Here is a 72,089-nt window from a genome sequence, read left to right on the forward strand (position 1 = left end):
TTCAGAAAAGTTACATAGTTCACCTTTAACCATATTTCTTTAGAGAGTTAGAGCTTCTTCAACAATCTCAACCTCCACAAACTCATGTAGACAAAAACATTTTATCACCAACTCCTCTCGGACTTTTGGGACTAATTAATAAGACGTGTTTTTGATAACAGCAGAGGCAGTGCAGGTAGTGAAGGTAAGACAGGAGAGCAAGAGAGAGACGAGACAGGAACGACAGGACGTCCCGAGGGAGGACAGGCTGAAATGTGTCTCCTCTGCTCCTGACGTCCTCAAAGTCTGGACCAAAGCAAAGAGACGCCGACTCTAGTTTAGGCCCAGTCTGGATCAGCTCCTGTGGCTCAGAGAAGAGACTTTAAACCAGGACTAAACCAGGACTAAACCAGGGCTAAACCAGGACTAAACCAGGACTAAACCAGGGCTAAACCAGGACTAAACCAGGACTAAACCAGGACTAAACCAGGACTAAACCAGGACTAAACATGGACTAAACCAGGACTAAACAAGGACTAAACCAGGACTAAACCAGGACTAAACCAGGGCTAAACAAGGACTAAACCAGGACTAAACCAGGACTAAACCAGGACTAAACCAGGACTAAACCAGGACTAAACCAGGACTAAACCAGGACTAAACCAGGACTAAACCAGGACTAAACCAGGGCTAAACCAGGACTAAACCAGGACTAAACCAGGACTAAACCAGGGCTAAACCAGGACTAAACCAGGACTAAACCAGGACTAAACAAGGACTAAACCAGGGCTAAACAAGGACTAAACCAGGACTAAACCAGGACTAAACCAGGACTAAACCAGGACTAAACAAGGACTAAACCAGGACTAAACCAGGACTAAACCAGGACTAAACATGGACTAAACCAGGACTAAACAAGGACTAAACCAGGACTAAACCAGGACTAAACCAGGACTAAACAAGGACTAAACCAGGACTAAACCAGGACTAAACCAGGACTAAACCAGGACTAAACATGGACTAAACCAGGACTAAACCAGGACTAAACAAGGACTAAACCAGGACTAAACAAGGACTAAACCAGGACTAAACCAGGACTAAACCAGGACTAAACCAGGACTAAACCAGGACTAAACATGGACTAAACCAGGACTAAACAAGGACTAAACCAGGACTAAACCAGGACTAAACCAGGACTAAACCAGGGCTAAACAAGGACTAAACATGGAGTAAACCAGGACTAAACCGGGACTAAACCAGGGCTAAACAAGGACTAAACCAGGACTAAACATGAACTAAACCAGGACTAAACCAGGGCTAAACAAGGACTAAACAAGGATTAAACCAGGACTAAACCAGGACTAAACCAGGACTAAACCAGGACTAAACTGGGTCTAAACCAGGACTAAACATGGACTAAACCAGGACTAAACATGGACTAAACCAGGACTAAATATGGACTAAACCAGGACTAAACCAGGACTAAACCAGGACTAAACAGATAAGATATGCCTTTATTAGTCCCACAGTGGGGAAGTTCCAATATTGCACCACACAGTTAAAGAACAGAAGGAACCAGGACTAAACCTGGACTAAACTGGGTCTAAACCAGGACTAAAGCAGGACTAAACATGTTGAATCAGTGTTTGACTTTTGTTCAGTTTAAACCTGTCTCTCTCTCTCTCTTCTTGAAGATGTGACTCAGGCCTCGACTTTGACAAAGTTTAAATCCAGACTCAAACAGTTCTTTTTATCTGTGCATGTGACTGAAAGGGGTTTATTCTGCACTTTTCTCTTTAAATGTTACTTTTATGCTGATTGTTTATGTTTTGATTTGTGTGATTTTAATGTCTTTCTTATTCTGTAAAACACTTTGAATCACTCGCTTTTCCTCTGGTTTATTTGGAGTTATAAAAGTATCTGTTCTGTTTTATTCCTGGTTTAGTTCTTGATAAGAAACAATGTTGTACTGGATTTTAAGGTTCAGTCCAACATTCTGATGTGGTATATTTGATTAGACCTGTACTGGACCACTTCAGTCTGAGTCCAGTACTGATCTCTCTTTGTATTTTTTACAGATTGACATCAGTCTGGTCTTCATGTCCTCCGTCGTGTCTCAAATCCGGTCGAACGTAATCATCCAATCAGATTTATTTCTGTTTTGTGACACGAGAAACGAAGGAGCTCATTGGTCATTTACGATTTGCAAATAAAATCACATTTCTCTCACCTCAGATTCACAGAGTTCAGGCTTCGCTCGTTGATTCTGCAGAAATCCTCCATGTTTTTCAGCCCCATGTGATGTTTTTTTCCTTTATTTTTTCCAGTATGGACAGACCATGTGTGTCCCCGATTGTCTAATCCACCGGTCAGTCATTTGAAAACAGGGAGATTGACCGGTGTCCAGACTCACATCTTCGTAAAGTGATGTTTGACTATTCTGGATTTCAGGAAAGGCTTGAGGTTTATTTTATTATTGATCCTTTGTGAGTGAAATTCAATCATTCTCTTCATTTGACCGATCCTTCAATGTCACTTTGGAAATCTGTCAGGAGAACTGCAGATCTTCAGCTACGTATGGTCTGGATTTATTAAAGGAAAGAGAATAACTTTTATAACAATTATTAGCCTGAGATTAAATGTAATAACAGAGTAAAGCTGTGAGTGTAACACCAGAGACCAGAACTTGTACAAATACATACTGAGGTCTTTCCCGGTGAATCAAAACTTTATAACAGTCTAGATATTTTCACATCCAAAATGAAACTTGCATTTCCTGATCTAGAAGCAGTGATGAAGGTGATATTTAATTAGGTTTATTGAGTTTAGAAAAGCTGCCTCCTCAGACCAAAGCACAGTGGAATTACACTGGTCCTGTAGACGTGTGCTGTGCCTCTGTTATCTCTTTTGTTGTTTTACTGACACTGAACTATTCAGAGTCTCATTTTAACACATAATAAAACATGTGTGTTTGTCTTTAAGTGTTGGTGCTCGGTGCTTCCTCCTCAGATCTACACAGAGCAGTGGTGCAGCTCGGCTCCTCCCACACGGCCTGGCTCCTCCCACAGCTCTCACTCTTAAGTTTCCTTTGTCTCAAATCGAAACTGTTTCAGATCCAGCAGAGATGGCGCAGAAAGCACTCGACACAGAAGCCTTTTCCTGCTCCGTGTGTTTGGATCTACTGAAGGATCCTGTGACTATTCCCTGTGGACACAGCTACTGCAGGAACTGTGTCCAACAGCACTGGGACCAAGAGGACAAGAAGCAGCTCTACACCTGTCCTGAATGTCGCCTCAGCTTCAGCCCCAGGCCTGCCCTGGTCAAACACATCCTGTTAGCAGATTTAGTAGAACAGCTAAAGAATACTACTCTCACAGCGCCCCCTGCTGACCACTGTTATGCCGGACCTGAGGATGTGTCCTGTGACGTGTGCACTGGGAGGAAGCTGAGAGCTGTCCAGTCCTGTCTGCAGTGTGTGGCCTCTTACTGTGAGCGCCACCTACAACCTCATCATGAAGCTGCAGCGTTAAAGAAACACCAGCTGGTGGCGCCGTCACACACACTCCAGGAAAACATCTGCTCTCAACACGATGAAGTGAAGAAGATGTTCTGCCGCACTGAACAGCAGAGCATCTGCTACCTCTGCTCTGTGGACCAGCACAAGGGCCACGACATAGTGTCCTCTGCCTCAGAGAGGGCTCAGAGGCAGGCAGAGCTGCCGGCCAGGAGGGCCCTGCTGCTCCAGAGCCTCCAGCACAAAGAGACAGACCTCCAGAGGCTCCAACAGGAGGCCAAGAAGATTAGCCGCTCTGCCCAGACAGCACTGCAGCACAACCAGGACAGCTTCAGAGACATGGTCCTTCTCCTGGAGAAAAGACGCTCTGAAGTGGAGCAGCAGATCCGCTCCCAGGAGCAGACCCAACTGAGCCAAGTACAAGAGTTTGAGGACCAAGTGCAGCAGGACGTGAGTGAGCTGAAGAGGAGCCTCTCTGAGCTGGACACACTGACCCTCACCCAGGATCATAACCGGTTTCTACAGCTCTACACTTCACTGTCCACAGACACACAGAGCACAGAGCCAGTCAGGATTCAAACAGGGCCTCAGAGAAACTTTGAGGATGTGACCAGAGCTGTGTCAGCGCTCAGGGACAAAGTCCAGCTCACTCTGGAGGAGGGTCTGACCAACGTCTCACTGGCTCTGAGTCCAGTCCATGTTTCACTGTCACCAGCTGAACCCAGCTCCAGAGAGGACTTCTTACAATACTCTACAGAAATCACTCTGGATCCAAACACAGCTCACCCATGGCTGTCTCTGTCTGATGGAAACAGAAGAGCAACAGTTATGCTTAAATGTCAAAATTATCCTGATCATCCAGACAGATTCAGTTACAGGTGTCAGGTCCTGAGCACAGAGGGTCTGAGGGGACGCTGTTACTGGGAGGTGGAGTGGAGCGGGGGGGGGTGTCCATACCGCAATTTCATATAAAAATATTGAGAGAAAAGGAAAATTTACTGATGTTATATTTGGACACAATGATAAATCCTGGTCCTTACAAAACGAAACAAAATATTTATTTGGATTTAACTCAGACTTTTCCGATATCTCAGGTCTGGCTTTGGCCAGAGTCGGGGTTTACCTGGACCACAGTGCAGGGGTTCTGTCGTTTTACAGCGTCTCTGAAAATACCATGAGGCTCCTCCAAAGAGTCCAGACCAGGTTCACTCAGCCTCTCTATGCTGGGCTGGGTTTTGACTGGGATGTTGTTGGAGTAACTGCACATTTCCCTAAACTCAAATAGCAGATTTTTGTCTCCACAGTTTGGGATCAAATTTGTGCCTTAAATTTTAAACATTTATTTATGAGGTTCGATTAATAGGACCTAGACACTAATCTAATCTAACACTAGTATCAAAACTAGATTCTTATTTGAAAAAAAACCCCCGTAAATATCGTGTCCCTTTTCTGAATATATAGTTTTATTCTTGGTCTGTTTCATAACTAGTTTTTCTACTTAGGAATATTAGAATTTGAATTAGAAACTAGAAAGAAACTACTGTTATTTTGTGTTGAAATGTGATTTTATTGTCAACAGAAATCCTGTTTTTATCATTTCTGTGGGATCAAAATCAGTTTGGAAATTTTAGAATTGTTTTTTATATAGAAATGTTTCAGCTGCACTATTGTAATGATTTTGTCATAAATGAGATAAAAGATGAAATGTGGGGAATTAGATTTTAGATTTAGATTTTCAATATGTTTTTGTTGAGTTTTAAAGTTGCACTATGTAACTTTTGTGGTGAATGGTCTGCTGCCTTGTCCTTGTGGAGATGTCATTGCTTTGCGTAGAATGTTCCACAGTATGGCATTAAACTGATCTATCTGTTCAAAATACCTTGAAAAACATGTGTTCCTGTTGTAAGCCTGCTCGCCTCTCCATAGTTCTGACCTTTAACTTGACTTTGAAGCATCACCTGTTTGTCTCAGTGGAGATAGATAAGTTTAATGCCACACTGTGGAACATATAGGCAAAGGAATAACATCTCCATGGAGACAGGAAGGTGATAATTGTAAAAGTTTGTCAGGGTCACATAATGGAGAACACTGGTAATACAATGGTGAAGACATCACACTCTTTAAATCAGCAATAAACTCATGAATCTGTTTGTTTTCATGTGTCCTTTTCTGTCCCCACACATAAAATACAAAGTCGTGCTGTAAAATGTGCCGTGTTCACCTGACGTCACATCACTGTAGGATCCTTACAGTTTAACACTGAGCTGGAGGACGGCTCAGAATCCAAAGGTACAATCTGTTGTTTCACTGTCAGGCTGCATATTATGGTAAATATCTGTGTAAATACTGGGCCTGTCCTCATCAAACAAAACCAGCTCTGGAACCTGCTCTGTACAAATGAATGAGGAAGTGCTATTATTAAAACACAAACACGTGATTGTTGTCAGACGCAATGACTTAAAGACAAAAGATCAAATATGAGAATGTGGAGCCGGTCCATAGAACTGACTCGATATTCTTCCTGGTTTTATGGACCCATGTGACCAGAGGTGGGCAGAGCAGACAAATAATTTGCTGAAGTAAGAGGAATGTTACTTGAAAAGCCAGATGTAAAATAAATCTAAAAAGTTAAAATAAATAAACTACTTTTTTAACTTGTTAATTAACTGTTTCTGTATTTATTACTTATTCAATTGACAAATATTAAATATGTATTTGCCTAGATGTTAAAATATGTCTGTGTAACTGCATATCTCCTGATAAAATAACATTTTAAGACGATCATACCTTTTAATTTACCCTGTCGAGGGCCACATAAAATGATGTGGAGGGCCACATTTGGCCCACGGGCTTTGAGTTTGACACATGTGGTCTACATGCTGCTGTTAGTCCAGTTAATACACAACAATAATGTGTCACACACAACTCTGCAGACGAGTCAGATCTATGTCTCACTGCAGCAGGTGAATATGGACCAGTGGATTCACTGCATCAACAGATCAGTGTGTGGAGGAAAAACAACTTTCTCCAGATAAACTCAGACAAGACTCAAGTCAGAGTCATCTTTGGCCACAGAAACAGAGAAAGTGTCAGCGTCACCTCCAGTTTCTCTCTCTAAACCTTCAAATCAGGAGAGAAATCTAGAGGTAATAATGGACTCAGACTTGAACTTTAACAGACACATCAGATCAGTAACATCTGCAGCTTTTTACATCTAAAAACATGTCAAAAAACAAAGTTAAACTGTCAAACCCAGACTTAGACTTATCCTGCGTTTGTGTCCAGTAGATTAGACGACTGTAACGTCCTGATCACTGGACTCTCCAAACGAGCCACAGAACAGAACATCCAGAACATCCAGAACATCCAGAACATCCAGAACATCCAGAACATCCAGAACATCCAGAACACTGCTGCTCGGGTCAGGACTAGAACCAGGAAGTACTTCACACATGTGTCCTGTGGCTCAGGTCTCTGGCTCCTATAGCTCAGAGAATAGACTTTAAATCAGCTCTGCTTGTGTATAAGTCTCTCCATGGCCGAGGTCCAAAGTTCATCTCTGACATGTTAGTGTCATATGAACCATCTCACACTCTGAGGACTTCAGGGTCCGGCCTCCTGCTGGTGCCAGAGTCAGGACTAAACATGGAGAATCAGCGTTTAAGTTTTATGCAGCTAAAACCTGGAACATTCTTCCTGAAGATGTGAGACAGACTCTACTTTGACAATGTTTAAATCCAGACTCAAAACAGTTCTGTTTAGTTGTGCAGACGACTGAAAGGTTTTTATTTTGCAGTATTCTGTTTTTATGCTGTTTTAATTTTATGATGATTATTTGTGATTATTTATGTTTTTAATTGTGTGATTTTAATGTCTTTCTTATTCTGTAAAGCACTTTGAATTACTTTGTGTATGAATTAAACAGTGGTGCTGCCCGGCTCCTCCTTATACAAATAAACTTGTTTTGCAGTGCTACACACGTCTGCATGTGACCAGGAGGCGGAGCAACAGGCAGAGACGCCAGTGTGTGAAGAGTGTAGGCCGACCCAGAGAGGAGACGCAGAGCAACACTCCCTCCCAAGAGACAAACGAGCCTGAGCCATGACAAGACCTGTACAACCTGTTAATGATAATAATAATAATTTTAATTTAGTTTTTTTTTTTTTTTTTCCCAACCTCAAAGGACTGATGTTAGAAAGTTAAAAAAAATGACAATCTTAATCTATAATAAAATGTGTGTTTGTCTTTAAGTGTTGGTGCTCGGTGCTTCCTCCTCAGATCTACACAGAGCAGTGGTGCAGCTCGGCTCCTCCCACACGGCCTGGCTCCTCCCACAGCTCTCACTCTTGAGTTTCCTTTGTGTCAAATCAAAACTGTTTCAGATCCAGCAGAGATGGCGCAGAAAGCACTCGACACAGAAGCCTTTTCCTGCTCCGTGTGTTTGGATCTACTGAAGGATCCTGTGACTATTCCCTGTGGACACAGCTACTGCAGGAACTGTGTCCAACAGCACTGGGACCAAGAGGACGAGAAGCAGCTCTACAGCTGTCCTGAATGTCGCCTCAGCTTCAGCCCCAGGCCTGCCCTGGTCAAACACATCCTGTTAGCAGGTTTAGTAGAACAGATGAGGAAGTCTGGGCTCACAGTGCCCCCTGCTGACCACTGCTATGCCGGACCTGAGGATGTGTCCTGTGATGTGTGCACTGGGAGGAAGCTGAGAGCTGTCCAGTCCTGTCTGCAGTGTGTGGCCTCTTACTGTGAGCGCCACCTACAGCCTCATCATGAAGCAGCAGCTTTTAAGAAACACCAGCTGGTGGCGCCGTCACACACACTCCTAAAAAACATCTGCTCTCAACACGACGAAGTGAAGAAGATGTTCTGCCGCACTGAACAGCAGAGCATCTGCTACGTCTGCTCTGTGGACCAGCACAAGGGCCACGACATAGTGTCCTCTGCCTCAGAGAGGGCTCAGAGGCAGGCAGAGCTGCCGGCCAGGAGGGCCCTGCTGCTCCAGAGCCTCCAGCACAAAGAGACAGACCTCCAGAGGCTCCAACAGGAGGCCAAGAAGATTAGCCGCTCTGCCCAGACAGCACTGCAGCACAACCAGGACAGCTTCAGAGACATGGTCCTTCTCCTGGAGAAAAGACGCTCTGAAGTGGAGCAGCAGATCCGCTCCCAGGAGCAGACCCAGCTGAGCCGAGTCCAAGAGCTCCAGGACCAAGTGCAGCAGGACGTGAGTGAGCTGAAGAGGAGCCTCTCTGAGCTGGACACACTGACCCTCACCCAGGATCATAACCAGTTTCTACAGCTCTACACTTCACTGTCCACAGACACACAGAGCACAGAGCCAGTCAGGATTCAAACAGGGCCTCAGAGAAACTTTGAGGATGTGACCAGAGCTGTGTCAGCGCTCAGGGACAAAGTCCAGCTCACTCTGGAGGAGGGTCTGACCAACGTCTCACTGGCTCTGAGTCCAGTCCATGTTTCACTGTCACCAGCAGAACCCAGCTCCAGAGAGGACTTCTTACAATACTCTACAGAAATCACTCTGGATCCAAACACAGCGCACACCAGACTGTCTGTGATTGATGGAGACAGAAGAGCAGTTGTTATGAGTGAAGTCCAAAAGTATCCTGATCATCCAGACAGATTCAGTGACTGGCGTCAGGTCCTGAGTAGAGAGGGTCTGATGGGACGTTGTTACTGGGAGGTGGAGTGGATCGATCAGTACGTCTCTGTAGCAGTTTCATACAAGGATATTCAGAGAAAAGGATTCTATAATGATGATTTATTTGGAGGCAATGATAAATCCTGGGCCTTAGAGTGTAACAAAACAATGTATTCATATGGATTCAAAGCAGCCTTTTATAAAATCTTCGGTCCGACCTCATACAGAATCGGGGTTTACCTGGACCACAGTGCAGGGGTTCTGTCGTTTTACAGCGTCTCTGAAAATACCATGAGGCTCATCCACAGAGTCAAGACCAGGTTCACTCAGCCTCTCTATGCTGGGCTGGGTTTTGAAAGGAATGCTTTTAAAGACACTGCACATTTCCCTCAACTCAAATAGCAGCTTCTTTCTTTGTTTGAGATCAAATTTGTGGCTTTGGTTTTAAATAATTAGTTAAATTCTAGACAATTCTTTATGAGGGTCGACTAAAAATAGGACCTAGACACTAATCTATTCTAAAACTAGAATCAAAACTACATTCTAAATTGAAAAAAAAAAGAGTAAATATGCTTTACCTTTGCTGAATATGTATAGTTTTATTCTTGGCCTGTATCAGAAGTCGTCTAATTGTACATGGGAATACTAGAATTTGAATTAGAAACTAGAAAGTTATTGTTATTTTGTGTTGAAAATGTGATTCTATTGGCTACAGTGTTTTTATCATTGCTGTCAAATCAAAATCAGTTTGGATTTTTTAGAATTGATATATATAAATGTTGTTTCAGCTGCACGATTGTAATTCATTTGTCATAAATGAGATAAAAGATGAAATGTGAGAAAGTAGATTTTAGCTTTAGATGTTCAATATGTTGTTTTTTTTTATTGAGTTTTAAAGGTGCACTATGTAACTTTTCTGGTGGATGGTCTGCTGCCTTGTCCTCGTGGAGATGTCACTGCTTTGTCTGGAATGTTCCACAGTATGGCATTAAACTGATCTATCTGTTCAAAATACCTTGAAAAACATGTGTTCCTGTTGTAAGCCTGCTCGCCTCTCCATAGTTCTGACCTTTAACTTGACTTTGAAGCATCACCTGTTTGTCTCAGTGGAGATAGATAAGTTTAATGCCACACTGTGGAACATATAGGCAAAGGAATAACATCTCCATGGAGACAGGAAGGTGATAATTGTAAAAGTTTGTCAGGGTCACATAATGGAGAACACTGGTAATACAATGGTGAAGACATCACACTCTTTAAATCAGCAATAAACTCATGAATCTGTTTGTTTTCATGTGTCCTTTTCTGTCCCCACACATAAAATACAAAGTAAAGTCGTAAAATGGAACCTGCTCTGTACAAATGAACGAGGAAGTGCCATTATTAAAACACAAACACGTGATTGTTGTCTGTCGTAATGACTTAAAGACAAAAGATCAAATATGAGAATGTGGAGTCTATAGAATGTTTTGCTCTGCTTAAAAAAAGAGCTGATTTAGAAAAGTAAGAGCAGCTAAGAATTATATTTAGACAAAAGAAGGTCAGAGGTTGTGAGTGTGTCGTTGTCAGTGGTGTAGTGCGGTGTGTGTGTTGTTTGTGTAGAGTGTAAAGTCCGAGATTGGAGACACCGAGAGACAGAGCTGGGCCACTTCCTGCTTTTATGGCCCATGTGACCAGGAGGCGGAGCAACAGGCAGGAAGACACAGAGAGGAGACGCAGAGCAACACTCCCTCCCAAGAACCACACGAGCCTGACTCATAACAAGACCTGTACAACCTGTTAATAATTAAAATAATAATGATAAGAGTTGAGTCCAGCGTCAAAGGGAGGAGTGTTAAAACAGTCAATACATAACAGGGACACAACAACCTATAATAATGTACAGGAGGTAAATATAGATACGTCTGTTTAACTCTAAGACTCCTCCCATTTGGGGGGAGTTATTGAACTCAGGTTTGGTTAAAGCCCACAACTTCAGGCCAGTTCTCTGTGTAAACCCTCAGTCGTCCAGGTCTGATCCAGAGCAAAAGAAGAAGTTCAAATCTGTAACTGGACAAATCGTCGTAGGACAGAAGACGTTTTGCTGCTCGTCAAAGCCGCTTCTTTGTCAGTTCTGGCTATATTACTACTGGACACTGCCTTATATCTGTCTCAAGGGAGGGGCTAATTACACTGAAACTGTAAACAGCTTTTGTTTCCAGTTTCAGCTGAGACTACTCTATTCAGCCCTTAACGACCCTGTGATTGTTCTCATTGTTCTGGGTCAGAGGATGGAGAGATTATGTCTCAGGCCCCCATTTCTGTTTAAGGAAGGATTGTCTTTCCTAACAAAAATATGTTCTTTAACTCTCATCTCAAACATTTCTTTTCTCTGGCTCAGATCTGAACGTCACTCTCTTCACAGGAGTAGTTAGTGTCTTTGAGATGGAGATGAACAGCAGACTGTGGTCCTGAGCTGCTCTCTCTCGGTTTTGGTTCATTCTCTTATGGAGCAGCTGTTTAGTTTCTCCAATATAACGCTCACTGCACTATTCACTAAACTGAATGGAGTAGACACATTTTAGAGATTTTAACTTTGTCTTTTGTTTCAGGCAAATTCCACCATATTTAAAAAGGCGTCTGGATGTGAGTTGAAACATCCTTATTGCAAAAACATTGTCCACATGACGACTGCTGAAACCGTCTCTACATGTTCAGCGTCTAATCTTAATCCATAATAAAACATGTGTGTGCCTTTAAGTGTTGTGGCTCGGGGCGTCCTGCTTCCTCACAGAGCAGTGGTGCAGCTCGGCTCCTCCCACACGGCCTGGCTCCTCCCACAGCTCTCACTCTTAAGTTTCATATGTGTCAAAACGAAACTGTTTCTGATCCAGCAGAGATGGCGCAGAAAGCACTCGACACAGAAGCCTTTTCTTGCGCCGTGTGTTTGGATCTACTGAAGGATCCTGTGACTATTCCCTGTGGACACAGCTACTGCAGGAACTGTGTCCAACAGCACTGGGACCAAGAGGACAAGAAGCAGCTCTACACCTGTCCTGAATGTCGCCTCAGCTTCAGCCCCAGGCCTGCCCTGGTCAAACACATCCTGTTAGCAGATTTAGTAGAACAGTTGAAGAAGACTGGGCTCACAGCGCCCCCTGCTGACCACGGCTATGCCGGACCTGAGGATGTGTCCTGTGATGTGTGCAGTGGGAGGAAGCTGAGAGCTGTCCAGTCCTGTCTGCAGTGTGTGGCCTCTTACTGTGAGCGCCACCTACAGCCTCATCATGAAGCTGCAGCGTTAAAGAAACACCAGCTGGTGGCGCCGTCACACACACTCCAGGAAAACATCTGCTCTCAACACGATGAAGTGAAGAAGATGTTCTGCCGCACTGAACAGCAGAGCATCTGCTACCTCTGCTCTGTGGACCAGCACAAGGGCCACGACATAGTGTCCTCTGCCTCAGAGAGGGCTCAGAGGCAGGCAGAGCTGCCGGCCAGGAGGGCCCTGCTGCTCCAGAGCCTCCAGCACAAAGAGACAGACCTCCAGAGGCTCCAACAGGAGGCCCAGGACATCAGCCGCTCTGCCCAGACAGCACTGCAGCACAACCAGGACAGCTTCAGAGACATGGTCCTTCTCCTGGAGAAAAGACGCTCTGAAGTGGAGCAGCAGATCTGCTCCCAGGAGCAGACCCAACTGAGCCGAGTCCAAGAGCTCCAGGACCAAGTGCAGCAGGACGTGAGTGAGCTGAAGAGGAGCCTCTCTGAGCTGGACACACTGACCCTCACCCAGGATCATAACCGGTTTCTACAGCTCTACACTTCACTGTCCACAGACACACAGAGCACAGAGCCAGTCAGGATTCAAACAGGGCCTCAGAGAAACTTTGAGGATGTGACCAGAGCTGTGTCAGCGCTCAGGGACAAAGTCCAGCTCACTCTGGAGGAGGGTCTGACCAACGTCTCACTGGCTCTGAGTCCAGTCCATGTTTCACTGTCACCAGCAGAACCCAGCTCCAGAGAGGACTTCTTACAATACTCTACAGAAATCACTCTGGATCCAAACACAGCGAACACCAGACTGTCTGTGATTGATGGAGACAGAAGAGCAGTTGTTTTGAGGCAAGGCCAAAATTATCCTGATCATCCAGACAGATTCAGTGACTGGTGGCAGGTCCTGAGCACAGAGGGTCTGATGGGACGCTGTTACTGGGAGGTGGAGTGGATCGGGGAGTGGGTCTGTGTAGCAGTTTCATACAAAGATTTTCAGAGAAAAGGAAAATCTATTGATGTTTTATTTGGACGCAATGATAAATCCTGGGCCTTAGTCTGTGACAAAACAAGATGTTCATTTGGATTTAACTCCGTCTGGTCCAAGATCTCAGGTCCGACCTCGTCCAGAATCGGGGTTTACCTGGACCACAGTGCAGGGGTTCTGTCGTTTTACAGAGTCTCTAAAAATACCATGAGCCTCATCCACAGAGTCAAGACCAGGTTCACTCAGCCTCTCTATGCTGGGCTGGGTTTTAACTACAATGTTGGAAACACTGCACATTTCCGTAAACTCAAATAGCAGCTTTTTTCTCCACAGTTTGGGATCAAATTTGTTCTTTTAATTTTAAACAAAGTGTTAAATTTTAAACAATTCTTTATGAGGGTCGACTAAAAATAGGACCTAGACACTAATCTAATCTAACACTAGTATCAAAACTAGACTCTCATTTAAAAAAACAAAAACAAACTGTAAATATTCTTTACCTTTTCTGAATATATATATATTTAGTCTTGGTCTATATCAGAACTAGTCTAAGACGACATGGGAATATTAGAATTTCAATTAGAAACTAGAAAAATATATATTATTTTGTGTTGAAAATGTGATTTTTTTGTCGACAGAAATCCTGTTTTTATCATTTCTGTGGAATCAAAATCAGTTTGGAAATTTTAAAATTGTTTTTTTTTTTCCTATAAAAATGTTGTTTCAGCTGCACTATTTTAATTATTTTGTGATAAATGAGATAAAAGATGAAATGTGTGGAATTACATTTTATATTTAGATTTTCAATATGTTTTTATTGAGTTTTAAAGTTGCACTATGTAACTTTTGTGGTGGATGGTCTGCTGCCTTGTCCTTGTGGAGATGTCACTGCTTTGTCTGGAATGTTCCACAGTATGGCATTAAACTGATCTATCTGTTCAAAATACCTTGAAAAACATGTGTTCCTGTTGTAAGCCTGCTCGCCTCTCCATAGTTCTGACCTTTAACTTGACTTTGAAGCATCACCTGTTTGTCTCAGTGGAGATAGATAAGTTTAATGCCACACTGTGGAACATATAGGCAAAGGAATAACATCTCCATGGAGACAGGAAGGTGATAATTGTAAAAGTTTGTCAGGGTCACATAATGGAGAACACTGGTAATACAATGGTGAAGACATCACACTCTTTAAATCAGCAATAAACTCATGAATCTGTTTGTTTTCATGTGTCCTTTTCTGTCCCCACACATAAAATACAAAGTAAAGTCGTAAAATGGAACCTGCTCTGTACAAATGAACGAGGAAGTGCCATTATTAAAACACAAACACGTGATTGTTGTCTGTCGTAATGACTTAAAGACAAAAGATTAAATATGAGAATGTGGAGTCCATAGAATGTTTTGCTCTGCTTAAAAAAAGAGCTGATTTAGAAAAGTAAGAGCAGCTAAGAATTATATTTAGACAAAAGAAGGTCAGAGGTTGTGAGTGTGTTGTTGTCAGTGGTGTAGTGCGGTGTGTGTGTTGTTTGTGTAGAGTGTAAAGTCCGAGCAGCAGAGATAGGACGAGACCGAACAGGACCAGAGAGACAGAGCTGGGCCACTTCCTGCTTTTATGGCCCATGTGACCAGGAGGCGGAGCAACAGGCAGGAAGACACAGAGAGGAGACGCAGAGCAACACTCCCTCCCAAGAACCACACGAGCCTGACCCATAACAAGACCTGTACAACCTGTTAATAATTAAAATAATAATGATAAGAGTTGAGTCCAGCGTCAAAGGGAGGAGTGTTAAAACAGTCAATACATAACAGGGACACAACAACCTATAATAATGTACAGGAGGTAAATATAGATACGTCTGTTTAACTCTAAGACTCCTCCCATTTGGGGGTAGTTATTGAACTTAGGTTTGGTTAAAGCCCACAACTTCAGGCCAGTTCTCTGTGTAAACCCTCAGTCGTCCAGGTCTGATCCAGAGCAAAAGAAGAAGTTAAAATTTCATTTTGCTGCTTCATCAAAGCCGCTTCTTTGTCAGTTCTGGCTATATTACTACTGGACACTGCCTTATATCTGTCTCAAGGGAGGGGCTAATTAAACTGAAAGTGTAAACAGCTTTTGTTTCCAGTTTCAGCTGAGACTACTCTATTCAGCCCTTAACGACCCTGTGATTGTTCTCATTGTTCTGGGTCAGAGGATGGAGAGATTATGTCTCAGGACCCCATTTCTGTTTAAGGAAGGATTGTCTTTCCTAACAAAAATATCTTCTTTAACTCTCATCTCAAACATTTCTTTTCTCTGGCTCAGATCTGAACGTCACTCTCTTCACAGGAGTAGTTAGTGTCTTTGAGATGGAGATGAACAGCAGACTGTGGTCCTGAGCTGCTCTTTCTCGGTTTTGGTTCATTCTCTTATGGAGCAGCTGTTTAGTTTCTCCAATATAACGCTCACTGCACTATTCACTAAACTGAATGGAGTAGACACATTTTAGAGATTTTAACTTTGTCTTTTGTTTCAGGCAAATTCCACCATATTTAAAAAGGCGTCTGGATGTGAGTTGAAACATCCTTATTGCAAAAACATTGTCCACATGACGACTGCTGAAACCGTCTCTACATGTTCAGCGTCTAATCTTAATCCATAATAAAACATGTGTGTGCCTTTAAGTGTTGTGGCTCGGGGCGTCCTGCTTCCTCACAGAGCAGTGGTGCAGCTCGGCTCCTCCCACACGGCCTGGCTCCTCCCACAGCTCTCACTCTTAAGTTTCATATGTGTCAAAACGAAACTGTTTCTGATCCAGCAGAGATGGCGCAGAAAGCACTCGACACAGAAGCCTTTTCTTGCGCCGTGTGTTTGGATCTACTGAAGGATCCTGTGACTATTCCCTGTGGACACAGCTACTGCAGGAACTGTGTCCAACAGCACTGGGACCAAGAGGACAAGAAGCAGCTCTACACCTGTCCTGAATGTCGCCTCAGCTTCAGCCCCAGGCCTGCCCTGGTCAAACACATCCTGTTAGCAGATTTAGTAGAACAGTTGAAGAAGACTGGGCTCACAGCGCCCCCTGCTGACCACGGCTATGCCGGACCTGAGGATGTGTCCTGTGATGTGTGCAGTGGGAGGAAGCTGAGAGCTGTCCAGTCCTGTCTGCAGTGTGTGGCCTCTTACTGTGAGCGCCACCTACAGCCTCATCATGAAGCTGCAGCGTTAAAGAAACACCAGCTGGTGGCGCCGTCACACACACTCCAGGAAAACATCTGCTCTCAACACGATGAAGTGAAGAAGATGTTCTGCCGCACTGAACAGCAGAGCATCTGCTACCTCTGCTCTGTGGACCAGCACAAGGGCCACGACATAGTGTCCTCTGCCTCAGAGAGGGCTCAGAGGCAGGCAGAGCTGCCGGCCAGGAGGGCCCTGCTGCTCCAGAGCCTCCAGCACAAAGAGACAGACCTCCAGAGGCTCCAACAGGAGGCCCAGGACATCAGCCGCTCTGCCCAGACAGCACTGCAGCACAACCAGGACAGCTTCAGAGACATGGTCCTTCTCCTGGAGAAAAGACGCTCTGAAGTGGAGCAGCAGATCTGCTCCCAGGAGCAGACCCAACTGAGCCGAGTCCAAGAGCTCCAGGACCAAGTGCAGCAGGACGTGAGTGAGCTGAAGAGGAGCCTCTCTGAGCTGGACACACTGACCCTCACCCAGGATCATAACCAGTTTCTACAGCTCTACACTTCACTGTCCACAGACACACAGAGCACAGAGCCAGTCAAGATTCAAACAGGGCCTCAGAGAAACTTTGAGGATGTGACCAGAGCTGTGTCAGCGCTCAGGGACAAAGTCCAGCTCACTCTGGAGGAGGGTCTGACCAACGTCTCACTGGCTCTGAGTCCAGTTCATGTTTCACTGTCACCAGCAGAACCCAGCTCCAGAGAGGACTTCTTACAATACTCTACAGAAATCACTCTGGATCCAAACACAGCGAACACCAGACTGTCTGTGATTGATGGAGACAGAAGAGCAGTTGTTTTGAGGCAAGGCCAAAATTATCCTGATCATCCAGACAGATTCAGTGACTGGTGTCAGGTCCTGAGCAGAGAGGGTCTGATGGGACGCTGTTACTGGGAGGTGGAGTGGAGTGGGGAGTGGGTCTGTGTAGCAGTTTCATACAAAGATTTTCAGAGAAAAGGAAAATCTATTCATGTTTTATTTGGACGCAATGATAAATCCTGGGCCTTAGTCTGTGACAAAACAAGATGTTCATTTGGATTTAACTCTGTCTGGTCCAAGATCTCAGGTCCGACCTCGTCCAGAATCGGGGTTTACCTGGACCACAGTGCAGGGGTTCTGTCGTTTTACAGCGTCTCTAAAAATACCATGAGCCTCATCCACAGAGTCAAGACCAGGTTCACTCAGCCTCTCTATGCTGGGCTGGGTTTTAACTACAATGTTGGAGACACTGCACATTTCCCTAAACTCAAATAGCAGCTTTTTTCTCCACAGTTTGGGATCAAATTTGTTCTTTTAATTTTAAACAAAGTGTTAAATTTTAAACAATTCTTTATGAGGGTCGACTAAAAATAGGACCTAGACACTAATCTAATCTAACACTAGTATCAAAACTAGACTCTCATTTAAAAAAACAAAAACAAACTGTAAATATTCTTTACCTTTTCTGAATATATATATATTTAGTCTTGGTCTATATCAGAACTAGTCTAAGACGACATGGGAATATTAGAATTTCAATTAGAAACTAGAAAAATATATATTATTTTGTGTTGAAAATGTGATTCTTTTGTCGACAGAAATCCTGTTTTTATCATTTCTGTGGAATCAAAATCAGTTTGGAAATTTTAAAATTGTTTTTTTTTTTCCTATAAAAATGTTGTTTCAGCTGCACTATTTTAATTATTTTGTGATAAATGAGATAAAAGATGAAATGTGTGGAATTAGATTTTATATTTAGATTTTCAATATGTTTTTATTGAGTTTTAAAGTTGCACTATGTAACTTTTGTGGTGGATGGTCTGCTGCCTTGTCCTTGTGGAGATGTCACTGCTTTGTCTGGAATGTTCCACAGTATGGCATTAAACTGATCTATCTGTTCAAAATACCTTGAAAAACATGTGTTCCTGTTGTAAGCCTGCTCGCCTCTCCATAGTTCTGACCTTTAACTTGACTTTGAAGCATCACCTGTTTGTCTCAGTGGACATAGATAAGTTTAATGCCATACTGTGGAACATATAGGCAAAGGGATAACATCTCCATGGAGACAGGAAGGTGATAATTGTAAAAGTTTGTCAGGGTCACATAATGGAGAACACTGGTAATACAATGGTGAAGACATCACACTCTTTAAATCAGCAATAAACTCATGAATCTGTTTGTTTTCATGTGTCCTTTTCTGTCCCCACACATAAAATACAAAGTAAAGTCGTAAAATGGAACCTGCTCTGTACAAATGAATGAGGAAGTGCCATTATTGAAACACAAAAATGTGAAAAATGTGAAAAATGTCCACTGAAGATTTGCAGCAACTGAGGACACACCAAACAGCCTGAGCTCAGAACCAGGACCAAACCGTAACTGACAAACATCTGACAGTATATGAATTATTTTTGTCCAACAGGGGGACATTTTTGGACAACTCCTGAAGGTTTGAGCAAGTGAGGCTCTGTCCATTTAATGTCAGTGATATTCACCCCAATGTCCTGTTCAAGCTTCATTTAGATGGTCCAGTGTAGGAATATTTCACAAATCCATCAGGTCATTGCAGATTTTAGAGATCGTGTCTTTCTTCAGAGGGTCCTGTAAAAGCACAATATCAGGTTCATACTCATGAGGCTGACAGGGGAAAGACGGGAACATTGTTTCACAAAGCTGCGAATTTGCAAATATTTGAAGAAGTCTCCCTTTACATTGTTATATTTCCCACAGAGTTGGTCAAAAGTTCTAAACGTTCAAAGCTGAGTATTTTGTATTTACTGTAAGTAAAAGTACTGTGACATTGTCAAATATATTACTCAAGTAGGAGTAAAAGAATGATGCTAGAAATGTACTCTGGAAAGCATAGTTTCTTTAAAAGTTACTCTAGTAAATGTAACTGAGTACTACACACCTCTGCATGTGACCAGGAGGCGGAGCAACAGGCAGAGACGCCAGTGTGTGAAGAGTGTAGGCCGACCCAGAGAGGAGACGCAGAGCAACACTCCCTCCCAAGAGACAAACGAGCCTGAGCCATGACAAGACCTGTACAACCTGTTAATGATAATAATGATGATAATAATAATAAAAATGATGATAATTTTAATTGAGTTTTTCTTTTTTTCCAACCTCAAAGGACTGATGTTAGAAAGTAAAAAAAATGACAATCTTAATCTATAATAAAATGTGTGTTTGTCTTTAAGTGTTGGTGCTCGGTGCTTCCTCCTCAGATCTACACAGAGCAGTGGTGCAGCTCGGCTCCTCCCACACGGCCTGGCTCCTCCCACAGCTCTCACTCTTAAGTTTCATATGTGTCAAATCGAAACTGTTTCAGATCCAGCAGAGATGGCGCAGAAAGCACTCGACACAGAAGCCTTTTCCTGCTCCGTGTGTTTGGATCTACTGAAGGATCCTGTGACTATTCCCTGTGGACACAGCTACTGCAGGAACTGTGTCCAACAGCACTGGGACCAAGAGGACGAGAAGCAGCTCTACAGCTGTCCTGAATGTCGCCTCAGCTTCAGCCCCAGGCCTGCCCTGGGTAAAAACATCCTGTTAGCAGCTGTAGTAGAGCAGATGAAGAAGACAGCGCCCCCTGCTGACCACTGCTATGCCGGACCTGAGGATGTGTCCTGTGATGTGTGCACTGGGAGGAAGCTGAGAGCTGTCCAGTCCTGTCTGCAGTGTGTGGCCTCTTACTGTGAGCGCCACCTACAGCCTCATCATGAAGCAGCAGCGTTAAAGAAACACCAGCTGGTGGCACCGTCACACACACTCCAGGAAAACATCTGCTCTCAACACGACGAAGTGAAGAAGATGTTCTGCCGCACTGAACAGCAGAGCATCTGCTACCTCTGCTCTGTGGACCAGCACAAGGGCCACGACATAGTGTCCTCTGCCTCAGAGAGGGCTCAGAGGCAGGCAGAGCTGCCGGCCAGGAGGGCCCTGCTGCTCCAGAGCCTCCAGCACAAAGAGACAGACCTCCAGAGGCTCCAACAGGAAGCCAAGAAGATTAGCCGCTCTGCCCAGACAGCACTGCAGCACAACCAGGACAGCTTCAGAGACATGGTCCTTCTCCTGGAGAAAAGACGCTCTGAAGTGGAGCAGCAGATCCGCTCCCAGGAGCAGACCCAACTGAGCCGAGTCCAAGAGCTCCAGGACCAAGTGCAGCAGGACGTGAGTGAGCTGAAGAGGAGCCTCTCTGAGCTGGACACACTGACCCTCACCCAGGATCATAACCAGTTTCTACAGCTCTACACTTCACTGTCCACAGACACACAGAGCACAGAGCCAGTCAGGATTCAAACAGGGCCTCAGAGAAACTTTGAGGATGTGACCAGAGCTGTGTCAGCGCTCAGGGACAAAGTCCAGCTCACTCTGGAGGAGGGTCTGACCAATGTCTCACTGGCTCTGAGTCCAGTCGATGTTTCACTGTCACCAGCTGAACCCAGCTCCAGAGAGGACTTCTTACAATACTCTACAGAAATCACTCTGGATCCAAACACAGCGAACACCAGACTGTCTGTGATTGATGGAGACAGAAGAGTAAGAGTTATGGGTAAACATCAAAATTACCCTGATCATCCAGACAGATTCAGTGACTGGTGTCAGGTCCTGAGCAGAGAGGGTCTGAGGGGACGCTGTTACTGGGAGGTGGAGTGGAGTGGGGAGTGTGTCTGTGTAGCAGTTTCATACAAGGATATTCAGAGAAAAGGAAACTCCACTGATATTTTATTTGGAGGCAATGATAAATCCTGGGCCTTAGTCTGTGACAAAACAAGATATTCATTTGAATTTAACTCTGTCTGGTCCAAGATCTCAGGTCCGACCTCGTCCAGAATCGGGGTTTACCTGGACCACAGTGCAGGGGTTCTGTCGTTTTACAGAGTCTCTAAAAATACCATGAGCCTCATCCACAGAGTCAAGACCAGGTTCACTCAGCCTCTCTATGCTGGGCTGGGTTTTGACTGGAATGCTTTTAGAGACACTGCACATTTCCCTCAACTCAAATAGCAGCTTTTTTCTCCACAGTTTGAGATCAGATTTATCCTTTTAATTTGAAACAAAGTGTTAAATTTAAAACAATTCTTTATGAGGGTCGACTAAAAATAGGACCTAGACACTAATCTAATCTAACACTAGTATCAAAACTAGACTCTCATTTAAAAAAACAAAAACAAAAAACAAACTAAATATTCTTTACCTTTTCTGAATATATATAGTTTTTGTTATGGTCTATATCAGAACTAGTCTAAGACGACATGGGAATATTAGAATTTGAATAAGAAACTAGAAAGAAACTACTGTTATTTTGTGTTGAAATGTGATTTTATTGTCAACAGAAATCCTGTTTTTATCATTTCTGTGGGATCAAAATCAGTTTGGAAATTTTAGAATTGTTTTTTATATAGAAATGTTTCAGCTGCACTATTGTAATGATTTTGTCATAAATGAGATAAAAGATGAAATGTGGGGAATTAGATTTTAGATTTAGATTTTCAATATGTTTTTGTTGAGTTTTAAAGGTGCACTATGTAACTTTTGTGGTTGATTTTCTGCTGCCTTGTTCTTTGCAGAGAAGTCATTGCTTTGCGTAGAATGTTCCACAGTATGGCATTAAACTGATCTATCTGTTCAAAATACCTTGAAAAACATGTGTTCCTGTTGTAAGCCTGCTCGCCTCTCCATAGTTCTGACCTTTAACTTGACTTTGAAGCATCACCTGTTTGTCTCAGTGGACATAGATAAGTTTAATGCCACACTGTGGAACATATAGGCAAAGGAATAACATCTCCATGGAGACAGGAAGGTGATAATTGTAAAAGTTTGTCAGGGTCACATAATGGAGAACACTGGTAATACAATGGTGAAGACATCACACTCTTTAAATCAGCAATAAACTCATGAATCTGTTTGTTTTCATGTGTCCTTTTCTGTCCCCACACATAAAATACAAAGTAAAGTCGTAAAATGGAACCTGCTCTGTACAAATGAACGAGGAAGTGCCATTATTAAAACACAAACACGTGATTGTTGTCTGTCGTAATGACTTAAAGACAAAAGATTAAATATGAGAATGTGGAGTCCATAGAATGTTTTGCTCTGCTTAAAAAAAGAGCTGATTTAGAAAAGTAAGAGCAGCTAAGAATTATATTTAGACAAAAGAAGGTCAGAGGTTGTGAGTGTGTCGTTGTCAGTGGTGTAGTGCGGTGTGTGTGTTGTTTGTGTAGAGTGTAAAGTCTGAGCAGCAGAGACAGGGCGAGACTCAACAGGACCAGAGAGACAGAGCTGGGCCACTTCCTGCTTTTATGGCCCATGTGACCAGGAGGCGGAGCAACAGGCAGGAAGACACAGAGAGGAGACGCAGAGCAACACTCCCTCCCAAGAACCACACGAGCCTGACCCGTAACAACAACTAAAACCTTTTAATAACAATAACGCTCTAGTCTTACATCGTGCTTTTCTAGACGTTTCATACTTACTACTGCAGCCTGCCCTGGGGTAAACTGACTAAAGTGAAGCTGCCGATCTGCACAAACATGAGCACTACCACTGTCGTACGAGGAAAGTGTCTTGCCCAACGACGCAACAACAGTTCGGACAGTGGTGCTGCAACTGCATTTTACAGACGATAAGTGTCAGTTTTTTCATAGTTTGTCCAATGGTACGACTTATACTCAGACGCGACTTATATGTGAAATTATTCAAATATAAAGCTTCATCTTCCTCTGGAGTTGGTGGATTTGTTCAGAAGTGACACCGAGGATGAAGAATTCAGTGGATTTATTGATTTGGAGTGAGATCCAGAGTAAAATTATAACTTATAACTTGCCTTTAAAGATAAAATGTCTGTTCTTGGTCACTACTTCCTGTTAGCGTCACTACTTCCTGTCCAATTTTATCTCTGTTTTAGCAGAATCTTGCAAAAATTAATAAATACTGTTAATAGATGCTGTTGTTCTCTATTTTATTCTTATTATTTAACTTGACTTTAAAGATAAAATGTCTGTTCTTGGTCTTGGATTTTGTCAAATAAATTTCCCCAAAAAAAAGCGACTTCTATGTTTTTTCTTCATTATTTTGCATTTTTGTTGGTGTGACTTATACTCCAGAGTGATGTATAGTCCGTAAAATAGAGTAATATTCAAAACGCTGTGATTTTAAGTCCAAAAAGGCAGTTGGAAACGGAAGATTAACAATTTCGTGGTTTATAAAGTTTCAGAAACAAATTTGAAATAAAATGATAGGTCTGGTGGTCATGAGTTTCCACGTAGCTGATTATCCCTGCGCTTTTGAACTTTTAATATTCATTTCAGAAAGTGAGAAAATGGGAAATTTAGCTCCAGTGTATAAAACAACATGGACGACAAGGACATTTCTCAATTTTAGTCACGATTCAATCCCGTCTTTTAGTCATTTAGTGTGTTTTTTTTTTTTTTTTGTTCATCTCTGGTTTAGTCTGGTCCTCGTCGTATTTGCATTTACAGTAAATACGTGAGAAAAATACTCAAATGACCCTCACACAGCTCTGCCTCCAGCCGTAAACTCATCATTACCTCTGCAAAGATACAAATGAATGTGAACTAAAACCACAGTTGGGTAGAGACCGCGCGGAGCATTACTTATCCTGGGATCAATTTTGCGTGTGATTAAACACAGTTAACTAATTACGGCGACAGCGTGACTTATGACGACGACGAGCCCGTATGAATTACCAATGAAGGAGTGAGAGAAAAAAGCCTGGAGGTAATTTATCTACAGCGCGATCATCGGAGAGAGGAAAAATGGTATTAGCAGATGCAAAACATATTAACGAATGGCTAATGAACATCGGGCGCGAGGATATCAGTCAATGCTACGGCTAATGTAGCACGTCGAGGGGAAACTGTGGACTATCGCTGGTCATTTGAGATAAAATGGACCGTTCCGAGGTTTGGGAAGGAAAAAAATCTTAAGAAAATGGTGTAGGAAAAGTCATTTGATGGGGGGTAATTACTGGAAGAAGGCAGAGCTTTGTCAAAAAAGATACAGAAACGCTTCACGGCCCATTAGCACGATCAGCGGGGCGTTGTGGTGATTGTTAAAACGACGGTAAGTGTCACGCTTCGCCGTACCTACGCTGGTTTACTCGTTTTTATTCATTAGTTTTGGCTCACGTGAAGGACTACGTGGATCCGTCTGTGAGCTTAACTCCGCAGAATGTGTCGAACGTCGGGGAAAATACAGGCCGGTGCGTTCACGGTGGAGTCTATTCACGACAGTTTTGTGCTCGTTTTGGTTTAACAACAGGAAATATCAGGAAATGTCCAGTGTTACTTGCACCGGATCAAATTATAAACTTAAATCCACACAGACCGGTTGCTATGGAGCTCACAGGGATCGCCCCCCCCACAGATCTGGAACAAACTTTCCCATTTTCTCACTTTCTGAAATGAATATTAAAAGTTCAAAAGCGCAGGGATAATCAGCTACGTGGAAACTCATGACCACCAGACCTATCATTTTATTTCAAATTTGTTTCTGAAACTTTATAAACCACAAAATTGTTAATCTTCCGTTTCCAACTGCCTTTTTGGACTTAAAATCACCGCGTTTTGAATATTACTCTGTTTTACGGACTATGCGTCGCTCTGGAGTATAAGTCACACCAACAAAAATGCAAAATAATGAAGAAAAAAACATATAAGTCGCTTTTTGGGGGGAAATTTATTTGACAAAATCCAAGACCAAGAACAGACATTTTCTCTTTAAAGTCAAGTTCTAATAATAATAATAAAATGTGGACCAACAGGCTGAATATCAGTACATCACGCTAATGCTAATGCTAACGCTAATGTAACACATTTATATTTATTCAGCTCCATGAAGCACAGACAGAACTGAACACGTGTCTGGTTTGTTAACGTAAGATATTAACAGTTAATCAGATAAATAAAGCAGAACAAACTAAATTAAAAGAGAAAAGGCAAAATTAAAAGCTTTTTGAGTCTGGATTTAAACTTTGTCAAAGTCGAGGCCTGAGTCACATCTTCAGGAAGAATGTTCAGGTTTAAACTGAACAAAAGTCAAACACTGATTCAACATGTTTAGTCCAGGTAAACCGGGACTAAACCAGGACTAAACCAGGACTAAACCGGGACTAAACCAGGATTAAACCAGGACTAAACCGGGACTAAACCAGGACTAAACCGGGACTAAACCGGGACTAAACCGGGATTAAACCGGGACTAAACAGGGACTAAACCGGGACTAAACCGGGACTAAACCGGGACTATACCGGGACTAAACAGGGACTAAACAGGGACTAAACCGGGACTAAACCGGGACTAAACCGGGACTAAACCGGGACTAAACAGGGACTAAACCGGGACTAAACCGGGACTAAACCGGGACTAAACAGGGACTAAACCGGGACTAAACCAGGACTAAACCAGGTCTACATCAGGAGGCTGGTCCCTTTCGTCCTCCTCATGTGAGATGGTTCTTGTGGCTCATGTGGGAGATGTTCTTTGGTGCTGGTCCATGGAGAGACTTGTTCACACTGAGCTGCTTTAAAGTCTCTGAGCCACAGGAGCCACAGACCTGAGCCACAGGACACATGTGTGAAGTACTTCCTGGTTCTAGTCCTGACCCGAGCAGCAGTGTTCTGGATGTTCTGGATGTTCTGGATGTTCTGGATGTTCTGGATGTTCTGGATGTTCTGGATGTTCTGTTCTGTGGCTCGTTTGGAGAGTCCAGTGATCAGGACGTTACAGTCGTCTAATCTACTGGACACAAACGCAGGATAAGTCTGAGTCTGGGTTTGACAGTTTAACTTTGATTTTTGACGTGTTTTTAGATGTAAAAAGCTGCAGATGTTACTGATTTGATGTGTCTGTTAAAGTTCATTATTACCTCTAGATTTCTCTCCTGATTTGAAGGTTTTAGAGACACTGGAGGTGACGCTGACACTTTCTCACAAAAATACAGTACATACTTCTTCAGAATTGTTCAGAATAGTTTCTTTTTGGCTAACAGTTTTATTACACTGCTGCGGAGGATGAAGGTTTAGAATGAAATTTGGTCCGTGAAGTGTTTCTTGAATCTAATCTACAACTTTGAACCATCTTTGCGCGTTGAGTCTCCCCGCAGTTTTGTTCATGAATAAAAAGTAATCATTTATTAAATTCCCCATTGCACCGTACTTTGTGGCTTTATAGAACGACATCCACTCTGAGTGCCTTTGATATGCCCCATTTTCAAACACAAAACAAATGTAAACACGTAGCATTTATCAGCGCTCGCCACGTCCCCCGGGAGAAGCTTTTAGGGGCCTTGCTTTTCCCGTTGTTTACTTCCTCTGGCAGCGAGCGTTGGGACAGATCTATAGAGGGTTGAATTATTCATCACAGGACTCATTTAATATTATTTTCAAAGCGTTACAATGGCATTCAGAAAGCATTACGAACACAGGGATACCGAGGCGAGCTTTGAGTAAGGCTTTAAGAGTCTGAGGAAGCTGCGTTGTTGACAATCGTGTCGTAATTATCCAGTCGGAGAAATCAGACGCTATACGTGATTTTTACTGTCTTAAAATTTCATTCATTTGAAATTTGATTGTTGGGGCTGAGTTTGTTCGATTGATTTGGTTGATTAATAACAGTCTGGATCCCAAACGTAGGCTGTTTGTACAAATGGACGTAGCTAACGCGCTAGCCGCCGTGTTGCAAATAGGAAGTGATCATCGGCGCGTTTCAGGATGCAACAACTCATCATTTTGGTCTTAAATGTTCGTATTAACCGTCTTTACATGATCCTGGGGTTCATTTCTATTTAGTTATTTTGAGTTTATTGTTATTTATTAGTTTTGTTATTTAGATTTTTTTTTTCGTTATTTTTTAAATTTTTTCATTATTTAGAGTATTTATTTATTATTATTTTTTTGTGTGTGTGGTTATTTTGAGGTTTTTTTTTATTTTGAGTTTATTTTTGTTTTGTTTTGGGTTTTTTGGGGAAAAACTGTGTCCTCTCTTTGTACCTGCTGCTGTCAGACTCATTTTGGTCTTGTTATTTATATTTTTCTTTTTTTGTCTCATTATTTTGAGTTTTTTAATTTTTTAATTTTGAGTTTATTTATTTTTATTTATTTGTTATTTTGATTTTTTTTTTTATTTTGAGTTTTTTTTTTTTTTTTTGTTTTGTTAGGTTTAGTCCCAGGACTAAACTGGGACTAAACAGGGACTAAACCAGGACTAAACCGGGACTAAACCGGGACTAAACCGGGACTAAACCGGGACTAAACCGGGACTAAACCGGGACTAAACCGGGACTAAACCGGGACTAAACTGGGACTAAACCTGGACTAAATAGGGACTAAACAGGGACTAAACTGGGACTAAACCAGGACTAAACTGGGACTAAACCAGGACTAAACAGGGACTTTAATAATTTAAAGACAAAATAACAAAGACAAATGATTAAAGCAAAAGAATAAAAAGAATAACTCCTGTTTTCTCTCGTGCTCTCGCTAAATCTTTGAACATTTCCTGATTATTGGACGATAAAATAGTTTCTAAACAGATGCAGAAAGAACAGAGTGAATTTATTTTGACCTCAAGAGCTGCTCATAAATCTGGACCAGGTTTGCTCAAATACATGGGGGAAAAAATCAGATACAGGGTCTTTAAATTTACGTTCATGTGTTGGAAAAAAAAAAAAAAAAAAAAAGAGAAAACAGCGAGTGAGAAGTAAAATATCAAAATGATCAGGTTTATAAGTTGATCATATTTAAGTTACAGTATATTTTAAAGCCTATTTTTATTGATTTAAAACATATAAATCCTAAATCCTTGGTTCATTCTGTGTTCAAGTATAGAGAATAATCCTGTCCATTTGTGCCTGTGAAAATACAAGTGTGTTTTGTTCAATAGTTAAAGGTCAAAGGTCTCCCTGTTTTGCGGAAATTACAACGTGAGACATTCAGCTGCAATTTTCAACTCGACATGTGGCACTCGCCCTCATTTCCACAGCAAATGAAGACAGGAAACTCTGGTTTAATCTAGTTTTACCCCATTTAAATCGTTAATGCTGCGATATTCAGCGATCAGGGGCTCGTTTGGGGCAAGTTACCGTAACAAAACGTTGTGTCTCTGCTGTAGAAAGAACGTAAATGTTTCCTGACTCATGTATTTATGTTATTATTTATAAGTTAGTCCTGAAGATCTAGAGATGGGTCAAATGCAAAGGACAAACGTACCTTACCTTATGTTTTACTTTTACTCTGAGAAAACACTTTTTGACATTACTCTTCTTCCTCGCCAAACTTAATTAGAACGTTATTTTCTGCAAACGTGGGGTGAGGAAAATGTGCCCGATTCAAATTCATTCAAGCAGGAAATTTGATTGTTGGGGCTGAGCGTGTTCGATTGATTTGGCTGATTAATAAGAGTCTGGATCCCAAACACAGACTGTTCGTACAAATGGACGTAGCTCACGCCGTAGCCGCCGCTTTACAGAGAGGAAGTGACCGTCAGCGCGTTTCAGGATAAAACAACTCGTCATTTTGGTCTTAAATGTTCATATTAACCCTCTACATGAGCCTGGAGTTTTGGGGTTTTTATTTCTCGTTATTTTGAGTTTATTGTTATTTATTTACTTTTGTTATTTTTATTTTTTTTTCATTATTTTTGAGTTTTGTTTTTTCTTCACTATTTTGAGTTTATTTATTCATTTATTTATTATTTATTTATTAACTCGTCATTTTGGTCTTAAATGTTCGTATTAACCCGCTCTACGTGATCCTGGAGTTCTTTTTTTTTTTTTTTTGTTATTTAGAATTTATTGTTATTATTTTTTTTATTTATTTTTTTTTTCATTATTTTGAGTTTTCTTTTCATTATTTAGAGTTATTTATTAATTAATTTTATTTTTTTTTGTTATTTTGAGGTTTTGTTTTTATTTCGAGTTTATTTTTGTTTTGTCTTTGTTTTGTTTTTTTAACTGTCCTCTCTCTCTGTCTCTGCTGTTTCAGACTCATTCTGGTCTTAAATGTTCGTATTAACCCTCTACATCAGGGGTGTCCAAACTTTTTTCATGAAGGGCCGCATATAAAATCACAGACAAAGCCGAGGGCCGACTGAGGGCCATAGACTGGTCGCCAGTACAGTGAATGCTTCAAATGTGTGTTATTATTACAAGTTAGACTGAACCGCTAGACCTTTATTCATGCTTACATCCTCAATGGGACACATTAAATATTTGATAAGGGCTTGTTAAAGCAGATTTTCAGAAATACACAGTAAAAAGTACTGTTTAAAGAAATACAGGCTAATTCACCTGGAAACTTGAGGGCCAAGAAAAATTGGTCTGAGGGCCGCATTTGGCCCCCGGGCCGCAGTTTGGACATGCCTGCTCTACATGATCCTGGGGTTTTTATTTCACTATTGTGTCTGTAAATCAAGATCTGAACATTAATAACAGACAAATCAGGTCCTTCTTTCCTCGAGGTCGCTCCCAGTATCGTTAGCGACAGCTGTGGGCGGGCAGTGACTTTACCTTCTACATCCTCGCTCCTGATTGGCTCTTTGGTTGCTATGATACTCAGGGTAGGAATTCCAGCTCCAAATTCCGCGTTGTTACTGCTCGAGCCTCGACGAGCTTCGTCTGACCGGAGCGAACGCTGCGGGCGACGTCACACTCACTCAGTTCACTTCTTTACGCATCCCCAAGTGAAAAAAGAAAAAAGACGTGAAACCAAAAGCTTTTACAATTTAAGGATTAGTTCTATTCTCCTGCAAAATGATCTGAGAGAGAGAAAGATGAACAGAGAGAAAGAGGAAGAGAGAGAGAGGGGGATGGAAGAAGAGAGGGAGGGAGAGTGAGAGAGAGAGGGGGGAGCAGAAAGAGAGAGACAGAGACAGAGAGAAAGACGTACAGAGAGAGAGAGGGAGAGAGGGGGATAGAAGCAGAGAGGGAGGGGGGAGAGTGAGAGAGAGGGGGGGAGCAGAAAGAGAGAGGCAGAGAGAAAGATGTACAGAGAGAGAGAGAGGGAAATAGAAGCAGAGAGAGGGAGGGAGGCAGGCAGAGAGAGAAAGAGAAGCAGAGAAAGGGAGAAGCAGAAAGAGAGAGACAGAGACGTCATTTTCACACTCGTCCTCCACAGAGTCCAGACCTTGACCCCAGTGAGAATCTTTGTGCTGAAGCTTTGAGCAGCGTCAGACTCGACCATCATCAATGAAACAGGAGAAACATTAAAGCAACAACTGGATGGAAATAAATCTGTGACGTTGGAGAAGAGAAATCGAAACAACGACACAGAGAATGTGACGTGATCAAAGATAAAGAACAACCAAATATTAGAGTGTGGGACCTGTTTTTGGTGGCGACTTTTTTTTTGGCCAGGCAGTGTAAACGCTGCAAAAGCTCAGAGCCACAGCCTGTCTCTTTGTCTCCTCATGTTTCACTAGTTTTGACTTACTCTTTCACTCTCCTCTGGTGTTTCTCATCATTATAATCAAAGCTACAGGAGATAAACAACTATTTTGTCTCTATTTGAGTTAAACGTAACATATAATTTAGCACACGGACGTCGCACGTGTTTTTGCCAATCGCAGTAACCACCTGCCATCAGCACAGGGAGGGATTTTTATTTTCCCATAAAATAAAAAACACACAACTGTCGTACTTTTGCTTGTGTCTTTTATAAACATTCGCACATACAGATTTTAGGCCACACGGTTAAACTTTCCGGGTAAAGCAATAACATGTCCCCGGAAATGAGCAGGAATATTTACACTGTACACTTAAAAAATAAATTATTATAAAATTAAAATTATTTAAAAAGAAATCTTGAGCGGTTTACTGTTAGCAGCATAATTTTGTGTATTTTTCATGTCGTTTAAAAAAAACAAAACTGTTTATCTTTGTGCTGTTCTTATCAGCTAATCATCTGTAATCCTTCAGCGCGTCTTAGCCTGTGATTCTGAATATGCAACGTGAGGAGATCAAGTACTTTGAAACATGTCTGAAGGCAGAAGAAGAACTTTTACACTCATTATAGGACGCTTTGAAGTGTATTTAGCCTCACCGTCACTCTAAATACTTGTCTATCCTGCTTTAATCTTTCAAGTGCGAGAAAACCAGGTTAAGAGAAGATTTAGCGAGTATTAGAAAGACACTCGGAAATGTGTTACAAAACAACGTCTGAAAATATTGTGTTCAGTAAGTGTCAGATGCAGCGACACACGGACAATATTTCCATCGTGTATTTAAAAAAAAAAAAGATCTGAAATGTTTTAATTACAAACTATTCACGCTGCAAATGCTGTTGTCTCACGTAGAGCTGGGATTTGCATTTTATTTCTAGTATAGACACAATGACAAAGACGTTAAAATCACAATACAACAAATCAAAACGTAAATAATCATCATAAATTTACGTTAAAAGAGAAGAATGCAGAATAAAAACGTGTGCGTAGGTGTTGACTGCAGCCTGTTGGACCTGGCAAAGAGCCCGGGATGTTTTCATAAAACAAGGAGAAAAAGTATAATGTCATTCTTCCCTCAGCACTTTATGAAAACATTATCCTGCTGCATCCTGTCCACAAATAATTATGGACTGCAAACCTGGAAGAAGCCCAGATCTGAGAGTGGACTGTTCTAGAGTCGTGCACGTGCAAAAATGCAAACATCTGAATATTAGTCATGTGCCAGTGGGTTTAGGACAGAGGAATAAGTGAGACTGAAATACCTGCTCACCTTTTTACGGTTTGGAAACTGTCACTGTGCGATTCAATGTCAAGAGAGAGACTTATTTTACTGTAGTTGTGGTTAATTAAGGCCATTTTCAAACTCCCTCTAGAGAGGTCGATGTAAAAGAGCGTTCAGTGTCACATTCTGGACCGCGGTAAACGGCCGGTCTGAGAGCGCTTCACACCGGAGGTCTCAGACTCCACTCTCACTCTGGAGCGGGGCGAGTGTGAACACGGCCGACCTCACAGTGCGACAGTAAAAGTGTTTGGACTAGGGTCAAATCTGGTTATGTTTATTTGTATGAAAAGGAGCTGCAGTTTGACACATTTGGATCAACAATATCAGCGATATAGCTCCTCCTGCCTCTGTCTGCGCAGGCGAGTGTGGGTCTGTCTGCGCAGGTGAGTGTGGGTCTGTCTGCGCAGGTGAGTGTGGGTCTGTCTGCGCAGGTGAGTGTGGGTCTGTCTGCGCAGGAGAGTCTGAGTCTGTCTGCGCAGGTGAGTCTAAGTCTGTCTGCGCAGGTGAGTCTGAGTCTGTCTGCGCAGGTGAGTCTGAGTCTGTCTGCGCAGGTGAGTCTGTTTGCGCAGGTGAGTCTGGGTCTGTTTGTGTGTTTTTCTCCTCTGCCACCACACCTCCTCCACGGCCTCATCACTCTGTATTTAGCCACAGGTGAAGGAAAATACCACCATGTATAGATGAAGTGTGTGTGTGTGTGTGTGTGCGTGCGTGTGTGTGGGGGTGTGTGTGTGCGTGTGTTTTCATGGGGCTCTGTCTCTTGAACCTCATTGTCACAGAAATAAGTTCAGATCAGCTGACGGACTCACGTGGCTCATGGTGTTCGGGGTGAATGACGCGCAGTGTGTGTCCGAGCCAAAAGTAAAACGAACAGAACTAAACCTAGTGCCACCGGGGGGCGCTCCACTGAGCCACGGACACGACTGAAAACGACTTAAGTCTGTTCTTTATGGTCAGATTGTGTTAAACCAAAGCTCGAATTAAAACATAAATTGACAGAGCAGTTACATCATCTGAGACGCATCGTTATGTAACTGTCCAAAGCAGCACAGACTTAACCTCGTAACTTTAATACACAATAAATCTGTTCTTCATGATGCTAAACTCTACATTTTACACTACACCTCTAAAGTGAGTTTTCAAAGTTTGTCAAAAGTCATCTTGAATCTGCTAAGCGTGGCCTCGGCGCCGTAATGGGGTGTCTCGTATCTGCGTGCGTTTGATTGACAGCTCAGAACGGCGTGTCATCTTCGGTAACATCACCTTGAGCGTTTCCCGTCTGCGCTCTCTGCCTCCGAAGTGTCCGCGCCCGTGTCACGATGATTAGGGCGACGCGTTTATGGCACCCTGAGTGAAAGCAGATACGGGTGCTGACGGGGGCGACGGGACGGGGCGCAGACAGGAGGGCGTTTTACACCAAGGGCAGCGGGTAAGAGGAGAGGGGATGACAGAGGCGCCTCGGTTTAAAAAAAAACAAAAAAAAAACGATTGGTGTAATTTCATCTGGAGTGGATGAACTGGTAATGCTTCTGGACAATGTCAGAATCACTCACTGACCTGAAAAACAACTTTGGCTTTAGTTTTCCAAAGTGTTTAATGTTTCGTTTTTATAAACTCGAGCGAACACAATCAAAGCCTGAACGTCTGAGGGCGGCATGACTGACATTTAGTGATATTTAACCAGATATACGTTTGTTATAACAGTGATTTCAGCTGTTTTATGCAACATTTTGAGGACTTTTCACCATTCGAAACGTGTAATATTTTGGTAGATCGTTAACTGCTATGGTGACCGTCCTCGTTTTTCATCATTTCAAAACCCCTGAATAGTTATTTCATATTGTATCGCTCATTTTAAACCCAAAGCTATATCAGTCACTTTGGAAATAAAACTAAACGTACTCTCATTTCTCTCGGATTTCAAAAATAAATCTATACAAGTCACTGTTTATGGTGTCGTGAAAACAGTGGCCCCTGGTTTGCAGGGGTCTCGTTCTAGTTCTAGGTGAAATCCGCGAAGTATCAGCTTTATTTTTTACATTATTCTCTCTGTTTTTGTCTGTCAAACCCCTCACCACACACTTTATACACTTTTCTCACACAGGCGTTAACATTTTCTCACATTTCTCTCTCGTTTAAACTCTCTCAAAGTTCAAACCTTCGTAGGCGTCTTTGTCGGTGCAGAACGTTTCATCGACATTGTGGGTTTTGTCGGGGAGAAAACAAATCGCAAACGTACAGCACTTCAGAGTCACACTGAGATCCAACGTTTATGTAAATTTGTCTGAACACATTCTGTACTGGACAGGAGACACGGCACGGAGGAGACTGATGGACAATGGTCTACAGTCCAACAGCCAATCAGGACGCACGACGCAATGGTCTACAGTCCAACAGCCAATCAGGACGCACGACACAATGGTCTACAGTCCAACAGCCAATCAGGACGCACGACACAATGCACGTTCATACATGGTAAAAAAAAAAAAAAGCATGTAAAACTGCACAAAAAAATCCACGAAACAGCGAGACCGTGCGAGTTGTACATATAGTTGTCCTTCGCTATATTGCGGTTACATTATTGCTTCAGGCTGCTTTGCGTAGGACGACTCCCAACAATAAATGACTCAAATATTTAAATAAAACCAGATCTTACCAGTCAGTTGGTTGAGTGTTCGTCCTCTGATCTGAGAGTTGGCCGTTTGAATCCTGCTCTCGACATAAACATCACTGGTTTAGCCGTCAGATCCAGGTTTGGTTGTCTTGAAGGTAAAGACTTTATAAAAAATATGCCCATTTACCATTTACCAATATTGTTATTTTGTGGAGGTCTTAAGTGAAACATTTGCAAACTCTTGAATTATAAAAATGTAAGAATAATTCGAGACAGAAGCAACACCATTGGAGCGTTCGTACCTCGTCTCCATCAAAAAAGCTGGAGTCTTTTCACACTCTTTATCATAACACCATATTGTGAGCTGGTTACAATTAGGGTCAATATCATTAATGCCCCGCTGTAACCCATCATCCCGCACTCATTACAGGTGAATTAGTCAGCATGTCGGCTCCAATTAAAGCATAAATGACAGGTGCAGCGGGTTCAGGGGGCCAAACACGCAATCCACCAGGCCGCACCCCCACCGTCGAGTCTAAACATCCAGCTGCATTTATGTATTTATTTAACCTGCTGAGACCCGGCGTCCTCATCTGTGGACAACGCATTTTGGGTCGTTTAGGCCACAGTGCAAATGTTTTTAGAAGAGCAGAAACAAGAACATGTTCAATTTTGAATATATAGACTTTAGAATATTTATTCATTTATTTATTTATTTTTATTAATTTTTTTATTATTTGTATTTTTTAATTTATTATTATTATTTTTTTTTATTTTGTATATTTTATTTTTTACTGTATTTTAATTTATTTTTATTTTCTTTATTATTTAATTTTATTTTTATTTATTTTTTTTATTGTATTTTAATTACTTATTTTTTTATTTTCTTTATTATTTAATTTTATTTTTTATTTAATTTATTTTTGTTTCTTTTATTTTTTATTATATTTTAATTAATTAATTTTTGATTTTCTTTATTATTTAATTTAATTTTTTATTTTTATTTAAAGGCACATGTCTTCCTGCTCCTATCAGCAGCACAAATGAGACGCATTGTTCCTAGAGTCACAATTGTTTCTCATTTTGTTTTGTTTTTTACACAAAATGTATGTGTTCAAGCTCTTAATAGTTTTTGCAAATAAAGTCCTGCAGGAGCTCGAGTCTCAGGAGGATAAAGGCCCTAAACCCCAAACAAAATGTGTCTCACCCCAGTACAGACATGTCTTCAGGTCAAAAAAGTCTGCTGTGCGCTGTCTGCATCTAATTCTTGTTGTTAGAATTACAAAAAACTCCGCTCTGGCTTCGGAAAATTGTGAAAAGTGCTTAAAAACTCTTATTTTTTCTAAACTATACGTCGCTCTGGAGTATAAGCCGCACCAGCCAAAAAATGCACAATAATCCAACCCTTTTCTCTGGATCAGGATGGGACAATAATAAACAATAAAATCATTTATCGTGATGAAAAGGGTCGACAATAATTAATAATATAATCGCCAACAAAGATAATCGCCGTTATATCACCTGAATGTGCAGAAAAAAACTACGTATCCACAGGGGGGACAAAAGGGTCTGTTGTCCCGGGGTTTAGGGGCCCACAATTGGACTCTCTTTGTATTAATTTGTATTAGAGGGGGGCCCATGTGAGAATTATTGACATGGGCCCCCTGAATTTGTGTCAACGGCCCTGCTCATCCAGAATATTCTCCGCTAGATCGTAGTTGAGTCCAAGACTATAACAGCTCTTTAAACATGAAAGTATTTTATTTTATTCGGTCATTACGTTTAAAAATCAAACATTATTCAACTTGTATAACCTGTACACGACTAAATTAAGATTAAAATTATAATTATGTATATCAATAACATTTAAAACGGTCAGTAACTTTAATATTTATCGTGATATTGTGATATTTTGGCCACGTTACACTAAATACGACACTAAATTTCAATCTCGCTCCTGATTGGCTCTTCGGTTGCTATGAGACTCGTGGGCAGATTTACCTTTCGCCGCTATAACTGCTCTAGCGTCGATGTGGGTGACGTCACACTCATTTAGTCCACGTTTTTACACAGTTTACGTCTGAAACCCAGTAATATATATATTTTTTTGATTAATCAGATCAGTTTACGTACAAAACCGAATCCGCTGCATATTCTGGTTGTTTCGCTTCATTTTATCGGCGCCGCGTGACTCCGCCGTCCATCTCTCTGGGCGTCTGCCACACTCCACAGCTGGGCCTCTTTGTCCCCGCAGTTTCTGGCTTCCAACGTTATAATTAGCCTCCAGACCGTTCAGTTTGTCACATCAAATAATTATGTTTCTCTATTATGGCTTTTCAACTTTCATATGTTGGATGAGTTTGGCTAATTTACCGATTATTGGCTCCAGTCCGCACGAATGTTTAACAACCACAACGGCAATACGCAAAAAAATGTATCACTGAATGACGCAGAGCTGCTTCTCAGTTTAGCGCTTTACTCAGAAAATACTTATTACTTTTTAATTTATTCAATATTTTACCAGGCTAATTGAGAACTCCTTCTGAATTGAGGGAACGACCTGGACAAGAAGCAGCACAACACAGGACAAAATACAAAAAGACGATGAAAAAATTGTGGATTAAAGGTGTAAAAGTGTTAGAAGTATGTGTACTGATCCTGGAAAATACTCTACTTTTCACAACTCAAGAGAGAGCAGAGGTACAAACGAACTAAGTTTTAAAATCTGCTGTGGGTGGTTCTTGTCACAGAGAACTGAAACGAGAAGTGTCCAGAAGCTGCTCGTACTTTAGGAATGAGCAGGTTTATGTGGCTGTTGGAGCGAAGCGAGCGGCTGGAGCTGACGGAGGACGGAGTTTTACCTCTGAAAGTCTTAAAATCAGAGAATAGACTTTAAAGAAGCTCAGTGTGAACAAGTCTCTGCATGAACCAGCACGAAAGAACATCTCCCACATGAGCCACAAGAACCATCTCACATGAGGAGGACTAAAGCAGGACTAAACCAGGACTAAAGCAGGACTAAAGCAGGACTAAACCAGGGACTAAACCGGGACTAAACCGGGACTAAACCGGGACTAAACCAGGACTAAACCAGGACTAAACCAGGAATAAACCAGGACTGAACCAGGACTAAACCAGGACTAAACCAGGGACTAAACCGGGACTAAACCGGGACTAAACCAGGACTAAACCGGGACTAAACCAGGACTAAACCGGGACTAAACCGGGACTAAACCATCTCACATGAGGTGGACTAAACCAGGACTAAACCAGGACTAAACCGGGACTAAACCGGGACTAAACCAGGACTAAACCAGGACTAAACCAGGACTAAACCGGGACTAAACCATCTCACATGAGGTGGACTAAACCAGGACTAAACCAGGACTAAACCGGGACTAAACCGGGACTAAACCAGGACTAAACCAGGACTAAACCATCTCACATGAGGAGGACTAAACCAGGACTAAACCGGGACTAAACCAGGACTAAACCAGGACTAAACCATCTCACACTCTGAGGACTTTAGGGACCGGCCTCCTGATGTAGACCTGGTTTAGCCCCAGATTTGTCACAGTTTATTCACAGTTTACTCCCGGTTTAGTCCTGGTTCAGTCCTGGTTTAGCCCCGGTTTAGTCCTTGTTTAGTCCTTGTTTAGCCCTGGTTTAGTCCTATTTTATTCCTTGTTTAGTCCTGGTGTAGTCCTGGTGTAGTCCCGGTTTAGCCCCGGTGTAGTCCTTGTTTAGTCCTTGTTTAGTCCCGGTTTATTCCTTTTTTTAGTTTTTTTTTTTTTAGTTTTTTTTTTTTAGTGTATACACATGCATTGCGTTCTGCGTCCTGATTGGCTGAGGGATGTGCAGCGTCTCCTGTACTTATTTTATTAACAATGAATTTTTATTATTTTTATTTTTATTTATTATTTATATTATGTTGGATACATTATTTACTTTCTTCAGAATAATATTGGTTCCTACTTATTGTTGAGGTACAGCACATTTGAGGAGCGCACCGGTAATGCACGGGAAGGTAGGGAAGGTAGACATTCTATGTTACGGAATAAACGAATCTTCAGCTCATCACATAAAGGAGGTAAACAACAAAAGGACGACAGCAGCAATAAGTTTGAACAAGGAGCAAAAAAAGCTGTAACTGCAACAAGACGATGGCGCGTTTTTTGTTTCGTTCTATAAAACTGCGCTTATTTTTTAAAATCTACGAAGGTTTGAACTTTGAGAGAGTTTAAACGAGAGAGAAATGTGAGAAAATGTTAACGCCTGTGTGAGAAAAGTGTATAAAGTGTGTGGTGAGGGGTTTTACAGACAAAAACAGAGAATAATGTAAAAAATTAAATTAAATAAAACACTTTTCTACTTCATTTACTGTGAGTTATTTTTGGAACGAAACCCCCACGATAAACGAGGGAAAACTGTACTGAGATAAACTTTTGTTATCGACCAAATACTTTATATTTTACACCATAATCTGAAAATAACATGTGATTTTCTGGATTTTTTTTCCTCATTCTGTCTCATAGTTGAAGTGAAACTATGATGAAAATTCTAGGCCTCTCTCGTCTTTTTAAGTGGGAGAACTTGTACAGTTGGAGGCTGAATAAATCCTTTTTTTTGTCCCACTGTACGTCATAAACCGTTGCCCGTCTCAGATGCATTTATACGTGAAATGTCAGAATGATTAGATGTTTTTCCAGACGTTTGTGGCGACAGGAGGAACACATTTTCTGCTTTCAAGTGCAGAGAACGAACAAATCTGCTTAGTGTCATCTGCGGCTTAAGGCACATTTTACAGCCTTAAGTTGTTTAGAAGTTTTTAAAGATCCGCACAGAACTATTTTAGGATTTTTAGGTGTTTTCGGGTGTCTGCGTTTCATAAAACAAACTTCTTTTTACAAAACAAAAGCAGGAGACACATTCAAACTCTTAGACGGTGTAATTATTTTTTTTTTACTTTATAAACTTTTGGCTGTTGATGACACGGCGATTACCACAAAGATCAAAACAAAAGTGGAGCTAGAAAATTTTAATAAAATAAAATTAAGATACATAGATGTTTTTAATACTTTGGAGCAACAGAGCATGAACGCCCCCATTTATTCATTTATTTAATGACAGAGTGAGAGTAGTAGTAGTAGTAGCAGTGGTAGTAGCAGTAGCAGTAGTAGTAGCAAGTAGTAGTATCAGTACTAGTAGTAGCAGTAGTAGTAGTAGCAGTACTAGTAGTAGAAGTGGTAGTAGTAGTAGCAGTAGCAGTAGTAGCAGTAGCAGTAGTAGTAGTAGTGGTAGTAGTAGTAGTACCAGTAGCAGGGGTAGAAGTAGCAGTAGTAACAAAAAAGGAAAAAAGAGGATTATAATTTTTAAAAAAAAATTATTTTGTTTTTGTATTTTTCGATGTTAGCATAGCTTAGTCGTTAGCATGGCTACTCCAAAGACAGAGAAAGAAGGAAAAATAACAGAACAAAACAACAACAGCCCCAAATTTATTTATTTATTATTTAATTTATGTTATTATTGTAAACATACAGTACTTTTATTAAATGAGGCAAAAGTGGTTAAGCATTTACCCACCAATCAAAGGGTCTGTGGTTTGAAAAGCACCATGCTAACCTTAAAGGCCCTGTTTATTTATTTATTTTTATTTTTTTATTTGTATTTATTTGTATTGATTTATTCATGTATTTATTTTATTTTTTTTATCATTTATTTATTTATTTTTATTATTTATTTTTTATATGTATTGGAGCCAAATTTATCTTGTGCGGATATCACTTGTAATCGTTTCTTGAAGTCCAAATAGTTTGTCTTACTGTTTGATAATCAGTACGTGTGCAGTTAGCATGCTAGCTGTTGTTAGCGTTACAGTGGCCTCTGAAAGTCGTGTTCATAAACGCATCACGGTGAGTAATTAGGATATTTGTGAAGTATAAGTGAGGAATAACATTGGAGCAGAGTTTAAAGTGAAGCAGTTTGTAAGAATCAGGCACAGAGACTTTAATCATGTTTATTAAAGCTCGTTGTGGTTAAACCTGAGCCACCGATCAAAGTCAGCGCTTTGAAATTTGCATAAAATCAACAAACTTAATTAGTTACCTGCATTTCTATGAACTTTCTAGAAAATTTAGTCTATTTGAGAATAAAACAAACAGTTTAAAGGAGCTGTATGACACAAACCTGACTCTTGTAGCTTTAAGTCGTGTTTGAGTTACACTTTATTATTCGTCTGTAACATCTACAAAGCTCAAAATGTGACGTTCCACCTTGTGATGTCATCAAGTGGTAGTTTTCAAAGTGAACAGCTCCTTTTCCCTTTAGTTCAGTCGAGATAAGTGACAATTCCAGAGCTGAAATGATCCAAATGATTCTATAAATGAAGGTGTGTGGACTTTAAAAACACAGCGGAGCACTTCCTGTATCACCACACGATGACATCACAAGGTGGAACAGAGTGTTTTCTGTTTGAGAGAAGAACTCAGCCTAAATTTGCAGAGTTTGTTTGTGTTAAACATGTGAGAATGAAACAATTAGGACGCTCTTCCCTCACTTTCTCTCTCCATCCCACACCCTCCCTGCGACTCTCTCTTTCTCTCTTCCTTTCATCATCATCTCTCACTCCCTTCTTTCCTCTCTCATCTCTTCCTCTCCTCTCTCTTTCCTCCTTCCTTTCTCTTCCTCTCTTCCAGCATCTGTCTCCCATCATCGCTCTCTCCTCCTTCCTTTCTCTCCCTCCCTCTCTTCTGACATCTCTCTCTCCTTTTATCACCCTCACACTCCTGACATCTCTCTCTTTTTTCACCCTCCCTCTCTTCTGACATCTCTCTTCTTTTTTCACCCTCACACTCTTCTGACATCTCTTTTTTTTACCCTCACACTCTTCTGACATCTCTCTCCCATCATCTTTCTCCTCCCTTTCTCTTCCATCTCTCAAGTCCCCAAGACATCTGTCTCTCCCATTCCACCCTAATCTTTATCATCTCCTCTCTCTCTCTCCCTCCCTCCATCTCTCTAGTCCCCCCCATTGCACTCACCCTCCCTCCTCCCTCCTTCCTTTCCTTCTTCTCTCTATCTCTCCTTCTCTACTCTCTTGTCTTGTCTGTCTCTCACGTCCCCATCCCCTCGCACTCACCTCCCTCCTCTCTAGTTCCATCCTCCCCCCTCCCTCTATCTCTCCTTCCCTACTCTCTTCTCTCAAGTCCCCCATCCCATCGTGCTCACCTCTCCCTCCTGCCTTTCCTCCTGCCTCATTCCTTTCTTACTTCCTTGTTCCTTCCTCCCTCCTCCCCTCCTTCCCCTTTGATCCCTCCCTCCTACCTTCCCTCCTCCCTTGTCTTGTCTGTCTCTAAGTCCCCCATCCCCTCGCCGCACGCACCCTTCCCTCCCTCCTCCTGCCTTTCCTCCTGCCTCCTTCCTTTCTTCCTTCCTTGTTCCTTCCTCCCTCCTCCCCCTTTGAGCCCTCTCTCCTTTCCCTCCTCCTCTCTCCTTTCCCTCCTCTCTATCTCTCCTTCCCTACTCCCTTGTCTTGTCCCTTGTCCCCCCTCCCCTCCCTCCCCCCTCCTTGTGTGTGTTCCTCCTGTGGGCGGGGCTTGTGCATGTTCTTCTTGTGGGCGTGGCTTGTGTGTGTTCTTCCTGTGGGCGTGGCTTGTGGGTGTGTTCTTCCTGTGGGCGTGGCTTGTGTGTGTTCTTCCTGTGGGCATGGCTTGTGCATGTTCTTCCTGTGGGCGTGGCTTCTGCATGTTCCTCCTGTGGGCGTGGCTTGTGCATGTTCTTCCTGTGGGCGTGGCTTGTGTTCCTCCTGTGGGCGTGGCTTGTGCATGTTCTTCCTGTGGGCGTGGCTTGTGTTCCAGGTGATATTGGAGGTGACGTCCTGATAATTGAAGCTCTAATGCAGTGACAGATTCTCACTGTGCAAAGGTTAAGACCGAGGAAAAAAACTTAATCAGCTCCAAATGTCACGAGCTCAACCTGGATCCAGATCAGGACGGAGGAGGAAGAGGAGGAGGATGAAGAGGAGGAGGAGGAGGAGGAGGAGGAGAGTGTGGGAATGCAGATGAGACGAGGGACACAGGACACTGATGGACGATTATTTTCCCCAAATTCTGTCATATAAAAGTACTTTTTTGTACCTCAGACCTTCAGGAGAGCTGCGTAGTCACGTTTTCAGCTTCATTTTTAAGTTTTAATATGAAGTTTTGTGTGTTTTTTTTTCAACCAAAACTAAATATCTGCGTCTGCTGGAGACTTAAGGCTCACAGCTCGTCCGCTAAAAAGGCCAAATATCGGTGAAAAAACAAGTTTGAGTAGGTTAATAATGAGGAAATTAAAAGTTATATCTCATAAATGTTGATTTTAAACTACAACATGTCGTTAAAGAAGGTAAAGTGTCACTAGTTCTTGTTAAACACACAAATACTGCAATTATTTCTGTTTTTTTTCTCATTTGACGCTAATTATGTCCAGTAAACGCGTGATACTTACACTTATCTCTTTCCATTTTTACATTTTAATCTGTAAAAACAAAACAACGTTACAGAGAAATACTAAGATAAACGATGATACTGAAACTACTTTATGTCACTGACACAAAGCAGGAGAATCACAGTGACAGTAAATTTAAAAATAATATCATAAAAAAATAAACAGAATGAACTAATGAACGTAAAAGGTTTTTATTTAACCCTCTATGGCTCAAATTTTAAGTTTATGTAATAAAGAAACAATCTCCACATTACTGCAAAGAAAAAGTCTGCAGGATAAATATAAAAATAAATAAATAATAATAAAAATAATAATATAATAAAAAAATAATAAATAACAATAATAGTGATAATAGTAATAATAATAAAAATAATAATAATAATGATAGTAATAATAATAAAATAATAATAATAATAGTGATAAGAACAATAATAGTAATAATGATAATAATAATAATAAAAAAAATAATAGTAATAATAATAAAAAATAATAATAATGATGATGATAATAATAATAATGATAATAAAATAATAGTGATAAGAACAATAATAGTAATAATAATGTTGATGATAATAATAAAAATTATTTAAAAAAATAATAGTAATAATAAAAAAATAATAATAGTGATGATAATAATAATAATAATAATTATAATAATAATAACAGCCTTACTATAGACACGATGCTCGCTCTGTTGTACTGTCACACATTTCACACATTTTGTGAACACACTGACGTCCTGTAACTGTAACTGAACAGTTTCAGAGCGTTTTCCAACCTTGTCAAAAACAATAGTCTATGAAGTCGGGGAGAAACTCGGCGTCGACTCGCACTTTACCGTGAAAAAACACCACCTGTCTGCTCCGGCCTTGTGAAGTGAAATAAGTACCAGGTGGAGGGCTAGACAAGGTTATAGACCATTCTCTCTTTATTTATCCACCTGAGGACTGTCAGATCCTCACCCCTCCTCCCTTTCCCTCTCCCTCTGCGTCGCCCCTTACCCAGAATCCTTTGCACCTCCCAGAATAGCGCTGCCTGGGTGTGAGGAGCTGGCGGCCCTGATTACGTCCTGCACATTTATCAGTTTCCAAGGCTATCATTATCTCCCTCGGGGGAAGTTGTGAATCCGCTGCTCGGCTTGACAGGTGCGGGGGCCAAATTTAAGATTATTTATAATGACGGCGAGACCCCCCCCCCCCCCCTCCCCCTTCCCCCCCCCCCTCCCCCTTCCCCCCCCCCCCTCCCCCTTCCCCCCCCCCCCTCTTCCCCTTTTCCGCACTTCCGTCTTTTTCCCCAAACGGATTCGCCGTCATTGGCAGCTGTCCTCACAAACGCCACTCATGGACAACAGGTATTACATTTTCAATAGAGATTTACACAAAACGTTGCTGATTTTCTGAATAGAGAAAAGTGAAGTGATGCACGATACAAATTTAACGGAAAAACTGGAATAAACCTCAAAACTTCCCAAAATGTGGCAATTAACTCATGTTTAACTATTTTCTGATCTGTTCTGATGTTTCCTCGTCACAAACAGACCTGGAGTTGTGTTTTTTTGTTTCATTCTCACACGTTTAACACACAAACCTGCAGATTTAGGCTGAGTTCTTCTCTCAAACTGAAAACGCTCTGTTCCACCTTGTGATGTCATCGTGTGGTGATACAGGAAGTGCTCCGCTGTGTTTTTAAACTCCACACACCTTCATTTCTAGAATCGTTTGGATCATTTCAGCGTCTGGAATTGTCAATCTACTACTGAACTAAAGGTAAACGGAGCTGTTAATTTGACAAACTACCACTTCATGACATCACAAGGTGGAACAGAGCGTGTTTAAAGGTTTTATATGACACAAAACTGACCCTTGTAGCTTTAATCCATGTTCTAATCCTGTTCCCTCGTCACAAACAGACCTGGAGTTGTGTTTTTTTGTTTCATTCACACATGTTTAACACACAAACCCTCTTCTCTCAAACAGAAAACACTCTGTTCCACCTTGTGATGTCATCGTGTGGTGATACAGGAAGTGCTCCGCTGTGTTTTTAAACTCCACACACCTTCATTTATAGAATCATTTGGATCATTTCAGCTTCTGGATTTGCCACTTTTCTCGACTGAACTAAAGGTAAAAGGTAGATGTTAATTTGAAAAACTCCCACTTGATGACATCACGAGGTGGAACGTCGCATTTTGATCTTTGTAGATGTTACAGACTAATAATAAAGTGTGACTCAAACACATGTGAATGAAACGAAACACAACTCCAGGTCTGTTTTTGAGGAAGAAACAGCGTTAGATTAGAGTCCATTTTATGTAATATTGAACTTTTAAAGACATTTACAATTGTATTTTACATGATTTGTTTATTTAATTGTTGATTATTAAACACACGGAGCATTTTCATTTAACACAATTTTCATTCTTTTAGCAGATCTGACGTATTATGGTCTGGACACGGCATTTTAAGAGTTTACGTCACTAATAAACAAAAATGTGAAGACGATATTGATGTTAACGACTTGGAAAAAAGCCGATAATTTTTTTTTTTTTTTCATGTATTTGAGTTAAATTTGTCTTTCTCCAGCACAAGTCGATTGTATAAGAAGCTCTTGAGTTTTGTTCGTTTTGTTTGTAATTAGATGCAGGTATTACACAACTGAAAACAAACAAAGCATTTAAGTGTTCTAAAATAAGGAAGTGTGCCTTAGCATGCTAGTTGTTGTTAGGTTTGATGCCAAAACTCTGCAGTCGTCTCTAAAAGTTGTGAAAAGATCATTGTAATTATGATCCTTCGACTGCAAGGCACCGAGGTTTTAAAGACGGCAGAAATCTCGTACATCGCCGTTAATGTGATACAAATAAAACACAAACTCTAAATATAACATCAATTTGAATTATGAAAAATAAATGCAAGTAAAATACAGTAATCCCTCGTTCATCGGGTTAGGTTCTAAAAATAAAAGTATCAGCTTTAATTTGTACAATTATTCTGTATGTTTTTTGCTGTAAAACCCCTCACCACACACTTTATACACTTTTCCTTCTTCCTCCTTCTTCCTTTCTCTTTCATTTTCTTTTTTCTCTTTTTCATGTTCTTTCTTTGTCTTTGTTTTTTCTTTATTTCTTTTTTCCTCTTTTTCTTTTTCTCTTTTTTCATGTTCTTTCTTTATTCTTTGTCTTTTTTCTTTTCCCTCACCACGCACTTTTTCTTTATTTCTTTTTTCTCTTTTTTTCTATTTCTTTTTCCTCACCACACACTTTATACACTTTTCTCACACAGGCGTTAACATTTTCTCACATTTCTCTCTCGTTTAAACTCTCTCAAAGTTCAAACCTTCGTAGGCGTCTTTGTCGGTGCAGAACGTTTCATCGACATTGTGGGTTTTGTCGGGGAGAAAACAAATTGCAAACGTACAGCACTTCAGAGTCACACTGAGATCCAACGTTTATTTTCTAAACAGTGGGTCGACATTTTTCCTAGTTTTTGCCTAAATTGTTTGTATATAAACGGAGACGGGAGCCACGTGAGACAAACTCGGACACGTCTTTGTCATAAACCCGTGATTCACACTTCCAGCTCTTTACAAATAACAGCTTGAAGAGACTCATCATTAAAAATCTCATTACGGAAACTTTTAAGGGACGTCTTCGCCCGTTAGGCTCAGGATGGAGGTGAGCGCCCCATGAGTCACCGCTCTAATATTCATACTGCGCTTTCAAGGTTATTAATACAGCGGCAGACGTGGAGGGAGGAGAGAACGGCTCCTGTGTAAAGTCTGAAGAGGACGACGGGGAAAAGAGACGCTGATGGATACGGTGGACTATTACACCTCCACCACCAATTACACTGCAAATGTCTCCAAGAACATGGAGAATAAACCACCAAGACTTATCCACAGAGTGAAGCTCCACGAGTTTGGACACGGACGGAACTTCTGTTTGGAGAAAGTTTAGGAGCTGGAAAGAAAACATGAGGAAAATAACTCATGGGCACAAGCTATAGACTCTACGTCCTGAGTTAGACCTGGTTCAGTCCTGGTTTAGTCCTGGTTTAGTCCTGGGTTAGTCCTGGTTTAATCTGGGTTTAGTTCTGGTTTAGTCTTGATTTAGTCTCGGTTTATTCCTGGTTTAGTCTTGGTTTAGTCCTGGTTCAGTCCTGGTTTAGTCTTGGTTTAGTCCTGGTTCAGTCCTGGTTCAGTCCTGGTTTAGTCTTGGTTTAGTCCTGGTTCAGTCCTGGTTTAGCCCTAGTTTAGTTCATGTTTAGTTCATGTTTAGTCCTGGGCTCGTATTAGTTTAGTCTTGGATTATTTGTAGTTTAGTCCTGATTTAATCCTGGTTCAGTCCTTGTTTAATCCTTGTTTAGTCCTGGTTTAGTCCTAAACACAACTACAGCCAGAACGTCCTGGTCTCATGTTGGTTTAGCCCTAGTTTTGTCCTGGTTTAGTCTTGGATTATTCCTGGTTCAGTCCTGGTTTAGCCCTAGTTTAGTCCTGGTTTAGTCCTGATTTAGTCCCGATTTAATCCTGGTTCAGTGCTTGTTTAGTCCTGGTTTAGTCTTGGTTTAGTCCTGTTTTAGTCCCGGTTTAGTCCTTGACACATCTTCGTCTGGTTCATCCATGAGTCTTTCTCTGTTGTTTCTCACTTCCTGTCGGTTAAATCCACAGTTTTCTGAGCCTCTTTGGGGCGACTTCTTCTGCTGCTGCTGTGATTTTTCCACAGAATAAACCAAACTCAAATGTGAAGAGGTTAGAAAAGCATCATGTCTGTTCTGCACGAGGCTCCAAAAGAACAACACGATTCAGCCTCGCCCTGACACCAACCTCTCCACACACTCGGAGAAAGCACACCACACACAGAGCGGACAGAGGTCTTGCTCATGGACACGAGGGCAGTGCGTATTGACGGTGTTACGGGATTTGCACCACTAACCTTCAAGTTACCACATATAAATCCATCCAAATAATCAATACAACATCCACGAAACAGCGAGACCGCGAGGGTGAACCGCGATACAGCGAGAGACGACTGTATTTATTATGAATCTGCATTTCAAGGTGGTTCGAATTGATCTTTTTAGTTTCATTTTTCACAGTTTTGTTCATTCTCTCAGGACAAAACGCATTCATCTAAATCCCAACTTACTTTAACAACTTATTAACAATTTACTACTTCATAACTGACTCTTTCTGCACCAATTTTCAAACGGAAGAACCTGCCATTTAGCTGCGAATAAACCCCCAAAACAAGTCCATTAAAAACCTCCGATCTCTGTGAACGCCTTCCATCTCGTCCGACGCTCGCTCCGCTCCTCCCCATCAAACAGAATATCGGAGTTATCGGGGCTCACTCCCGCAGCCAGAATCCAGTCTCTTTCTGAATTCATACATGTTTGTCCGTGTCTCTCAAGTCTGAGCTTTGCAGCCCCGGTGCGATCGACACAACCCGAGCACCTCGAAGCTTTTTGGCCCACGCTGTCTCTTTGTGAATACGCAATCCCTCGTCTCTAAACCTCGCCGTTTTCTCCTAACGTGTTCAAAGATTTTCCACCAGACAATAAATCCAAATAACCAGCAGGTAAAGTGGTTTCTTCAGATCAACAGCGTGGCTCCAATCCCCTCGTCTTTGCGCGGAGCTCCCCCCGCGCATAAACAATCAAAGCTAGCTTAGTCGTGCGGTTAATCAAATGGACTTTATGTGAACAAAAACAGCGTCAGCCGGGCGACCTGTGGGGAATAAAACTACTTTATAGATGCCCGCTGTCAGATTCGTACTTTCAAGTCAACCAGAAAACAAACCAACGCCAAAGAGAAAAGCCTTAAAAGCTTGTTCGTGTTCGCAAACGAGGCGGCGTAATGTGGAGACGGGTCGATATAAGGCAGAGTTATGCAAATATATACGGTCCAGTTTAGACTAATGAGGAGGATTTTAGACAATGGGCCGACAACGAAGAGTTTTGTGTTAATGGGAAACAGTTTTTAAGGTTCTCAGAGGGACCAGAGTTGGGAAAATGCAACGAGAACGTAAAATAATCATGACTATATTAAAAAAAAACATCTAATTGAATCACTGCGTACTCGATTTTTGATAATTGTTGTCAGAACTACGCAGACGTGAACTCACACATACAATAAGATCTTTTTATAACATAGATATTTAACCCACAACAGGCGAAATCCGCGAAGTATCAGCTTTATTTTTTACATTATTCTCTGTTTTTGTCTGTAAAACCCCTCACCACACACTTTATACACTTTTCTCACACAGGCGTTAACATTTTCTCACATTTCTCTCACACCTGCAGATTTTAAGCTGAGTTCTGCTTCTCTCAAACTGAAAACACTCTGTTCCACCTTGTGATGTCATCGTGTGGTGATACAGGAAGTGCTTCTCTGTGTTTTTTAAACTCCACACATTTATAGAATCATTTGGATTAATTCAGGAATCCCAGAATTGCCACTGATCTCGACTGAACTAAAGGTAAAAGGAGCTGTTCACTTTAAAACTACCACTTGATGACATCACAAGGTGGAACAGAGCGTTTTGAGCTTTGTAGATGTAACAGACTAATAATAAAGTGTGACTCAAACATGTGTGAATGAAACGAAACACAACTCCAGGTCTGTTTCTAAGAAGGAAACAGCGTTAGAACATGAGTTAAACCTACAAGAGTCAGTTTTGTGCAATACACTCGTCCCTCGCCGTTTCGTGGATATTTGTCGTTCAGTGTGACTCTGAAGTGCTGTACGTTTGCAATTTGTTTTCTCCCCGACAAAACCCACAATGTCGATGAAACGTTCTGCACCGACAAAGACGCCTACGAAGGTTTGAACTTTGAGAGAGTTTAAACGAGAGAGAAATGTGAGAAAATGTTAACGCCTGTGTGAGAAAAGTGTATAAAGTGTGTGGTGAGGAAAAAGAAAAAAAGAAAGAGAAAAAAGAAAGAAAAAAAGAATAAAGAGAAAAAAGACATAAAAAGAAAAAAAGAATATGAAAAAAGAAAAAGAAAGAAAAAAGAGAAAAAGGGAAAAAAAGAAATAAAGAAAAAAGAGACAGAAAAAGAAAGAAAAAGAGAACATGAAAAAAAGAAAAAATAAATGAAAAAAGACAGAAAAAGAAAGAACATGAAAGAAAGAGAAAAAAAGAAATAATAAAGAGAAAAAAGAAAGAAAAAGAAAAAAGAATAAAGAGAAAAAAGACAGAAAAAGAAAAAAAGAATATGAAAAAAAAGAAAAAAGAGAAAAAGAAAAAGGGAAAAAGAAATAAAGAAAAAAGACAGAAAAAGATAGAAAAAGAACATGAAAAGAGAGAAAAAAGAAATGAAAAAAGACAGAAAAAGAAAGAACATGAAAGAAAGAGAAAAAGAAAAAAAACAATAAGAGAAAAAAGAAAGAAAAAGAAAATGAAAGAAATCATGTTCTTTCAAATATTAATGCCTGTGTGAGAAAAGTGTATAAAGTGTGTGGTGAGGGGTTTGACAGCAAAAACAGAATAATGTAAAAAATAAAGCTGATACTTCGTGGATTTCACCTATTGAGGGTCATTTTTGAACGTAACGAGGGACCACTGTAGTGAGATCTGACATTAAGGCGCCAACTACTGGGACCAGAGGGGATTACAACTGAAAAAACAAACCACAGCTTAGATTAGCAACATTTTCTGACATGCTAACACGAGCGCGAAGTTACGATAAATCTCAGAACGAGTGAAGATTAACAGACTTAAAAACAGGAGTTGGGAAACATGAATCATCAAATAAACAGGAATTAAATCAATATGACTAAACCGGATGCGTTTTTGATGAGGAAAACAGATTATACAGCTGGGAAAAAAAGTACATTTTTGCATAATATCCTGCATAATGTCGTGTGAGAGGCGCCTAAAACCTTTACTGTGGTATCTTTGTTTAATAGTCCCTGATGTAGTGATGTTGGCAGAGCGTTTTGACTCCTGAATCGTGTCCAAAGGGTCAAGAATGTGACGTCGTGAACAAGCCCCGTGTTAATTCCTTTGACTGGCTGCACAGTGGCTCCGGCCAGATGCTGACGTTGATGTATTAGCGCGAGAGAGTGGGAATGTAAGGGCCAAGGTTAGCACAGTCTCAGCAGTCACAAGCCTCTTTGTTGCTTATGGGCGGCATTAAATGAGAAAAGTCGGTTAAATCGGCGCACGTTTTTACCAACAGTTTGTGAAAAATGAAGCACCACGTCTGGTTTGTAACATGAAAGTGGGACTGAATTTTGAATCCACGTTTTGGCAGCTTTATGTACAGTCAAAAAACGGCTCAATCTCCAAGTTTGTGCCGTTTTCAGTGGCCTCTGCGGTTTCAAGTAGTTGGTGACATCACAAAAGGCTGCCCCGCTTAAAGCCGAGTGTTCCTGGTCACAAACGCCTGGCTGCAGGGGCGGAGTTTGAAGTAAATGTACATGTTAGACCAATCACTCTGCTCCTTCTATCCCCGCCCCCCTCACTCTCTTATTTATTTCTCCAGACTCCGCCCCTCCTCCTCCCTCACTCTTTTTTACTCCTTCAAACTCCAACCTTTTTCTCCCTCAATCTCTTCTTTATTCCTCCAGACTCCGCCCTTTCCTCTTCCTCCTCACTCACTTCTTTCATCCTCCAGACTCCGCCCCCGCCGTCCTCACTATCGTCTTTATTTCTCCAGACTCCGCCCCTTTTTCTCCCTCACTCCGTTCATGATTCGTCCAGACCCTTTCTCTCCTCCCTCACTCTCCTCTTTACTCCTCCAGACTCTGCTCCTCCTCCTCTTCTTTATTCCTCCAGTCTCCACCCTTCTTCTCACTCACTCCCTCCTTTCATCCTCCAGGTGCTTCCCAGTTTATCTTTTCAAGGTGAAATGTGGTTGGGGGCGGAGTTTGTGTATTTAATCTCATTTTAAATAATTTGTACATGATTCCTGATGAATAAAGAATAAACTATAGCACTAACAAAACTGTAACTTTATAAGTGCAGGGTACGATTGTGTCAAAAGTATCAAAAGTATTATATTAATCTCATCTGTTTTCATTCATGGGCGATTTTTTGTATTTATGCATTTATGTATTTAATTATTTCACTTTTTTTTTATTTCACCTTTATTTTATTTATTGATGCATTTATTTGTTTTTATTTCATTTATTTATTTATGTATATATTTAGTTCACATTTATTTACGTATTTTTTTATTTCACATTTATTTATTTTTTTGTTTATTCCACATTTTTTATTTCACATTTATTTTTTTATTTATTCCACATTTTTTATTTCACATTTATTTTATTTATTCCACATTTTTTATTTCACATTTTTTAATTTTATTTCATATTTCACATTTCTTTATTTATTTCACATTTGTTTTATTATTTATTCCACATTTATTTTTTCACATTTTATTCATCTAAACCATAATAAAAACATGTATTCTCCCTGTGAGCTTTCCCTCTCCACAGATCAGAGCTCTCTCTCTCTCTCTGTGACCTATGACCTGACGTTATCACTTTAACGCATAAATTTAACACCATAAAGTGACATTCTATTTATAGTCAAACCAACAACATCTCCATGGAGACGAACAACCCTCCAGTAAAGCTGCGTAGTGCATCTTTAACACAATGATGTAACAAACGCTCCCGACTTGGCACATTCAGCGCTACAGAAATTACCATCTGCATAATATTCATTAAATGGGTTTTTTTGCTGGTGTGAAAATGCCGTTCCCTTTTGACAGAATTATTCAGATCTCGTGGTTAAAGCCGAGCGGCGCGGACGTCCTTACATCATCACATCATCTTCTTCCCGAATCCCCGCTGCTTTATCTGCCCTGCGTCTATTTTCAGAGCCATAATACCCGTTTGTTGGCTGCCGGTCGTATCGCTAACTCACTCCTCCTCTCCATCTCCCTCCTCCTCTCCGTCAATGAAGCCTGTACATCTTGTTTTTCCTTCTTTTTTTCCCCGAGTGGAGGTGTGAAACCGATTCCTCCATCCTCTTCAGACCCCTCCATCTGCCGGATTTCTCTTGATTTCTGCTGCTTTCGATTCTGGTCACGCCGCGTTTGCTTCGATGTCGTGTGATACTGTACAGTGCGTTTAAAAAAACAACAACAACAAGGTCACCGCTATAAACAAAAAAAAACACCCGCATTAAAGAAGACACCGTGCTTTTGTCAGTTATAGTTAAATCTCTGACACCCGTGCATCTTTATGTTACATTTTAAACATTTTAAATCTAAATATTCATCCAAAACGACTTCATAAATAAAGCGTGTGAACTTCTGTGTTGGGAAATTGTCGGTCGCAGCAATGGCGTCTTGAATACACGAGAATAAGGATGACTGAAACATGCATAAATCACTTTAAAAAACAAACTTCGAGGGGGTAAAAATGAGGGGGGAAACAATAACAATAAGTCTCCTTGAAAGTCATAAATCGTTCTTGGATGGACAGAGTTTTGAATTAAAAAATCGTCATCAAAAACTCAAAACTTCTGGATAAATATTCCATCCATCCATTTTTCTCAGTTTCTCCAGGGCTGGGTCACGAGGACAGGAGTCTAAGTGGAGACTCCCGGACTTTCCTCACCCCAGACGCTTCCTCTAGCTCCACAGGGAGGCGTCCAGAGCAGATGCCCGAGTCACCTCAGCTGCTCCTCTCCCACGTGACTGAGCTCCTCACTCCATCTCTAATGGAGCGTCCAGTCGCCCTGCAGAGGAAACTCATCTCGACCATTCGTATCTACGGTTTTGTCTTTTTGATCATTACAAAAAGCTCAGGACCAAAGGTGAGGGGAGGATTTACTGCTCAGTGTAGATCAGGAGTCGAAAAGAGCCATTTGGACCCAGTTTCCTTGGAAAAAATAAAACAAAACTGAGTCGCAAATACTTTGACGTCTAAAATGATAACACTGTATATATATATTTCTTTTTTTTCTTCTATGGAGTGTAGCTTACTAAATCCATGAAGTGCTACAGTTCCTTCTGCTCCTGACCCTCTGCAGTGTCCGTCGGGGCTGAAGTTTCATGTTTCCTTAGGACTGTGTCGTCTGCGAGGCCTGAGGTTTGTTTTTCACACAGTTCATGGTGGAGAAAAGCTGCTCACAGACGAATGTGGATCTGAACAAACACACGACTCCACATGAGGATTTATTCACGTTTATGTCGGTGTCGGGGATGGTCACTTCAAAGTCTCGATAAATGCACGAAGTTTTAGCAGGTACCAGCTTCAGCAAGAGTGGTGCTTATTTTGAGCGACGAAAAATAAAATATAATGCAATTTTAATATTTCAAGATCACAATAACCTTCCAATTTAAGATACAATTTAAAACAGAACTAACAAATAAAATACACTTCAATTAAATACTTATATTTTTCCCAAAACACACAGAGCCACAGTGTCAGGATCAGCCCCTGATCGAGATAAATATTCTGAATTACACCTCATTTCATATTTTACAGTAAATATTTGCGATCATAAATGTAGAATAACTTCTCGTCCGAGTTTTCAGTATAACACTAGATGTTTACAGCAAAATGCACCGTACAGTTGTGTCTTCACTTTATCTAATGTTTTATTTTATGTAACCTTTTTAAAGTGGTATTTAAAAAGATGCACACGGACGCTTTGGCTTAAATAAAACTCTTTTAATTAATGTTAACTTGTCAGAACACAAACTATTGTCTCACAGTTTGAACAACAAACAAACAGAATAGTTTTAAATGTGAACACTTTCCTCTTATAAAGCTACAGCCTGGCTTTTTCTTTCATAATGGATTAGTTTCCATCTTAAGACGCATCTATTTAGAGACGTTTCTATTAGCGATTTCTCGGAGGTTTATGTAATTCAGCCGAGCCAGACTTCATTTCAGACGGAATTAATGCAGAAATGACACAATGGAATAATGGTATGGATTTATTTTTCAAGGATCTGCATAAACGTAAACACTTGTGCCACAAATGCACTTTAATAATCTGGAGATAAACATTTATAATCACACCTGCTCCTGTTTAATGTTTTAAATGGACCAGTGCAATGACCGATCTGTTTGTTTTTCTTTATTTTGTTCTGTATTTGAACATCGCACCAATAAAAAAACAGAAACATTGAGCTCTTTCTGTGTAAATAAACATAAATGAAATGAAATGCACGCAAAATAAATGTTAGATAATGAAAAGATGAAGAAAAACATTGCTAAAAACGATAAAAAAGTGTTTATCTTCCATGAATGAAGACGTAAAGCTGGTGCGCTCTTAGCATGCTAGCTGTTGGTTAGCATTAGCGTGACAAAAAACTCTTGAAAGCTGTGAGAAGCGGTTATAAACTCATCCATCCATCCATTTTCTTTCGCTTATCCGGGGTTGAGTCGCAGGGGCAGCAGTCCAAACAGGGACTCCCAGACTTCCCTCACCCCAGACACGTCCTCCAGCTCCTCCGGCGGGACTCGACGGCGTTCCCTGTCCAACCGACGATCTCGTCTTTCGCTCATTACCCAGATCCAACTGTCAATCTCACGCTCCATCCTTCCCTCAGTCGAGAACAAAACCCCGAGATACTTGAACTTCTCCACTTGACGCAAAGACTCTCCTCCACCTGCAGAGGGCGCCACCTTTTTCCGGTCGATAATGTCATTGTGGTGAATAAACACACTAGGAAACGTTAGCAAAATGAGGAATGAGTTTAAACGGCTGCAAGATCTTTTATTAGGCAGTAAAAATCGGTATCGGTTCACCAAACATCACAGTTTGATCCACAGAACTCACTTAGAAAACGTTTTGAAGCCGAATCGTCGCCGTTTTCCCTCGTCCAAGAATGTACAGTATGTGCACGTATTTCAAGACTAACTTTATTGTATCGAGAAGAGAGTGAAAAAAAAAAAAAAAACGAGCTAATCTTACTTAGCCTCGTCACTCGAATAAAAAGCCTGGTGGGTTTTTTGTTCGATTGTTTTTCTGTGCGTTCAAAGTGCATCACCTGATTTCATCTCCTAAATCAATACGACGCAATCCACTCCAAATCCACTTTGCAAATGGCCCAGTGTGAACAAAGAAAACATGAATGAAAGAGCGAGAAAGAAAGAAAAAAGAGTGGGACTGGCTGTGTGAGCTGAGGGACTCTCCAGGAGGAACTGTATGTGCAGATCGTGTTTCCTCTGAGGCTCTAAAGAAACGTGCACCGATGTTTTAACGAGTAAATGTGATGCAGAAAACGCCTGACACAATTTAAAACATTTCCACTTCTAATTGATTCGATTTAGTTATGGATTAGTTCAAAAATATGCCTAAAAAATAGATAAAAAAAGATCAATACTTGTGATTTTGGTGGTGCAGTACTAAAAAAATTAAAGTAAGGTAAAGCTTTGAAAGTTCAAATCCCATTTAAAACCTTTACAATCTGATAAAACAAAAATAACAAACGTCTGGGATCAATAAAATGATACAAATAAATAAACAGTAAATTGTGGTAGTTTTGATCCAGCTTCAAGTATTATCATGGTAAACTTATGTTGGTGCTGTTGTTTGTTCTTCCTCAACTTCTACTGATCTAAAAATATGAAAATGTTATAAAAAAATGTGTTTTTTTGATAAAGTTTAAGTACTGTTTTGTTTGAGGTATCGAAAAGTAAATTCTCATTCAGTCAGTGTCAGTAAATTGATGTCAAGTATCAATCCACTCATCATTTGTCAGTTGCAGAATGACAAAGGTTTGCCAGTTCAAATACAGACTGTTGGTGTGTCTCTGGGCAAGACACCTCACAAACACGTCACACTCCAGTCAAAGTGTGTGGCCAGTAGAACGAGGAAGTTCTACCACATCCTCCACACGTTTGGGGCGACAGTGGCTCTTTTAGTAAAGCGTTTGTCCACTGATGCAAAGGTTGGTGGTGCGATTCCAGCTTCTACAGATGAATGTTGTCATTGTGTCCTTGAGCAAGACACTTAACCCACCTCCCCCTAGTGTCTGTGTGCACTGGTGTGTGAATGTGTGAGTGAATGTGTGTGATTCTCTGATGTAAAGTGTCAGAAAATCTCCATATACAAATGTGACCGTTTACCATTTGTGCGACAGATCCACAGTTTAACAGTTAAACTCAAAAAGAATAAGATTTTTATAACACATTTATTTATTTATGTTACTATGGGAATGGAGGACTTGGGCCAGTCTTTAAATGTGAAAGAATAAATCTGATTGGATCATTTCAGAGGATATAAATGTGTTCACATTAACGTAGAGATGGGACGATATTCAAATTTAGACTCACAATTAATATTGTCACGATAGTTTTTTAAAAAGTCACAAAAAAAAAATCAATTACCAGACAATCTGCAGGTGTCTGAGTGATCATGTTTATTATTTTTTATTTTTATTTTTTTTTTTATTTTGCTGGAAGTGAAATTAAAAATGAATGAATAATGAATGTCAATTATTTAACTCTTGACCATAAAAAAACACATGAACAAACCTGAGAAAGCCCCAGAAAAAGGACATGATAAAGAATACGCTGCATCAGCCGTGCAAAATGATATCCAGCTAGTGCTAACCTAGCATTAGCCAAGTTAATACAAACAGATTCATACAAATCCAAACTACATTCAGTAGTTTATTCCATATGCTGTGGACTTATGATGGAGATTTTCAGCTCGAGTTCGTTAAACGATGCAGATGTTTGTGTTGTAAATCGTCTAAGTCGCTCGTCTAAGTCGCTCGTCTAAGTCGCTCGTCTAAGTCCTCTGAGTCGTATCTTTTCTCCTTCAGACTCTGCAGATCGGTGGCTCATCTTGTTGCTCTTGTTTTTCAAATCCATAATAATTCCACACATCAGACTTCACCTTCTTGAGTGGAGGATATAAACGTGTGGAGTCATCCGGATGCAGATTCGCTTCCCTCGACCCATGCGCTAACAAGTGTCACTGCTACGACAGAGCGCCCCCTTGTGGCTAAACACCAGAAGTAACATCTAAACATTGTATTGACACTGGAAACACGAGTCAGTCTGATGCTGTAAAGTGCGATGATCACGATTACTAAAAAAGCCCACGAAGAATTAAATGCAGACGTTTTTGATCATGATTAGCAACATTATCGTATATCGTCCCATCCTTATTTCAACGTAAAACCACGACAAAATAATCCAAACCAACGGTGACCTGCAGCAGCCGCTCTGACCCACTGAGCTCAAACAAAAGTGAACTGATCCAGGCTTTGTTTCACCCGTTTGAAGCTGGATAAAGAGTCACCCTCCAGCTTCAGTCTGATAATGAGAGAGAAAGAGACAGGATAGAGGGAGGGAAAAGAGAGCGTGAGGGAGGAAGAGAGAGGGAGAAAAGAGAGGGGAATGTGAGAAAGAGATAGAGAGGAAAAGTGGTTGGCAGAGGGGGATGAAAAGAGAAGGAGGAGGACAGATTTGGGTTAGAAATGAAGCGAGAAAGAGAAATGAACGGGGTGAGAGGAAGGTGAGAGCATGAGATAGAGAGAGAAAGATGGGTGGGTGAGAGAGGAAAAGGGAGAGGCGCAGAGAGGAACAGAGAGAGGCGATTTGTGGAGCATCCAACGGTCAGTCCATTGGTGCTAATCACGCCCCATGAGTCCAAACTGGGAGCAAAACAAAACCAGATCCGAGTTCACGTCCCGCGTCCGTCTCCAGAGGTACAATTATGAGCGATTACACCTGCAGCACGTCACAAATCTGCAGGGACGGTGGACATTTTCTGAGGACCAGAGTCACGCTGAGGTGGAGGGACATGAGAGGACGAGCTGATAGCGACGAGAGCGACTGTTTTAAATGTGGATTCAGGAGGAGTGTAATGTCCTCATCTCGTTAAGGTGATTCACGGTGAATCCATCATGTCTTATCGCTCCTGATGTCTCGTGTTTGGAAGTTTGTAAAGGGTTAGCTAAAAGTGTCTTAAGTATTAAGAAAAATCTATGTAATTTAAAGTTCTATACAGAATAAGAAAGACATAAAATCATAATACAAACAAAATAAAAACATAAAAAATCATAAAGTGAACATTAAAGGAGAAAAGTGCAGAATAAAACCATTTCAGTCACATGCACAGATAAAAAGAATCATTTAAGCCTTGATCTAAACATTGTCAAAGTAGTGGTGAGTCTTCTGGTTGAGTCCTGGTTGAGTCCTGGTTGAGTCCTGGTTGAGTCCCGGTTGAGTCCCGGTTGAGTCCTCCTCATTTGAGATGGTTCTTGTGGCTCATGTGGGAGATGTTCTTTGGTGCTGGTCCATGGAGAGACTTGTTCACACTGAGCTGCTTTAAAGTCTCTGAGCCACAGGAGCCACAGGAGCCACAGGACACATGTGTGAAGTACTTCCTGGTTCTAGTCCTGACCTGAGCAGCAGTGTTCTGGATGTTCTGGATGTTCTGTTCTGTCTTAAGTCTCGTTTGGAGATTCCAGTGAGCAGGACGTTACAGTCGTCTAATCTACTGGACACAAATGCAGGATAAGTCTCTCTGACTCTAATACAATCTTAGTTAAGAAACCTAGATCTGGACATCCAAGTTGCATCGATTCCTGCTAATGTTCCTTCTGAAGGAGGATTATAAATTGCTGGACACATACAGTGACTAAAACACCAAAAATTGTAACTGTACAAAAACTATTTGACCTAAGTTTAAAGAGTACGAGTGGCATGAGTTCTTTACATCAGTTCAGATTCACAGGGTGTTAGGCTGGTGGTATGTTTTTGTTTTTTTTAATTATTCAAGATTCTTGCACAGGTTGAACACTGAATGCCAGAGTAATTATTGTAAACATAGTTGTTGCTAAAAAACATTCAGAAATGCAAATGGATGTTATTATGTCTAACTACTGTTTCTTTTAACACCCTCTTTTCTATGGGCCACGGTTCGGTATCTGTCTGATTTTATTCACTGGGATGTGGTATTTGGCAACGTTCTTGACATTTAACTACTACAAAGCTTTAAATATTATACTGACCTTAAATCTAACAGCTCATATTTTACACTGTGTCTCCTATCCGGGCTGATCTTAAGTCCAATCTTCAAAACAAGTTGGTTTTAAACTGTTTGCAGACGTCCAAAGTTATTCCTCACTGTGCATTTTAATTATCTGCAGAGAAGGTAACGACTACTATTATGCTAATGTGCACTTCCTGATTATCTCACAATAAAACAGTCCACTGCTTTTCCATCTTCACTCAGAGCTCTTTACATCAAGGAAACACTCACACATTCACACACCAGTGCACACAGACACATATTGACCTTAAGAGCTGCTTATATAACATCTCTTTACTGCAGTAAGACAAATTTATCTCCAGTGGATGGAAATAATCCGATACAAGGCCTTTAACACTGTGCGCCGCTGCTGAAAGAGCTCGAATGTCCGTGTCTGACTTGGCCAAAATCAGCGGGAGAGGACACAGCAGTGGACGAGACAGAGGAGGAAACGCCAAGTGTTGCGTGGACACGGAGACCACAGCCGTCGCAGTGGGTTTCATTCTAATAGGCCTCGTGTTAGTGCCAGGAGACCGGGGGCAGGAGACAAACGCTCTGTTCGTCTCAGCACGCAGCCAAAGTTATTTTGATTCGGTCGACCGGAGAGTCCTGTTGTTCCCCTCATCCTCATTTCCTCTCCAGAAGTTGTGTTTAGCTTCAATACTTTGCAAAAGATGTGAGTTTGGTCAATCTTCCTGTTTTCAAATGGACGAGATTGACAGGGACACACATGGTTCGTCCATGATGGAAAAAATATAAAAAAAACCCATCACAGTCGCCTGAAAAACATGGCGTATTTCTGCAGAATCAACGAGAGAAGCCTAAACTCTGTCAATCTGAGGTGAGAGAAATGTGATTTTATTTGTAAATCATGACAATTTCTCGGCTCTGTCGTTTACGCCGACGTCCGCTCCCGTTGGACAGCGCAGTTTTCTTACACGGAAGTCAGCGTTTTTTTTTAATTTGGCATTTTAGATGAATATTGTGGTTTAAAATGTTCAAATTATGACATAATGATCCACAGGTCATATGTAGTATGTATGTTTGCGTGCTAACTTATATTTATTAATTACTAATAAAAAGAAAAGTTACTGTGTGAATTGGGCTGAGTTTGACTGAGATCAGTAGATTGAGATTCTGCTGGAGCTGGTGTAAATGCAGGAGGCAGGAATTATGTTGGTGCTGGTGCCGTATATTGAAGTGAATTATATTACAAAATAATATTTACAGAAACAAAAATAGCAAAACACAAAATAGTAATAATAATGACAACAATGAAAACCCCGAATATTTACAGTCTGCAGATTTGAACCGGTCAGATGTGATAGATAAGTGCACTTTAGTCTAGTTGGTTGAGATGAGTTGGTTGCAACAAAAGGAAAAAAATGAAAGGAAGTTAATCCGTACAGGTGGAGTCCACTTATTACAGACTTCAGTATTTGAGAGTTTGTCTTTGCTTAGTATCATTTGTATTGTTCATTAGAATAGTGTCCATTGGCTTTGATTATAGTTAAAAAGTCAGAAAAAGATAGAAAGAGTGGAGCTGTGTCACCTCCTACCAGACCCGTAGGTGATGAAGCTGTAGGTTCTGGTCTCAGCTCATAAGTGAATAAATAAAAATCAAATGTCTAAAGTAATTAACCTGAGCTGAGTTACATTGTTCAGTTCCATTGTGTTCACAAAATAATGTACCATTCAAATACAATTAATCAATTAATTGCAAATAAATAATCTTTGAACACGGTGCTGTGGCTGTAGTCCATAGCTGCAGTGTTAACCTCGCAGGTTTTCACATAAATACATTCAAAATAAACATTTAGCAATAAATGGTCTTAAATTAGCGGCATAAACATTAAATAGTCATTTCACAACAAAGAGCTAAATGCTCCACAAAGGCATTAAATGTGTTTTACAATGAGCACAAACAAGAAAACAACGTTAGCCCGAGCATGCTAATGCTAAGCTAGTTAGCTTAGCATCGGATGCTAGCAGCACTTTACATTCATTCAAACTCACCAATTCCTCAGTTTAACATCGCATGATGACGTCACGGACTCCCCACGGACCGGAGGTTTAGATCTACAATGTTCAGAGGAACTACTGAGTTTGTTGAAGCTTAAAAACACAGAAAAGAGCGAATATTGTAAATAGTTTGGGACTGACCTTTTCACAGCTGCAGCTCTGACCCGGAAGAACCGACACAGAGAGAAAAGACGCTCTGCTGTGATTGGAGGACTCGGGTCACGTGATTAGGGGTGCGGTTACGTAAGGCACGTATGAGACACGGAGAAATACATATATAAATGTAGCTTTTATATAAACAAGATTTAACGGCAGGTCAAAGCAGGAGTTTAATAAAACATTTTTTTTAAATAAAACAGAATTTTAACCTGGTTTACACACAGATTATAACTGCAGAGCAGACACAAGCGCAATACGTGTTTTTTTTAAAGACTTTTCCGGTGGAGATCATGTTTTTTTCCATTTTTGTCCTACATTTGACCGATCCTTCAATGCATCCTGTCATGAGCAGTTAACCATCTTCAGATCTTGAGTTAAACTTGGTCAGGACCACTGCTCCCTCTAAACTGCGCATGCGCACTGGTGCACTGCTGACACGGTCCCGCGCACAGAAAATCTGCGCTGCACAAAAACAATGAACCGGAATTGAAAATAAAATAAACACACAACGATTCATTCTGCGCTATTTTTCAGTGTGAGTCAATGAGTGAGACCGGGACGAGCTGCTCCAGACAATTATGTGATTCACAGACGGATTTGTGCAGTTTATCCACGTCATTGACAGGCTCCTCATGTCCCGCTCCCAGAGGTTTAGCCGATGTGGAGTGAAGACTCGCTAATGATGCTAATGATGCTAATGATGCTAGTGATGCTAATGATGCTAAGTGTTTAACCCCTGAACGTTCCGACGGCCCGCCCTCGGGCGCGCTGTTACGCGCTGTTTTGCAGCAGTTTTGCGTTTTAAACATGAGGAAACGGACAAAACAAAGGAAGTACATGACCGAGGACACTGTGGATGTTTGTACCAGTTAAACTAGAGGCATCTGGACCTGGAGCGGTTCGTGGAACTGAGTGAAGATCATGATGGACTCAGGAGCAGAGGACCTGATGTGCTGATGGACTGGATGTTGTTCCTGATCGGTGAGTGTGATTTATTCTGCTATTGACTTAATTGTGGGTCAAATGTGTATCATGTGTAATCATTAGCATTAGCTAATGCCAATCTGCCCCCCCCCCCCCAGTGTTTGTTCACTGTTTGCAGTGTGTGGTTTGTAAATATTTATTTATTTTGACCCATACAACTTGTTTTGAATATATTTTATATACAAATACACATTATATATTGTGTTTTGATATATAAATGTACAGTAATAGAGCAGCTGCAGACACAGATTCCTCTCAGTGTGTGTTTTGGTCATTGACTGTCACTAGTTTATTGTAAAAATCAAATGATCGTGTCATAAACTGAAAAAGAGTCAGGACTGTCTCCCAGACACAGTAGGACAAACTCACTCAGTCACAGCAAAAGCTTCACACAACGACTTATACTCATAATACAAGTCAGAGCTTTATCATAAAAATGTTAAGTGTTTTCAACATTGGAGTTTACAGTTGTCTTGGTTTGGTTGAAGCTCATGTTTTGCCATAGTTAAAATTAAATATTTATACTTCCAACAGCATTAACAAACTACACAGGTCAGGATTTGTGTCATTTTCATTGTATAAGTGGCTAAAGCACTTAATTAAAAGTCTTATAACACAAATGTAAATGCGGTAATTTGATTCTTTTAATAAAGTATTTAACTTGGATGTGATGCAGCATGACCACAGCGCACACGTCTGATGTCGCTCACACTGGTCCATGGGACGCTCAGGGAGTTTGTGTGTTTGCTCAGACTCGTGAAAAATTAGAGGTAACATTGGTCAGGACTACGTTTAGCTGGAGGATTTTACCTGTGGTGCAAGTTTAAGGTCGATGGGGGAACCCGAAATGTCTGAAGAAACTCGACCGGACGCCATGTCACCGAGTATAAAAGTTTTGTACAACTTTTAATTTGACATTTCTCATCTTCTGCAACGTGGATTCAATTAAACCTTTTCAACCTTTGTCCTCAAACTTTCTCTGTCCCTGTGTTTTTGTACCTGGATCTGGGCGGAGACTCTGGCACCGCCCACTACACACCTGCAGCCAATCAGCGATCAAACCTGTAACTCAGGAGTACAAAGGGACTCCGCCACATCGTCAGTGCATCCTCCACGATCCCGTTTCTTAGACCCCTCACCCTGCACCTCAGCCTCTGCCCCAGCTCTCGAAGACGTCAGCCTCCGCCCCCGCGCTCTACTCCCTCCTCCGTCAACCAGCATTCACGTTTTCTTGTTTGTAATAAAGAGAAACATGCCAACTATTCCACCTTGAACTCCTCATTGTCGCTCGCCGGCGCTGAACATATCAAACATGTTTAGCGCTGACAACAAAGGAACGAGGTGTAGAAAGGAGAGGGCAAAGCAAAGCACCTCAACGTGTTTTATTTACAGCAAAGGACAAATGGACGTCTTGGTTGTACGTTATTATTGAAGTAAAAAAGTAAAATCTTCGCAGGTGGCAGAGCGTCCATCAGAAACGTTAGCGTAGCTTTGCACAAAATCAAACTCAGACCAAGACATTTTGTGAAATAATCAGACTCGTATATCCTTCTTTTCCTCTTCTGTACAAGACTCGTGGTTTATTATTCCGCGAAAAACAAATCACGTTCCAAAACTATTCCTCCTAAACGTGAAGAACCATTTTTAGATTTAGATTTGCAGACTTTTATTCTTGTTTTAGGAGAGAAAAAGCAGTGAAACCATCATTACTCTTTACAAGACAAGATTTCCAAGCCGCTGTGGATCGTGTGGTTTTGGCTCCTCCTGTTTTTCATTATAAGATGCTTCAGCAGACTGTTTGTGTTGGAACCCCTCGATATGAACTTTGATATGTTTTTTTTTTCTGACCGGGCAGAGTCAGAGTGCAATGATTTATTCATCAGATTTCGAGGGTCACGGGGGGATTGTACTGTAGCGTATATCGGGTTAGAGTTGGACGGAGGGAGCGGGAAGCTGTAGTGAAAAATGTATGTGGGCTGCTTCCAATTCCATGACCCGGGAATCAGGATCACAGGAAGAACGGTCTAATACAACGCAAATGAATTCAGTGCTGTCCAGACTGTCTGCACTGTTAAAGGCGCGCTACGGAACATTTCGAGCACAGGGTCCGCCGCGCGCTTGTGTCCATGGAGACGGTGCTTTGCTGGGGACGTTCTTATCTTTCTTGCATGTGTTTCATTCTCTTAAACGAGTCCCTAAGTGTTTTTTTTTTTTTATGATCAGATTGAGAATAACTAAGAACGTCAGTCAAACCGGTGCCTCTAGTTAGCTTCACCGCGCAGGGAATGTTCCATGCGTGTGTTTTATTACAGGTGTATTCAGTGCTGAAGACGTCGCTTTCCACAGATCTGAGCTGTAACTTGCCCTCGTGGCGTCTCTGGTTTGTTTTACTTCGCAGTGACAGCACGTTTATTTATTTTATTCGTTTATTTGACAGGGTGAGAAATGCAATATAATCAATACAGACTTGCACACTACAATGTATGTATGTCTATGGCGGAACGTTCAGCAGTTACCATGGCGACGCAATCCGCACAGTAGTAAACACTAAAAAACGCTTGACATTGTCTGAAAACTCAAGAAAAAAAATGCAAAATGGATTTCAGAGGTCTGTGTGCTCACGGTTCTTTTTAGGTGTTTGATTTTCAACAAAAAAGCGAAAGTGTCAAACTGAAAACACAACTGGCTAATGTGAGCTAGCTTAACTGTAATGCTACTTAATATGGACTTGTTTAACTCTATAGCGCCGCATGCTAACGTCGCCCGTAGACTCGCGGTTGTGGACTTTCCGTCGCCGTAACTCCGCAACCGATCGTGCGTCATGTAAATTCAAACGGCGTCTCAAAGCAGAGACATGAGGCTCTTTAAATATGTTACCGTCATTACGATAATGTGCTTATGTCACCCTCGAAGACGACCAATCAGAGCGCAGGATTCACCCAGTCAGTTATTTGATGCGTCAAAGGAAAAATAAGGATGGATGTGTAAAATAGAGGAAGTTGTGGAAAAAAGGCCAAAGTACATACTGATATCTCCTTTAACGTGATTTTTATGGCTAAAAAAAACGTAATGTTCTAAAATGATCTCAGTCCTGTCACACTGGGGAAAACTGGACTCACGTGCAACACAAGAAAACCGCCAAACTCCTCGTCCCGGTGAATACATAAAGTTTATTCAAAAATTAAAGCGCCTGCGTGTCTCCTAAATGAACAAACAACCAAATGAACAGACGATCCAGCCACTCGAAATGAACACAGGGAGAACATAACGGCCTGTAATGTCGCTCGTCCATTACTATCATGGAGGCTAAGGGGAAGAAAAGGACATACACAAATGTTTAAAATGTTTTATTGATAAATGTGTAGCACTGAATTGATTGTAATTGAACTGTGAGAATTTTAACTCACCCATGTCGTCTGCCTTAGGTGTGTCGGCCAAATGAGTCCCCGGGGAGCCGAAGCACTTTAAGAAGGTTCCGGGGCAGACCACTGGGGGTTAACAAGGAGGGGTGTCGTATATTTGAGCTTTTTGGGTAACGTGATTAGTTTTCACTGTTAAAACAATTAAAGTAAAACATAGAGCTCTATTTTAATTAACAACTTAATTGAATAAATTCTTACTTTGGTTGATTGGAGCTGAATTTTAACAAGAGAACTGGATCTGAGAAAAGGATTACCTGTTATACCAAATGGGCTCATCCAATTAGGGAGAGGCTCTATAAAAGGAAAAATCTCAGTGGCTACAGAGAGTTTGCTGTATGTATAACAGGTACTGCAAAGGCTGATTTTTAAAAACTTTGTTCTTGTTTCTTTGTAAAGTTTATGGTGAAAAATAAACGCACTTGGGTCTGCACTGGACTAATTGTCTCAGCTCTGCTCTGTTCCTCTTTTAACCGCTAAAGTTGCTATCCGGGCGATTACAAGGCCACACCCTGATTAAAAACGAACTTCAGGTGCGGAAAAACAGGGGGAGGGCAGCAAACAACGGACTGAAACACGGAACTGGACTGGGGATTAGCAAAACAGGCAGAACTGTGACAAGTCCTTTACAGGTTTAAGAGACAAATCAGCTCCACTAAGTACTTTTTTTTTCATGGTCAGGTGTGGTATTGTGTTAAAACAAAGGTCAGATTAAGAACAACTAAGAACTTCAGTCACACCAGTGCTTCTAGTTAGCTTCCACAGTAACGCAACGCACACTTTAGCAAACACATCCAGGAAACATCACCGCAAAGTATCAAATAACTCGACGCAGACTCTTATCTTCTCGTGCAGGTCGGTGCTTTTCTACGTATTGTCCTTGATAAATAAATCCATTAAAAATCAATGCGTTCCGTGAGATACATTTTTCAAGACTGATTGGCAAAGTTTTTTACTTTTTTCTGCAGAGCGATACGCATTAAAGCTCCATTAAAACACTAAATCTGGGACTAGACGAGCGTCGTTAATGCACTTCTTTTATGCGCCCTTTTCAATAAGACTCCGTCGCCTTTACACTTTGACTACTTCCTCTCTATAATATCACTTAGTTCCCTCATATAACTTCTATTTAAAGAAATAACTTTATTCACAATTATATAAAATGTTGTAATAAAACCCAAAGTGCCACATCTTTCACTTTTCCCTCCGCAGAAAGAGTTAACATACTTGTTTCCTTAATAATTTTGTTGACGCTGCATTTCGTAAAGCACTGGTTAATTCAATACCTCGGGCTGTTTAAGACGTGCCAAATCTATAGCGCTCTGAAATGATCAATACATATATTTGGAACCGCTCGGCTGGCTGCGCTTTAGGCCCTCTGCATCTTCAAAGAAATCCGGCGCAAAAAAACATCTGATTAGTTCTGATAACGCAGCCAGGGTGTTTGAAATGAAAATGAGATAGAAGGGAGTGCTGTTTAGAAAGAGACTTAAAAGCTTAAATGGGACTCATTAGAACATTTTGGATACAAGGATTCATATTTTATACATTTTGTAGAATTATGTAAGTGTTTCAGTCCCATAAACGTTAGAACAGACTCCAGACGAACGAGCCCAACTGGAATATTTGTTGGTGTTGTCCTGTTTTGGGTCCTGTTTTTGGTCCTGTTCTGGTCCTGTTCTGGTCCTGTTCTGGCCCTGTTCTGGCCCTGTTCTGGCCCTGTTCTGGTCCTGTTCTGGTCCTGTTTTGGTCCTGTTTTGGTCCTGTTCTGGTCCTATTCTGGTCCTGTTCTGGTCCTGTTCTGGTCCTGTTCTGGTCCTGTTTTGGGTCCTGTTCTGGCCCTGTTCTGGTCCTGTTCTGGTCCTGTTCTGGTCCTGTTCTCGTCCTGTTCTCGTCCTGTTCTGGTCCTGTTCTCGTCCTGTTTTGGTCCTGTTCTCGTCCTGTTCTGGTCCTGTTCTCGTCCTGTTCTTGTCCTGTTCTCGTCTTGTTCTCATCCTGCTTTGGTCCTGTTTTCTTTGTGCTGTATTAGTTTTAGCTCTAGATCACACGTTTTGATGTGCGGTGTGTAAGTACTTCGTGATCTTTTAGAGTTTTTGTTTAGGTTTTTTTTCTGGTAGGAGTTACGCCGCTCACTTATCTCCATGTAGATTATTTTGCTTTGCCTTTTACGATCCGCAGTGTGGCATTAAACTTAACTAAACGTAATGCATCTGTGTAATCCCAAAAGCAAAAGACGAAGTTTAAATCTGTCAACTGGACAAATTTAAACTTTGTAATGTATTTATTCAATTGCAGGCGTCTTTATTGCCCAAAAATACCTTAAAAACACTTATTCTTATTGCGAATATGTTTGCGTCTCCACAGATCTGACCCATAACTTGTCCTTGAAGTGTCACTTGTTTATCTCCATGAAGATACGTTCTAATTCCATATTGGTCGACACAGTAGCTGAGTCGCCGGGTCAAATACAGAGGACATATTTCACCGTGCGTTCCTTCATTTACCTTATTCGTTTCTTCAGATGTTCAGACAAATCAGTGACACTTTCGTAGAGACGTTAGATGTTCTACAGCAGCCGAAAAACTCTCCAAAACTGTGGAAGAACTGGCTGAGTGGCTTGAGCGATCTTCTATCCATCCACGTTCTTCCGCTTATCCAGGGCCGGGTCGCAGGGGCATCAGTCTAAGCAGGGACTTCCAGACTTCCCTCACCCCAGACACGTCCTCCAGCGGGACCCTGTCATCGCCCGGATAGCAACTTTAGAGGTTAAAAGAGGAACAGAGCAGAGCTGAGACAGATTAATCCAGTGCAGACCCAAGTGCGTTTATTTTTCACCCAAAACATTTACAAAAAACAAGAAAAAAGTTTAAAAGAATCAGCATTTGTAGTACCTGTTTTACACACAGCCCCTCTGAGATTTTCTCCTTTTATAGAGCCCCTAAGTTTTTCCCAACTCCAATTCTTTTGTTAAAATTTAGCTCCGATCAACCAGTGTAATAATTTATTCAATTAAGTTGTTAATTAAAATAGAGCTCTATGTTTTACTTTAATTGTTTTAACAGTGAAAACTAATCACGTTACCCAAAAAGCTCAAACATACGACACCCCTCCTTGTTAACCTCCAGTGGTCTGCCCCGGAACCTTCTTAAAGTGCTTCGGCTCCCCGGGGACTCATTTGGCCGAAACACCTAAGGCAGACGACATGGGTAAGTTAAAATTCGCACAATTCAATTACAGTCAATTCAGTGATACACATTTATCAATAAAACATTTTAAACATTTCTTTGTCCTTTCTTTCTGCCTCAAAGATGGAAATGGACGAGCTACATTCCCAGTCCAAGGCGTTCCCCGTCCAGCCACGAGACACAGCCCCTCCAGCGTGTCCTGTGTCTTCCCTGGGGCCTCCTCGCAGTGACTCATGCCCGGAACATCTACCCAGGAAAGGCGTCCAGGAGGCAGATGATGGAGCCACCTCAGCTGCTCCTCTGGACGTGGAGGAACAGCGGCTCTCCTCCCCTGTGACGAGCTCCTCAGCCTGTCTCTAAGGGAGCGCCCAGTCGACCCCACGGAAACTCATTTTGGTCGCTCGTATCTGCGATCTTGTCCTTTTGGTCTTCACCCAGAGCTCATGAACATAAATATCTTTGACTAAATAGCAAATAGCAAAACAAAAGTGATGTTATTTTCCAAAACCAACACAAACAATTCAACCTCTGACATTTTTTACTAAAACGACAAGATTCTTAATGTCTCTGAATTTAAATATCTTAGGGTCACGTTAGATTCAAACCTAAATTTTAAAGATTATATCAAAAAACATGCCAAAAACGATCAAATACAGCATAGTTTCAGACATATTAGCCCTGGTTTATCCTTGGAAACAGTCAGGCATCGCTCGCTGGGGACAGACTGGAGAAACCGCTATCAGAACTTTTAGACTGACTGTATAAACAAACCTTAAAGATCTTTGATAAACGCGTCTAAAGCAACGTCTTGGCAAAATATCATGTTTTGAGTCTTGGAAATTACAGACGTTTCACCGATCTGTGTCTGGTTTTCATGATTCTAAACGGTTTGGCTGCGATTGTTTGACGGACTTTGTGAGCTCTACAAACTCTGCATGGCTGAATTATGCTTTTCTGTCTCCGCATTTTTCAGTGACGTCCTCTGCACCGTGAAAAATGCTGCAGGACTCCAGTAATCAAAGGTTTTAAGACTGAACTAAAAAGCATTTAAAGAGAACGCAAAACTGTATCATTCACCTGTTTAGGTCCTACATTCCAATGGGTCTGGTTCTGTTTGTATAAATGTGTGTTCTGACCGGTATTTTCTGCCTATTTTCTACTTTAGTTTGGCCAAATGCGCTGGATTTTTAAATAAAAAATCAGGACGATGTCTCTACTGGTCATGTGCGGTAGTGCAGCAGTAGAACAGAAAGAAACTTAGTCTAAAAAATATAAAGGTATTCATAAATAAGTACAAAAATGAACTATTTACAAGCTAATTGACATGCTAACTTATTTTGCATTGCTAGCGTGCATTTGGGTTAACATTAGCATATTGATTCTTTGCGTATTTCTTGTAAAATCGCTCATTTACACTGTATTATTTGTTACAGTTTCTCACCTGCTGTATAAAAACAGTCTAAACTCATCCCAGCATCAGTGACTTTTTATGTTTCAACCCATTGTCACTTAATTTATCAAATAATTGTGGGTTGTTCTTTTCCAGGGGGCTGCAGATGCAAATTAGCCCAAAGCTAACTCTGGTACAATGCATCAAATGGCAAGATTTATGTTCAAATAAATAAATAAATACATACATAAATACATACATACATACATACACAAATACATACATACATACACAAATACATAAATAAATAAATGTATAAATAAATAAATAAAATTAAATAAATACATAAAACATAAAAATAAATAAATACATAAATATATAAATAATTAAATAAATAAATACATAAATAAATAAATACATACACAAATACATAAATAAATAGATACATAAATAAATACATAAAACATAAAAAATAAATACATAAAAAAATAAATACATAAATAACTAAATAAATAAATTAAATAAATA

At 41.0% G+C, this 72,089-nt stretch overlaps 5 protein-coding genes across 5 annotated transcripts; all 5 read left to right on the forward strand.

Moving 5' to 3' along the window:
- The first annotated feature begins 3,085 nt into the window (after positions 1 to 3,085).
- Positions 3,086 to 4,535, forward strand: LOC117390314 (tripartite motif-containing protein 16-like). The gene has a single exon (XM_033988021.2). It carries the CDS (start codon positions 3,104 to 3,106, stop codon positions 4,463 to 4,465), a length of 1,362 nt encoding a protein of 453 aa, XP_033843912.1. The 5' UTR covers positions 3,086 to 3,103; the 3' UTR covers positions 4,466 to 4,535.
- A 3,330-nt stretch (positions 4,536 to 7,865) lies between these two features.
- On the forward strand, positions 7,866 to 10,459 carry LOC117390313 (tripartite motif-containing protein 16-like). The gene has a single exon (XM_033988019.2). It carries the CDS (start codon positions 7,887 to 7,889, stop codon positions 9,561 to 9,563), a length of 1,677 nt encoding a protein of 558 aa, XP_033843910.1. The 5' UTR covers positions 7,866 to 7,886; the 3' UTR covers positions 9,564 to 10,459.
- Positions 10,460 to 12,036: 1,577 nt separating this feature from the next.
- On the forward strand, positions 12,037 to 13,713 carry LOC117390312 (tripartite motif-containing protein 16-like). The gene has a single exon (XM_033988018.2). It carries the CDS (start codon positions 12,040 to 12,042, stop codon positions 13,711 to 13,713), a length of 1,674 nt encoding a protein of 557 aa, XP_033843909.2. The 5' UTR covers positions 12,037 to 12,039.
- Positions 13,714 to 16,195: 2,482 nt separating this feature from the next.
- On the forward strand, positions 16,196 to 17,872 carry LOC117390311 (tripartite motif-containing protein 16-like). Its single transcript, XM_033988017.2, has one exon. It carries the CDS (start codon positions 16,199 to 16,201, stop codon positions 17,870 to 17,872), a length of 1,674 nt encoding a protein of 557 aa, XP_033843908.2. The 5' UTR covers positions 16,196 to 16,198.
- Positions 17,873 to 19,907: 2,035 nt separating this feature from the next.
- Positions 19,908 to 21,634, forward strand: LOC129456163 (tripartite motif-containing protein 16-like). The gene has a single exon (XM_033988020.2). It carries the CDS (start codon positions 19,940 to 19,942, stop codon positions 21,605 to 21,607), a length of 1,668 nt encoding a protein of 555 aa, XP_033843911.2. The 5' UTR covers positions 19,908 to 19,939; the 3' UTR covers positions 21,608 to 21,634.
- The last annotated feature ends 50,455 nt before the right edge of the window (positions 21,635 to 72,089 follow it).

The sequence above is a fragment of the Periophthalmus magnuspinnatus genome, chromosome 22 (genome assembly GCF_009829125.3).
Source record: "Periophthalmus magnuspinnatus isolate fPerMag1 chromosome 22, fPerMag1.2.pri, whole genome shotgun sequence".
Lineage (NCBI taxonomy): Eukaryota > Metazoa > Chordata > Actinopteri > Gobiiformes > Gobiidae > Periophthalmus > Periophthalmus magnuspinnatus.

What these genes read in the sequence shown, in the direction of transcription:
- LOC117390312 (XM_033988018.2), top strand. Translation starts at nt 12,040, where the DNA reads ATGGCGCAGAAAGCACTCGACACAGAAGCCTTTTCTTGCGCCGTGTGT.
- LOC129456163 (XM_033988020.2), top strand. Translation starts at nt 19,940, where the DNA reads ATGGCGCAGAAAGCACTCGACACAGAAGCCTTTTCCTGCTCCGTGTGT.
- LOC117390311 (XM_033988017.2), top strand. Translation starts at nt 16,199, where the DNA reads ATGGCGCAGAAAGCACTCGACACAGAAGCCTTTTCTTGCGCCGTGTGT.
- LOC117390313 (XM_033988019.2), top strand. Translation starts at nt 7,887, where the DNA reads ATGGCGCAGAAAGCACTCGACACAGAAGCCTTTTCCTGCTCCGTGTGT.
- LOC117390314 (XM_033988021.2), top strand. Translation starts at nt 3,104, where the DNA reads ATGGCGCAGAAAGCACTCGACACAGAAGCCTTTTCCTGCTCCGTGTGT.